At 50.6% G+C, this 50,848-nt stretch overlaps 1 protein-coding gene across 2 annotated transcripts; it reads right to left on the minus strand.

Moving 5' to 3' along the window:
• Positions 1-9,336: 9,336 nt before the first annotated feature.
• LOC137357295 (aurora kinase A- and ninein-interacting protein) lies at positions 9,337-14,471 on the minus strand. 2 transcript variants are annotated; one of them, XM_068023525.1, is made up of 4 exons: positions 14,370-14,471; positions 13,199-13,326; positions 12,522-12,666; positions 9,337-10,644 (listed from the first exon to the last, which is right to left on the minus strand). In XM_068023525.1, the coding sequence occupies exons 1-4, from the start codon at positions 14,452-14,454 to the stop codon at positions 9,422-9,424; spliced, it is 1,581 nt and encodes a 526-aa protein (XP_067879626.1). In that variant the 5' UTR covers positions 14,455-14,471; the 3' UTR covers positions 9,337-9,421. The 2 variants fall into 2 exon arrangements, with proteins under 2 accessions (XP_067879626.1, XP_067879627.1); XM_068023526.1 differs by lacking the exon at positions 12,522-12,666.
• Between the last annotated feature and the right edge of the window lie 36,377 nt (positions 14,472-50,848).

Consider the following 50,848-nt stretch of genomic DNA (forward strand, 5'->3'; position numbering starts at 1 on the left):
GGTGCGCTGTACTGTCGGAGGGTCAGTACTGAAGAGTGCTGCACTGTCAGAGGGTCAGTACTGAAGGAGCGCTGCACTGTCGGAGGATCAGTATTGAAGGAGCATTGCACTGTCGGAGGGTCAGTACTGAGGGAGCGCTGCGCTGTCGGAGGGTCAGTACCGAAGGAGCGCTGCACTGTCAGAGGGTCAGTACAGAGGGAGTGCTGCACTGTCTGAGGGTCAGTACTGAGGGAGCGCTGCGCTGTCGGAGGGTCAGTACCGAAGGAGCGCTGCACTGTCAGAGGGTCAGTACTGAGGGAGCGCTGCGCTGTCGGAGGGTCAGTACCGAAGGAGCGCTGCACTGTCAGAGGGTCAGTACAGAGGGAGTGCTGCACTGTCGGAGGGTCAGTACTGAGGGAGTGTTGCGCTGTCACAGGGTCAGTACTGAGGGAGCGCTGCGCTGTCGGAGGGTCAGTACCGAAGGAGCGCTGCACTGTCAGAGGGTCAGTACAGAGGGAGTGCTGCACTGTCGGAGGGTCAGTACTGAGGGAGTGTTGCGCTGTCAGAGGGTCAGTACTGATAGTGTCTTTAATTCTTTAATTAGTCATAGAGTAATACAGCATTGAAACAGGCCCTTCGGCCCACCGAGTCTGTGCCGACCATCAACCACCCATTTACACTAATCCTACATTATCCCATATTCCATACCACATCCCCATCTTCCCTCAATTCTCCTACTACCTACTTACACTAGGGGCAATTTACAAAGACCAATTTACCTATCAACCTGCAAGTCTTTGGCTGTGGGAAGAAACCGGAGCACCCGCCGGAAACCCGCACAGTCACAGGGAGAAATTGCAAACTCCGCACAGGCAGTACCCAGAACTGAACCCAGGTCGCTGGAGCTGTGAGGCTGCAGTGCTAACCACCGCGCTGCACTGTCGGAGGGTCAGTACTGAGGGAGTGCTGCACTGTCGGGAGGGTCAGTACTGAAGGAGCGCTGCACTGTCGCAGGGTCAGTACTGAGGGAGCGCCACACCTTCGGAGGGTCAGCACTGAAGGAGCACCGCACTGAGGGCCACGAATGAAGGAGTGCTGCACTGGAACGTCAGTACTGAGGGATCGCTGCACTGTCAGAGGGTTAATACTGAGGGAGCACTGCGCTGTCGGAGGGTCAGTACTGACAGAGTGCTGCACTGTCGGAGGTGCCATCTTTCAATTTAGATGTGAAACTGACTCAGGTGGATGTAAAATATCCATAGCTCTACTTCAAAGAGGAGCAGGGGTGTTCTTCCCAGTGCCTGGGCTAACATCTCTCAACTAACATCACTAAAGCAGACAATCCAGTCACTATCACATGGTTGTTTGTGGGAGCTTGCTGTGCACCAATTACCTGTTGCATTTCCAATATTTCATCAGTGACTACATTTCACAAGTACTTCATTGGCTGTAAAGAGAAGTTGAGGTAGAAGATCAGACACGACCTTGGAGCAGGTTCAAAGCAGTGTCTAGCCTAATCCTGCTCCTATTTCTTATGGCCATAAAGCACTTTGGGACATCCTGAGGTTGTGAATGTCATTCTGTAAATGCAAGTTCTTTCCTTCTCAAGAGGCAGAGATAAAGATCAAGAAATACTACAAAAAAAGCCTACTGCTGTGTTGGGAGAGAATGGAAAAAATGACTATTTTGTGGGAACTATTATGCGTTCAATTATTCTTCCATTCATTTTTCTCAATCCTTTCCTGAAGATAGTGACTCATACAGTTCCACAGGCAGACCCAGTTTTAGGCCGCTAGACAGTCGCTGCAGTCGCGCCTTTGTTTAAAAAAAAACTTTGGTCTCTATGTTTTTGGAACTTAATGTCTGCAATGGTGGAGGTTTGTGGTATTTCTACTGAGGGACGGGACCACAGACGGGTCCAAGAAGCCTGGCTGCAGGATAGCTTTGATGCTTTGAGTTAAAGCACTTCAGAGGCAGGACGGGGTGGGCATCCACCTCATTAACTAGGGTTGCCAACCTCCAGGATTACAAAAATTGTGCTTTATAATTTTCGTTTTACTAGTTATATAAATATTGGACTGTTTGGCCAAGTCAAGAATCATACAGTCATGTAACCAAGAGTCTTTGGGCTTTCTGATTGGCTGCATAAAGGTGGGGTGCCGCGACGATGGACGTGTCAGGCGACCAATGGTGGGAGCATGGTGGCGGGAAGGGGTGGTTGGATATGAATCCTCCAGGAAAATCTCCAACCAGAGTTGGCAACTCAATCCTAAGTCGATGTAACTGGAACACCATGTTTTGGGCTGTTCATAGGGTAACTGCTAATTGAGGTAAAGAATCTCTAAGATGCTGGGTATAGCAGTCTGGTGGTTATGGTGCTAGACTAGCACCTCAATCCAGAGTTCAAATCCCACCATGGTAAACTGCGACACTGTTACTTGGCTGAACTGGAGGCTGGTGCTAAGAAAATTGAACATGGAAGTTGCTGCCTGGTTGTAAAATGTCCTTCGCCTCTACCCTAGTCTGGCCCACATGTGACTCCAGTCCTAAATTACATTTTTGACCATCAATGGCCTAGCAAGCCAAACAGTTGGTATGGAAAATAAATGGGTTATTGCCCACATCCTGAGAACAGAGGGAGGTGGCATCAGATTCCACGGAAACTTTCAAAGGGCAAACAGACACGTACTTAATGAGAACTAATTTTTTAAGCCTGTGAGCAGAAACCTGGGGTGTGGGACTAATTGGATAACTCTTTCAAAGAGCCGACAGAGGCACGACAGGCAGAAAGGCCTCCTTCTGTGTTGTACAATTTTATGAAATTAACTTTTGTTTATAAAATGCAGTTGATTTGACACTTCAGTTAAAAAAAGTGTTTGTGCTCTGTTATTTCTACATGTTGTACCTAAGGCAGTTTAACTTGAGTGGTTTGGGAAATGGATAGGTTCCCTGGTGCAGTAAGGGTAACACCCTCAGATTGTTAAGATGCTTTATTGGGTCAATTCACTAAGTTATCATCCTCCATGAATAAAGACATCACCCTGGGGTGTTACCAAGCCCCAGAAATAATAACAGTTGGAGTTTACAGCAGTCAACGGGAAACTGTTGAAACAGAAATAGTAAATGCTGCAGAGGATATTAAAATCAGATAGAAATTGTTCTTAAAAAATGTAGCATGCTAATATCTTGAGGTGAGATGTTTTCGATAAACCAAGAGCTCGGTTTATTATTGTGCTGTTCCTGTCCTCGCACAGGATGCACCAACTCTAGATACCGACACTGAGGACATTAAAGTTGCCCTCGTCTGTTATTCTCAGGTGGCAGGAAAAGTTGATAAGGCTGTTAAAAAGCATATGGGATCCTTGTCCTTATGTGGGGTTATTATAGGATATTGTCCTATATCCGTATTGGCCTAACGTGGAGTATTGTTGGATATTGTCATACACCTTATGTAAATTCAGCAACTTGGAAACATTTTAAAGTCTGGGTAATACTCTAATGGGAATACAATCAATGAGATGATAAAACACAACCCCTTACATGCAGTGTATAAGATATAGGTAACACTACTCACATACCAGGGACTCCTTTAGAAGGTTGCAGGCATGTCATCTTGACTGCTTATGCTAGCCTCAACAAGAGTAAATCAAAAGTCCCCAAGCAGCCCCAATATTTGTATATTTTATATTGATAATTAGGTCCTACTATGAAATGTCACTGTGTTTAATCGTTTTTAACTACATCTGGCAAATCTGCCTTCAACAAGTCTTCACAATAGGATCTGTTTTTTGGTCAATGTACTCACTAATAAGAACCTGTGGACCAGTTATGGTCTTGCTCCTTATCTAATCCAAGTATATTTATAACACAAGCCTATGCATGTTATTATCTCTTCTCGTGGTTGGTAAATGAGGTAATGTTTCTACAATTTTAGGCCAGACCTTCTATTAATATGTGGATCTGTATTTTAAAAGCTGACCCTGGCTGTCCAAGCTGGTACATCATTACTTACAAAATCCAGGCAGCGGGACATGTGCAGGATCTATCTGCCTCTGTGCTCGCTGACCTACACTGGCTCTGTGACCGGCAATGCCTCGATTTAAAAATTCTCACCTTTATGTTCAAAACCCTCCATGGCCTCGCATCCGCATCGCCACCCCCACACCACCCTCCAATCTCTGTAACTTCCTTCAGGCCTACAATGTTCCCTCTAATTTTTCTTCAATGTGCACAGCCTGTTTGTTGCATCACGCATTCCGTTTAAGATTGTTGCACAGCCACACATCTTAAAGGGAGTGCTGCTTATGCATGGCTTGTTAGGTCCCCTGTATGGCACATTCCCAAGCAGATTAGAGGGAATACTGCCTACAACCTTCCGGATCCTTGGGTCCTTAACAGATATCTTTGCAACTTCCTTAAACACGGGTGAGGTCCCGGAGGACTGGAGAATTGCTAATGTTGTCCCCTTGTTTAAGAAGGGTAGCAGGGATAATCCAGGTAATTATAGACCGGTGAGCCTGACGTCAGTGGTAGGGAAGCTTCTGGAGAAGATACTGAGGGATAGGATCTATTCCTATCTGGAAGAAAATGGGCTTATCAGTGATAGGCAACATGGTTTTGTGCAGGGAAGGTCATGTCTTACAAACTTAATAGAATTCTTTGAGGAAGTGACAAAGTTGGTTGATGAGGGAAGGGCTGTAGATGTCGTATACATGGACTTTAGTAAGGCGTTTGATAAGGTTCCCCATGGTAGGCTGATGGAGAAAGTGAAGGCGCATGGGGTCCAAGGTATACTAGCTAGATGGATAAAGAACTGGCTGGGCAACAGGAGACAGACAGTAGCAGTGGAAGGGAGTTTCTCAAAATGGAGACGTGTGACCAGTGGTGTTCCACAGGGATCCGTGCTGGGACCACTGTTGTTTGTGATATACATAAATGATTTGGAGGAAAGTATAGGTGGTCTGATTAGCAAGTTTGCAGACGACACTAAGATTGGTGGAGTAGCAGATAGTGAAGGGGACTGTCAGAGAATACAGCAGAATATAGATAGACTGGAGAGTTGGGCAGAGAAATGGCAGATGGAGTTCAATCAGGGCAAATGCGAGGTGATGCATTTTGGAAGATCTAATTCAAGAGTGAACTATACAGTAAATGGAAAAGTCCTGGGGAAAATTGATGTACAGAGAGATTTGGGTGTTCAGGTCCATTGTTGCCTGAAGGTGGCAAGGCAGGTCAATAGAGTGGTCAAGAAGGCATACGGCATGCTTTCCTTCATCGGACGGGGTATTGAGTACAAGAGTTGGCAGGTCATGTTACAGTTGTATAGGACTTTGGTTCGGCCACATTTGGAATACTGCGTGCAGTTCTGGTCGCCCCATTACCAAAAGGATGTGGATGCTTTGGAGAGGGTGCAGAGGAGGTTCACCAGGATGTTGCCTGGTATGGAGGGCACTAGCTATGAAGAGAGGTTGAGTAGATTAGGATTATTTTCATTAGAAAGACGGAGGTTGAGGGGGGACCTGATTGAGGTGTACAAAATCATGAGAGGTATAGACAGGGTGGATAGCAAGAAGCTTTTTCCCAGAGTGGGGGATTCAATTACTAGGGGACACGAGTTCAAAGTGAAAGGGGAAAAGTTTAGGGGGGATATGCGTGGAAAGTTCTTTACGCAGAGGGTGGTGGGTGCCTGGAACACATTGCCAGCGGAGGTGGTAGACGCGGGCACGATAGCGTCTTTTAAGATGTATCTAGACAGATACATGAATGGGCAGGAAGTAAAGAGATACAGACCCTTAGAAAATAGGCGACAGGTTTAGATAGAGGATTTGGATCGGCGTAGGCTTGGAGGGCCTGTTCCTGTGCTGTAATTTTCTTTGTTCTTTGAATCTCTGCGCTCCTCCAATTCTGGCCTCTTGCACATCCCCAATTTTCATCACTCCACCTTTGGCGGCCGTGCCTTCAGCCGACTGGGCCCTAAACTCTGGAATTCCTTCCCCAAACCTCTCCATCTCCCTCTCCTCCTTTAAGTTGTTCCTTAAAACCTACCGCTTTGACCAAGCTTCTGGTCACCTGTGGCTTGGGGTTGAGTTTTATCTGATAATGCTCCTGTGAAGAATCTTGGGATGTTTTACATGAAAAGTGCGATGTAATACAAGTTGTTGAAATGAACTATTTGCGACCAGTGAAGACAGCTTTAACTATCATAGCTCACTAAGGCTTCCTGGTGGTAGCACTCGGGCAGTGCAGCATTGCACACAGATGAGCTACAAGTAACTGTAAACTCATCTCAACTGAGCAGCACTAGAGGGTGCTACCACTAGCCTAGAAAGGAGGGGGAAAAGAAGCCACAAATCTTGCTCCTGATTACTATGGAAAGTGTGAGTAAGTCAAAGTTGGGCAAGGATGATAAAAGGATTGGACATGATGTTGATTCTGCAGTTGAATAGCTTGCCAACACCCCTCCGCACAAAGAATGAGAGATTGTACAAAGTTCTGAAGGGTGCTAGCATTCACGGAACTGCACCGCAGCACACATCAGTAAGATAATTACATCCATGGAATTGCATCGAGTCTACAGCACAGAAGCAGGCCATTCAGCCCAGCTGCTCCATGCCAGTGTTTATGCTCCACATAAACCTCCTCCCACGCCTCTTCATCTCACCCTATCCTTCTATTCCTTTATCCCTCATGTTTATCCAGCTTCCCCTTAGATGTATCTATACTATTCACCTCAACTACTCCCTGTGGTAGCAAGTTCCACATTCTTGCCACTCCCTGGGTAAAGCAGTTTCTCCTGAATTCTCTTCTGAATTTATTAGCAAAAGAAACAGGGGGGCGAAGAGAATTCTTTTTATACAGTAGGTCGTTATGATCCGGAACGCCTGAGAGCATGACGGAAGCAGATTCAATACTAACTTCCAAAAGGGAACTGGATAAATACTAAATGTGCAGGGCTATGGGGAAAAGAGCATGGGCGGAATGAGACTAATTGGATAACTCTTTCAAAGAGCCAGCATGGGCATAATGGGCAGAATGGCCTGTGCTGTAAGATTCTATGACAGAGAATTGCAAAAAAAAAATTGAATTTCATTTGGCTCTCTGATGCTCAATGAATTATAGATCAATTTATTTTCATTTTAAATTTGCATTTTCACACATTAGGGCATAAATTACTCACATCACTATGATGCATTGCCTTAATTTCTCGCTGTGACTATCTTTCACTTTTATTATTCACAAGGATTTGCCCTGTGCTGACAGTTATTCACACTTTCACTGAGATTCTCCCTGTCATTGAGATTCACTGGTGATCCTACTGTTCCTCTTCATAGAGATTTGAAATTTCTGACTTTCTGTGCTGTTCAATGTGTTGGTGCTAGGAATTTCAAAAACTTTCATTTCAGGGACCACCCGTTTTCCCAAATTGGCCTGGGTTTGTTCACCTCTTCCAGGAGATTACAGCAGCTCTCTGGTGGGGTGGGGTGCGAAGTGTATTTATTACATGAGACAGGCTGAATGGACCAGAGGCTCTTTTCCCATTGCACCATTGGTCATTGTCGTTCTTATGTATTGCACCAATGTGGCAGTTTTCTGTTTCCCACATCAGCCATTTTCGTAAAGACAAGTATTTCTACAGCACAGGATGTCCCAAAGCATTTCACAGCCAATGCAGTGCTTTTGAAGTATGATCACTGATGTAATGTAGGAAACGCAGCAAGCTTCTACAAACAGCAATGTGATAATGATCAGTTAATCTGTTCTAGTGATTTTGGTTGAGGGAGTAATATTGACCAGGGCACTGGGCAAGAATTCCCCTGCTCTTCTTCAAAATAGTGCTGTGGGATCTTTAATGTCCACCGGGGCCTCAGTTGAACAAAAAGACGGCACCTCCAACAGTACAGCACTCCCTCAGTACTGGCACTGGGAGTATCAGCCTAGCTTATGTGCTCAAATCTCTGGAGTGGGACTTTGAACCCACAACCTTCTGATTCAGAGGCCAGAGTAATGGATTCTGCATTCAGTAGCCACACTGAGCAGTGGAAGAGATCGCTGGGGGCCTAGGTGGCGCATGGGGGTTTAGACACTGCTCTATCATCTTGCCAGTCCCAATCAGTGGGATGAAACTCTATCTGCTAGCTGTAAGAAATAAGTTCGCACATTGATTCAAATTTTATAGTGATTTAGACCCATAGCCCAAGCATTCTCCTGATAGATGCATTTAAGAGGAAGCTGGGTAAGTACACAAGCATGAGAGTAATAGGATTTGCTGATCGGGTAAGATGAAGAAAGGGTGAGAGGAGACTCAAGTGGAGCATAAACACCAGCACAGACCAGCTGGACAGCATGACCTGTTTTCTCTGCTGTAGACTTGTAGTTCTGGTCTTTTGTTGCTTGTTCAAGTATGTCAGACTATATGTAAGTAAGGGAAGGACTTAGATGGGACACTTGTGCTGATTCTTGATGGGCGACACTGGGGCCACACTGTCACCCATCAATCTAAATAGACTGAACTGTTGCATGCAGGGCAATTGTAGTGTCCCTACTGTTATCCAAGCAGAGCAGCCAACAGACCATGAATGGAACCTGGAACCCTCAGAATGTGTATGGTTCAGCTATTCACTGGGCGAGAAGAAACTACTGAAGTGTCGGCAAGAATCATGCTGTGCTTGGATTCCAGTTCTGTTTGGGCTAGGTATATGTTAAGCAGGAATATAGACAGAAAATGCTGGAAATACTCAGCAGGTCGAGCTGCATCTGTGCAGAGAGAAACAGAGTTAATGTCTCAGGGTCAGTGGCCTTTCATCAGAACTGAAGTTTGAGATTTAACAATTTTAAGTAAGTGCAGAGCCAGGGAGAAAGGTGGAGGGACGGAGTGACTAAGTGACAAAAGTGATGATGGTGCAAGGCAAAAGGAGATGGTAATGGAGCAAGCAAAGAAACAAATGATGGTTCTAGAGGAGATGTAAATGGCAACAGCAGAACCATTACCAGTACCTGCTGTCCCAAAAAGTGAGAGTGGTGGATATGATCTGAAGTTTTTGAACTCGGTGTTGGGTCTGGAAGGCTGTAAAGTGCCTGATTGAAAGGTAACATGCTTTGTTGGAACAGTGTAGCAGGCCAAGGATAGAGTGAGAGTGGGATGAAGAGGATAAGTTAAGCAGATGTCTCTGCATTTTTGTACCCTGTATGGATCTAGTATTTGTGTCATTAATCCCCAGTTTAAAAATGGAGTAGCTGTGAAAGGGGTAGGCAGCAGGAAATGCACTAGTTGCTCCAGTGCCAGCTTGGTTGACTTTCTGCACAAATCAAATGCTCGGCGTTAAGCAGAAGTTTTTGTTTAAGTAAAAAAGTCTTTATTCCTTTCTAAGTTTTTAATTTGGCTTCAGGACAAGGGGAAGAAAACTGTCAGCCAAAACAAAATCAATTTTCGATTCATTGATCTTTAACTATGTTTGATCACTGCATTGCCTTCAGAATCTTGTGTAAACAGTAAATCTGTCCATGGACAGAACATGTAATCGTATTTGGACTCTGCCATGCAGGTCGATTTACACACGATGTCCAAATGAGGCAGCTTCATATTCAGAGGAACATTGCAGCCTTCGCCCCCGCTGATGGCATTGGTACAGTGGCCCAATGGAAGGTTCCAGTTCTCAGGAAACACCACCCCATTCCTGCTGCCTGTTTGCCGGTGGGAAATAACCCTGTTTCCCTGTGAATCTTGGCTGAATAAAAGTGACAAAGTGCTCTGGTCGTTGCATGGTCTTTTCAACCGTTTAAAAGCCAGCGATTCAGCACCATGGGGGACATTCGAACAGTGCAGGAGTGACGGGGCCCCTGATGACAGCAGGGGTCTTTTCAAAGATGTTCGATTAAAGTTCATCTCCTTTCGAGTTGAAAACAGTACCGTGGGTCTAAAGACATTTTCCTTGTTCTCTGTAAATAAATCTTTGTCCCGGTCCGAGTTTAATTTCCTAGGCGAATGTACCGCCGCCTTCCTTTCCGATAACCCCTTTTCTCTATTCACAGTTTGCTGCGTGGAGGTGAGAGGGCCAAATAACCCTGCTTCGAAACTCTGCTTGCACAGGATTGCGGATTCAGCAAAAGGCCAATCTTCCGTGTTCCCCTCTCCAACAGGAGTTCCCTTGTCCAATGAGTAATTCACAGCCGGTGACCTTGTCACCTTTCTGTGCGAGATAACTCGGTTTTCTTGTGAATCTTGGGTAAAACCCAGCTGGGTTAAATTGTCAGGATGCACATTCGGCATGTCACTGGATGCAGAAACTTTGTCTGCAGTACCACGTGGGGACGGTGGCTCATGCACAACAATATCGATGCCTGCGCCATCTTGACAGAAACCTTGCCTTTGCTCTGACACCTGGTAACTCTGCTCATTTAATGCTAGTGTAGTGTTGCTGTGTGTAGTGCCACGAGGAGGGTCTCTCTCCTCTGAGCTACAGTGGACCGTTCTTAAAATTGTTGGCAACCTTTCCTGCTGGTCTGCAAGAGTGTAGCAGCCAAAGCTGCCCCTATGGAAATCACTATCAATGAGCAGCTCAGGCTGACCTATATACGTTTCCCCTTCAGTGATATTTTTACCAGAACCTGGTGAAGCAGCACCCACAGCCCTCAGGGATGATGTATGTTGGGGATTTGTAGGCTTACCTGTGAAGAAGAATAAATGGTAGAGAAATTGGGGTTTGACAGTTATCACTCCTCACTGCCTAATCACCATAAATTTACAAAATAGAGTTACATTGAACTTTACAGCACCGAAACAGGCCATTCAGCCCATCAGCTCCACACGAGCCTCTTCCCACCCTACTTCATCTCCCCCCATCAGCATTTCCTTCTATTTCTTTCCCCCTCATGTGTTTATCCAGCTTCCCCTTATATGTATCTATACTATTCACCTCAACCACTCTCACCACTCTCTGGGTAAAGAAGTTTCTCCTGAATTTTCTATTGGATTTATCTTATATTTATGGTCTCTAGTTCTGGTCTCCCCCACAAGTGGAAACATCTTCTCAACATCTACCCTATGAAACCCCTTTCAGAATCTTAAAGGCCTCTATCAGGTCACCCTTCAGTCACCCTCCCACAAGCGAAAAGACTTGCAGGTTGATAGGTAAATTGGCCATTATAAATTGTCACTAGTATAGGCAGGTGGTAGGGAAATATAGGGACAGGTGGGGATGTTTGGTAGGAATATGGGATTACTGTAGAATTAGTATAAATGGGTGGTTGATGTTCGGCACAGACTCGGTGGGCCGAAGGGCCTGTTTCAGTGCTGTATCTCTAATCTAATCTAATCTTCTCTTCGCTAGAGCCCCAGCCTGTTCAATCTCTCCTGATAGTTTGTGTATACACACACACACAAATGTATATTAGTCTTGCACCTAATGCACGTGCATCACACCTCAGACGTTACATTTCAAAGTACCAAAGAGAGAGAGAAAAGCCTCTAATTGTTATGACCTTGATAACCCCAGCCTCACCCAAGGGGTCAATTGTCAGGGATTTACACACTATTAATTTACAAAAACATCCCTTGGCAAGTAGCCTCAAGCAGCGAACTTAAAGTGACAGGGAAAGCTAAATATAGCCCCATTTAGAAACTGATCATCATTACTATATCCAGACCCCAAAATGACTGTGAGGAGCACCACAGGAAATTAACTAGTTTCTTCTTAATGGTTATTTGCTGGTTTACAGACAGACAATATTTAGCTCCAGTACTTAGCTTAAAAACATTCCATCGTTTTCTACACTTGCATGGTATAAGGAGAATCTGACAATTGGGAACCTGTGGATGACGCTGCTAAGTTATGCTGGCGTTTAACATTAACTGAGGTGGGGTGCTTATATCTATTTTTTGAAATAAGCATTTCAAATGTTTCCCCCACTTTCAAAACAAATCACAAATATATAAAGCAACACCAAATTTTAAAACAAATCAAATACAAAAATCAAATAGAGAAGCTGGGATTGTTCTCCTTAAAGCAGAGAGGGTTAAGGGGAGATTTAATAGATGTGTTCAAAATCATGAAAGGTTTTGATAGAGTAAGTAAGGAGAAACTGTTTCCACTGGCAGAAGGGTCACTTTTTAAGATAACTGGCAAAAGAACCAGAGGGAGAGATGAGAATTTTTTTTTCCACACAGTGAGTTGTTGTGATCTGGAATGCGCTGCCTGAAAGGGCGGATAAATAGTTGAAGGGGAAAATTTGCAGGGCTATGGGGGAAAGAGCAGAGGGGAATGGGACTAATTGGATAGCTCTTTCAAAGAGCCGACACAGACACAATAGGCTGAATGGCCTCCTTCTGTGCTGTATCGTTCTAATGATTTAGTGATCTAATAAACACCTCAATGAGATCACCCCTTAATCTTCTACTGAATTACTTTCCCATATAGAGTACCTGGTCTGAGAGGAACTGGTCAAGTTAAAGACAGCTCCTGCACCACAGCGTTTTTGAATGTGCCTTGAATTTACATTATTCCATGGCTGCGTAAATGAAATGAAGCAAAGGAAAGTTACTGTACCTTTGGACTTTGAGAGAAAGAAGGAAGGGACAGTTGTCTGTTTGGTGCACCGCTGGGGAACCCTCGTCTGTGTGAAATTGAGAGCAACTTCAATGTTGTGCTTCCTTCTGGACAGGGGATTCAGCAGTGTTGAAATGGAATGGGTCTGAAAAGAAATTTTAATAAAAGTAAGGTTAGGAAAAACTTTCCACCAGCAGGAATTGAAAGCCAGAGACAATAAGAGATCATGCTTGAATGTTCTACATCACTGGTTAGGCCTCAGCTGGAGTTATGTGAACAATTTTGGGCATCACATTTCAGACAAGATGTAAAGGCCTTAGATATAAATTTAGCATCGAGCCACATAAGGAGATATTAGGACAGGTGACCAAAAACTTGGGCAAAGAGGTAGATTTTAAGGAGCATTTTAAAGGAGGAGAGAAAGAGAGGCGGAGAGAAATGAACAGGAGAATGGGAATTTCAAATTCAAGGCGATACTAGACTTGGAGCCAGCAAACAGCAGTGAGCAGGGAGGGGTGATGGGTGAATGTTGCAAAGAATGGTCACTCAAAATATGAAGGTAACCAAACCTTGTGAAATGATTCCAGCAAGAGTGAGTGCCTTTAGAGAGGAGGGGAGAGAAATGAGTCCTGCGTTATAGTTTATAACAAGGTAACACCAATCCCAAAAATACCAACCTTCACTTTCCTTCTCTTTAGCTCGCGTGTGTCCAACCAAACCCCACATTCCTCCTCTTTCGGGTTTCCAAGTTTCTTCTTGTGTTTCATTGTCAAATGTAGGGTGGATAGTGTTGGCACTGGGCAGGCTAAAAAAAAACACAAATCAGTCAATATACTTAAACTGTGCAATCTGCTGTTTGGGCAATACTTCTTTTAGAGTCTTTCCTTTGTGGAAAGCATTGCTTCCTAATAGATGACCTGCATCATGAGCGTCAGCAGCCTATTGAATTATACAGCCATTAAACCCAAACTCAATGCCATCTTCACTCGACATTACAATAGGAATCACGGCAGAGTGGGGGGTGGGGGTGAAATGGTGGGCGATTGAGTAGGGGGTTGGACAGAAGGTGAGGTATTAGAGTGGGAGGACTTGGAGAGGGCGCAGGGGAGATTTTAAAATAACTCGCATTTCTCTTGCGCCGGTCACCGCCTCAGAACATCCCAAAGTGCTTCACAGCCAATGAAGTACCTACTGAGGCGCAGTCACTGTTGTAAAGTAGGAAACGTGGCTGCCAATTTGCACACAGCAAGATCCCACGTGATTATGGACAGATAATCCTTTTTTTTTAAGCGATGTCCGTCGAGGGACAAATACTGGAATGGTCTCAGAGATGAGAGACTTCAGTTAATGTGGAGAGACTGGAGAAGCAGGGATTGTTCTCCTTAGAGAAGTGAAGGTTAAGGGGAGATTTAATAGAGGCGTTCAGAATTATGAGGGGTTTTGATGGGAGTAAATAAGGAGAAAGTGTTTCCAGTGACAGGAGGCTCGGTAACCAGAGGGACACAGATTGAAGATAATCAGTAAAAGACCCAGAGGGGGAGATGAGGAGAATGTTTTTTACACAGTGAGTTGTTGTGATCTGGAACGCGCTGCCCTTATGGTGGAAGCAAATTCAATAGTAACTTTCAAAAGGAAATTGGATAAATACTGGAAGGGAAAGTTTACAGGGCTGTGGGGTTAAGATCCAGCACAGATACGCAGTAGTTAGATTTTCCGTTTGGATGATTTCGGTTCTTCCTGTAAGAAGTTGTTTCCAACTGTAAAAACATCTGAAAATATATATATTATTTAAAAGGAGCAGTTTGATGGTTAAAATTATGAGGTAAAAATCGCTTCGAAAATTCCCACCTATATTTTTATAACGATGAAATTTTGTTTTGAAGTGGTTATTCTGAGGTAATTGTTTTTCATTCATTCGCCCCCGAACCGACATCAACCGCCGCTTCTCCCGCTCCCGCCGCTTTGGCGCCTTGCGCGCGTGTCCGTGTCCGTGTCCTGAGGGTTGGTGCGTCCGCGCCCCCGTCTCCCTCCACGAGCACCGCCGTTGCCGCGACCAGAGCGTGCTCGTGCCCGCCGCTACTGGATGGGAGAAGGGAGGCGCATTTGAGGTCATCGATACACCCACAGGGAGGGGGGGAATGGGGGCTGGGCGAGCAGGGAGTGGGGAATGGGGGCAGGGCGAGCAGGGAATGGGGGCAGGGCGAGCAGGGAGCAGGGAATGGGGGCAGGGCGAGCAGGGAATGGGGGCTGGGCGAGCAGGGAGCAGGGAATGGGGGCAGGGCGAGCAGGGAATGGGGGCTGGGCGAGCAGGGAGTGGGGAATGGGGGCTGGGCGAGCAGGGAGTGGGGAATGGGGGCAGGGCGAGCAGGGAGCAGGGAATGGGGGCAGGGCGAGCAGGGAATGGGGGCTGGGCGAGCAGGGAGTGGGGAATGGGGGCTGGGCGAGCAGGGAGTGGGGAATGGGGGCAGGGCGAGCAGGGAGCAGGGAATGGGGGCAGGGCGAGCAGGGAATGGGGGCAGGGCGAGCAGGGAGCAGGGAATGGGGGCAGGGCGAGCAGGGAATGGGGGCTGGGCGAGCAGGGAGTGGGGAATGGGGGCTGGGCGAGCAGGGAGTGGGGAATGGGGGGCAGGGCGAGCAGGGAGCAGGGAATGGGGGCAGGGCGAGCAGGGAATGGGGGCTGGGCGAGCAGGGAGTGGGGAATGGGGGCTGGGCGAGCAGGGAGTGGGGAATGGGGGCAGGGCGAGCAGGGAGCAGGGAATGGGGGCAGGGCGAGCAGGGAATGGGGGCTGGGCGAGCAGGGAGTGGGGAATGGGGGCTGGGCGAGCAGGGAGTGGGGAATGGGGGCAGGGCGAGCAGGGAATGGGGGCAGGGCGAGCAGGGAGCAGGGAATGGGGGCAGGGCGAGCAGGGAGCAGGGAATGGGGGCAGGGCGAGCAGGGAATGGGGGCTGGGCGAGCAGGGAGTGGGGAATGGGGGCTGGGCGAGCAGGGAATGGGGGCTGGGCGAGCAGGGAGTGGGGAATGGGGGCTGGGCGAGCAGGGAATGGGGGCAGGGCGAGCAGGGAGCAGGGAATGGGGGCAGGGCGAGCAGGGAATGGGGGCAGGGCGAGCAGGGAGCAGGGAATGGGGGCAGGGCGAGCAGGGAGCAGGGAATGGGGGCAGGGCGAGCAGGGAGCGGGGAATGGGGGCAGAGGGAGCAGGGAGGGGGGAATGGGGGCTGGGGAAACAGGGAGGGGGAAATGGGGGCAGGGTGCGCAGGGAGAGGGGAATGGGTGCAGGGGAAGCAGGGAGGGGGAAGTGGGGGCAGGGGGAGCAGGGAGTGGGGAATGGGGGCTGGGCGAGCAGGGAATGGGGGCAGGGCGAGCAGGGAGCAGGAATGGGGGCAGGGCGAGCAGGGAATGGGGGCTGGGCGAGCAGGGAGCAGGGAATGGGGGCAGGGCGAGCAGGGAATGGGGGCTGGGCGAGCAGGGAGTGGGGAATGGGGGCTGGGCGAGCAGGGAGTGGGGAATGGGGGCAGGGCGAGCAGGTAGCAGGGAATGGGGGCAGGGCGAGCAGGGAATGGGGGCTGGGCGAGCAGGGAGTGGGGAATGGGGGCTGGGCGAGCAGGGAGTGGGGAATGGGGGCAGGGCGAGCAGGGAGCAGGGAATGGGGGCAGGGCGAGCAGGGAATGGGGGCAGGGCGAGCAGGGAGCAGGGAATGGGGGCAGGGCGAGCAGGGAATGGGGGCTGGGCGAGCAGGGAGTGGGGAATGGGGGCTGGGCGAGCAGGGAGTGGGGAATGGGGGCAGGGCGAGCAGGGAGCAGGGAATGGGGGCAGGGCGAGCAGGGAATGGGGGCTGGGCGAGCAGGGAGTGGGGAATGGGGGCTGGGCGAGCAGGGAGTGGGGAATGGGGGCAGGGCGAGCAGGGAGCAGGGAATGGGGGCAGGGCGAGCAGGGAATGGGGGCTGGGCGAGCAGGGAGTGGGGAATGGGGGCTGGGCGAGCAGGGAGTGGGGAATGGGGGCAGGGCGAGCAGGGAATGGGGGCAGGGCGAGCAGGGAGCAGGGAATGGGGGCAGGGCGAGCAGGGAGCAGGGAATGGGGGCAGGGCGAGCAGGGAATGGGGGCTGGGCGAGCAGGGAGTGGGGAATGGGGGCTGGGCGAGCAGGGAATGGGGGCTGGGCGAGCAGGGAGTGGGGAATGGGGGCTGGGCGAGCAGGGAATGGGGGCAGGGCGAGCAGGGAGCAGGGAATGGGGGCAGGGCGAGCAGGGAATGGGGGCAGGGCGAGCAGGGAGCAGGGAATGGGGGCAGGGCGAGCAGGGAGCAGGGAATGGGGGCAGGGCGAGCAGGGAGCGGGGAATGGGGGCAGAGGGAGCAGGGAGGGGGGAATGGGGGCTGGGGAAACAGGGAGGGGGAAATGGGGGCAGGGTGCGCAGGGAGAGGGGAATGGGTGCAGGGGAAGCAGGGAGGGGGAAGTGGGGGCAGGGGGAGCAGGGAGTGGGGAATGGGGGCTGGGCGAGCAGGGAATGCAGGGAATGGGGGCAGGGCGAGCAGGGAGCAGGGAATGGGGGCAGGGCGAGCAGGGAATGGGGGCAGGGCGAGCAGGGAGCAGGGAATGGGGGCAGGGCGAGCAGGGAATGGGGGCAGGGCGAGCAGGGAGCGGGGAATGGGGGCAGAGGGAGCAGGGAGGGGGGAATGGGGGCAGGGGAAACAGGGAGGGGGAAATGGGGGCAGGGTGCGCAGGGAGAGGGGAATGGGTGCAGGGGAAGCAGGGAGGGGGAAGTGGGGGCAGGGGGTGCAGGGAGGGCGAAGTGGGGGCAGGGGAAGCAGGGAGGGCGAAGTCGGGGCAGTGGAAGCAGGGTGGGGAGAGTGGGGTTAAGGGGAGCAGGGAGAGGGAAATGGGTTCAGGGGAAGCAGGGAGGGGGTATTGGGGGCAGGGGAAGCAGGGTGAGGACAATGGGGTTAAGGGGAGCAGGGAGGGGGAAATGGGGGATGGGGAAGCAGGGTGGGGGATTGGGGGCAGGGAAGCAGGGTGGTGGGATTTGGGGGCAGGGGAAGCAGGGAGGGGGTGGGGGTAGGCAGAGCAGGGAGGAGGGATTGGGGGCAGGGGACTGGGGAACAGGGTTAGGGCAATGAGGGCAGTGGAGCAGGGAGGGGGCAATGGGGGAGCATGGAGGGGGAATGGGGCAGGATTGGGGGAAGGCGGCAGGTAGTGGGGTAAGGGGCTGGGAGGGAGGAGGATGGAGTGAGGGGGGAATGGAAAAAGGGAGCAGGAGTGCGATGGAGGAGAGAGAAGTGAGGAGGTGAGTTAGTGAGGGTGGAATGGGGAAGAGGGAGGGAGTGAATGGGGACAGAGAGGGGAGAGTGAGAGGACTGTATGCTGGCACTGATATAATGCAATTCTCTAGTGATTTCCTTTCTAACAACAGGGTTAAAGTAACATCTGGAAAAGCTTGCTGTCTGCTCTCACCAGTTCCCAGAACCACAGCAGCAAAGTTAACTGTTAACTACCGTCTGACACTCAGTTGTATTCAAGAGTGCTGCTCATCACCAGCTTCTCACGGGCAATTAGAGACGGGCAACACCTTGCCAACAATGCCCACATCCTGGTGAATGAATAAAAAAGTGTCCTAGCCCACCCCCACCCGAAAATATGACAAACCACTGGGAACCCCCCCTATCAAATATTGAGACGTTTACAGGAACTACCTCTTGCCCCTCGTCCCTCTCACCTTCAACAAACTAGGGTTGTATTCCCTGGATTTAGAAGTTGAGGGGGTGATTTGATCAAAGTTTACAATATTAAGGGGAACTGATGGGGTAGATAAAGATAACCTATTTCCACTGGTCAGGGAGTCTAGGACTCAGGGGTAGAGTGTAAAAGATTAGAGCCTGACCTTTCAGGAGTGAACTTAGGAAACACTTCGACACACAAAGGGTGGTAGAAGTTTGGAACTCTCTTCCGCAAACAGCAAATGATGCCGGATCAATTGTTAACTTTAAACCTGAGATTTGTAAGTGTATTGTTAACCAAAGGTATTAAGGGATATGGGGCAAAGGCGGGTGCATGGTGTTAGGTGACAGGTCAGCCACACGATCTCGCTGAAGGGCGGAACAGGCTGGACGGGCTGAATGGCCTCCTCCTGTTTCCCTGTCCCCATTCTCCTATGTTCTGCGCTGTAGACTCAGTGTAATTCAATGAGATTGTCAAACCCTACTGCCACATGAAGACTGGGTGAGGAATACAGAGCATTCCCCTGAGTGAATAGGACCAGACCTCAGCGAGGAGTCCACACTTTCAGGAGACAAGGAGTGGCGGAGAGAAGGACTATTCGAGTCTGTGCTGATGTAGCTGACAGCATGGACATCAGGTGGCAGCAATACATCAATTTAGAATAACAGCCCAGTGTTTTCAGTTATTACCATCTGCTCCGGCAAACCCTTTAGTGTTGGGGAAACAAATGTGTTTTCCATTAAATGTTTCGCCCAAAACAATCGCAGAGCTCTGCTTTTCCAATATGTAGGACATTCAGCTGCTGGAGTGAACACAATGATATCAACAAATTAGAATGGATGGACCATGCTTGAAGATGACAGGATTACCGAGCAGAACAAGTGAGAGATACGTGGACACATTTACGATCCAGGGTTCAGGAAATGATCTTTCTGATTGGTTGATTCAAATCCGTGTCTTTGACGCACTCATTCTCCGCAGTACATGTGGCCATGAAATATTTCTTCTGTATTGTTCAGGCAATAACTTGCATTTATATAGCACTCTTAACATGCTAAACCATTCCAAGGCACTTCACAAGAGTGGTATCCAACAAAAATTTGAGACCGAACCACATGAGGAGATATCAGGACAGGCGACCAAAAGCTTGATCAAAGAGGTCAGTTTTAAGGACCGTCTTAAAGGAGGAGAGAGAGGTGGAGAGGTTTAGGGGGAGGGAATTCCAGAGCTTAGGGCCCCAGGCAGCTGAAGGCACGGCCGCCAATGGTGGAGCGATGGGAATTGGGGGATGGTCAAGAGGCCGGAATTGGAGGAGCGCAGAGATCCAGGAGGGTTGTGGGGGCTGGAGGAGGTTACAGAGATAGGGAGGGTTGTGGGGGCTGGAGGAGGTTACAGAGACAGGGAGGGTTGTAGGGGCTGGAGGAGGTTACAGAGACAGGGAGGGTTGTGGGGGCTGGAGGAGGTTACAGAGATAGGGAGGGTTGTCGGGCTGGAGGAGGTTACAGAGATAGGGAGGGTTGTCGGGGCTGGAGGAGGTTACAGAGATAGGGAGGGTTGTGGGAGCTGGAGGAGGTTACAGAGACAGGGAGGGTTGTGGGGGCTGGAGGAGGTTACAGAGATAGGGAGGGTTGTCGGGGCTGGAGGAGGTTACAGAGATAGGGAGGGTTGTCGGGGCTGGAGGAGGTTACAGAGATAGGGAGGGTTGTAGGGGCTGGAGGAGGTTACAGAGATAGGGAGGGTTGTGGGGGCTGGAGGAGGTTACAGAGATAGGGAGGGTTGTAGGGGGCTGGAGGAGATTACAGAGATAGGGAGGGTTGTGGGGACTGGAGGAGGTTACAGAGATAGGGAGGGTTGTAGGGGGCTGGAGGAGATTACAGAGATAGGGAGGGTTGTGGGGGCTGGAGGAGGTTACAGAGATAGGGAGGGTTGTGGGGGCTGGAGGAGGTTACAGAGACAGGGAGGGTTGTGGGGGCTGGAGGAGGTTACAGAGACAGGGAGGGTTGTGGGGGCTGGAGGAGGTTACAGAGACAGGGAGGGTTGTGAGGGCTGGAGGAGGTTACAGAGACAGGGAGGGTTGTGGGGGCTGGAGGAGGTTACAGAGATAGGGAGGGTTGTAGGGGGCTGGAGGAGGTTACAGAGATAGGAAGGGTTGTGGGGGCTGGAGGAGGTTACAGAGATAGGGAGGGTTGTAGGGGCTGGAGGAGGTTACAGAGATAGGGAGGGGTGTAGGGGCTGGAGGAGGTTACAGAGATAGGGAGGGTTGTAGGGGCTGGAGGAGGTTACAGAGATAGGGAGGGGTGTAGGGGCTGGAGGAGGTTACAGAGATAGGGAGGGTTGTGGGGGCTGGAGGAGGTTACAGAGACAGGGAGGGTTGTGGGGGCTGGAGGAGGTTACAGAGATAGGGAGGGTTGTGGGGGCTGGAGGAGGTTACAGAGATAGGGAGGGGAGAGGCCACGGAGGGATTGTGCTGTAACAATTCTGTGATTTGAACACAAGGATGAGGATATTAAAGTTGAGGTGTTGCCAGACTGGGAGCCAGTGTTGGTCAGTGAGCACAGGGGGTGATGGGCGAATGGGGCTTGGTGCAAAATAGGAAACAGTCTGTAATGTCTTTCTGTTTAATGTTTCACTTTGTGGGGAGACGGACAGATTAGCCACAGAGATTGGTTTATTTCTAGCAAGAAGCACCTATTAATTACTGAGCTATACTCATTCTCATCACTCAGTGCCAGGTGGCACCATAGCTAGAACTGAGGTCCTGCCATTGCTAACTTCACCACCTCTGAAGGATGAAAGGTGCATTGACCCAGCCTAGATTCTAACCTGGATATCCTGGGCCTCATCCAAACAATAAGCTGCTGTCTGCTGTGGCTCAGTGGGTAAAACACATAACTCTGAGTCGGAAGGTTCTGGGTTCAAAACCCATTCCAGAAACTTCAACCACATAATCTGACTGACAATCCCAGAGCCAGGACCGAGGGAGTGCTGCACTGTCGGAGGGGCAGTACTGAGGGAGTGCCGCACTGTCGGAGGGGCAGTACTGAGGGAGCGCTGCACTGTCGGAGGGGCAGTACTGAGGGAGCGCTGCACTGTTGGAGGGTCAGTACTGAGGGAGTGCTGCACTGTCGGAGGGGCAGTACTGAGGGAGTGCCGCACTGTCGGAGGGGCAGTACTGAGGGAGCGCTGCACTGTCGGAGGGGCAGTACTGAGGGAGCGCTGCACTGTCGGAGGGGCAGTACTGAGGGAGCGCTGCACTGTCGCAGGGGCAGTATTGAGGGAGTGCTGAACTGTCGGAGGGGCAGTACTGAGGGAGCGCTGCACTGTCGGAGGGGCAGTACTGAGGGAGTGCTGAACTGTCGGAGGGGCAGTACTGGGGGAGTGCCGCACTGTCGGAGGGGCAGTACTGAGGGAGCGCTGCACTGTCGGAGGGGCAGTACTGAGGGAGTGCCGCACTGTTGGAGGGGCAGTACTGAGGGAGTGCTGCACTGTTGGAGGGACAGTACTGAGGGAGTGCCGCACTGTCGGAGGGGCAGTACTGCGGGAGCGCTGCACTGTCGGAGGGGCAGTATTGAGGGAGTGCTGAACTGTCGGATGGGCAGTACTGAGGGAGCGCTGCACTGTCGGAGGGGCAGTATTGAGGGAGTGCTGAACTGTCAGAGGGTCAGTACTGAGGGAGCGCTGCACTGTTGGAGGGTCAGTACTGAGGGAGTGCTGCACTGTCGGAGGGTCAGTACTGAGGGAGTGCTGCACTGTCGGAGGGTCAGTACTGAGGGAGTGCTGCACTGTCGGAGGGTCAGTACTGAGGGAGCGCTGCACTCTTGGAGGGTCAGTACTGTGGGAGGGCTGCACTCTTGGAGGGTCAGTACTGAGGGAGTGTTGCACTCTTGGAGGGTCAGTACTGAGGGATTGCTGCACTGTTGGAGGGTCAGTACTGAGGGAGCGCTGCACTGTCAGAGGGTCAGTACTGAGGGAGTGCTTCACTGCTGGTGGTGCTGTCTTTCAGATGTGATGTTAAACCGAGGACCCTGCCTGCTCTCTTCGGTGGATGTAAAAAATCCCATGGACACTATTTAAAGAAGAGCAGGGGAGGTCTCCCCGGTGTCCTGGGCCAAAATATAGAGAGCATATACGGCACAGAAAGAGACCATTTGGCCCATCGAGTCAACGCCATGTGTCCCTTAACCAACATTAAAGAAAGAGATGATCTGTCTCATCATTACATTGTGGAAGCTGCTGCCACATTACAACACTGACTACACTCCAGGAAAGCATTTCAATGGCTGTGAAGTGATTTGTGGCATCCTGAAACCGCGAAAGGCGCTATAGAAATGCAAGTCTTTTGTATAATCTGATCCCAGGGGTTCAGATGACTTTCAGTAATGGATGAAAGTTTGCCCTTGCAGTTTGCCCTGTCATTTTGTCCTCAACTAGGTCACGGGCTGTAAACACAGCTTCGTGTTTGCCAACACTTGGTGAGGTAAAAATCAGGGCAGGTGTGTTTGTGTGTCAGAGTTTTACCAGTTGTTGGAGAAAAGATTGGGAGGAGACAGGGTGCTGGAAGCAAATACAATAGTAACTTTCAAACGGGAAGTTTGCAGGGGCTATGGAGAAAGAGCAGGGAGGGTGGGACTGATTGGATTGTTCTTTCAGAGCTGGCACAGGCACGATGGGCCAAATGGCCTCCTTCCTTGCTCTATGACCCTCTATGGCATGATGCAGGAGTTTGAAATACTGAGAGGAATTGGTTCGCATCGATGATGCAGGCAATTTAACTGGTACAGCGAGGATAGAATGAGAGGACATGAGTGTAAAGTAAACAAGGCAGATGAGAGTACAAAGGGTTTCTCAACAGACTGAGGCCCTGTCTACCCTCTCAGGTGGGTGTAAAAGATCCCACGGCCACTATTTGGAAGAAGAGCGGGGGGGAGTTCTCCCCAGTGTCCTGGGGAGCAGGAGGGAGTTCTCCCCAGTGTCCTGGGGAGCAGGGGGGCAGTTCTTCCCGGGGAGCAGGGGGGAGTTCTCCCCGGTGTCTTGGGGAGTGGGGGTGGGGGTTCTCCCCGGTGTCCCGGGGAGCGGGGGGGAGTTCTCCCCGGTGTCCTGGGGAGCGGGGGGTGTTCTCCCCGGTGTCCTGGGGAGCAGGGGACAGTTCTTCCCGGGGAGCGGGGGGGAGTTCTCCCTGGTGTCCTGGGGAGCAGGAGGGAGTTCTCCCCAATGTCCTGGGGAGCAGGGGAGAGTTCTCCCCAATGTCCTGGGGAGCAGGGGAGAGTTCTCCCCAGTGTCCTGGGGAGCAGGGGAGAGTTCTCCCCAGTGTCCTGGGGAGCAGGAGGGAGTTCTCCCCAATGTCCTGGGGAGCAGGGGAGAGTTCTCCCCAATGTCCTGGGAGCAGGGGAGAGTTCTCCCCAGTGTCCTGGGGAGCAGGGGAGAGTTCTCCCCAGTGTCCTGGGGAGCAGGAGGGAGTTCTCCACAATGTCCTGGGGAGCAGGGGAGAGTTCTCCCCAGTGTCCTGGGGAGCAGGAGGGAGTTCTCCCCAGTGTCCTGGGGAGCAGGGGGGCAGTTCTTCCCGGGGAGCAGGGGGGAGTTCTCCCCGGTGTCTTGGGGAGTGGGGGTGGGGGTTCTCCCCGGTGTCCCGGGGAGCGGGGGGGGGTTCTCCCCGGTGTCCTGGGGAGCGGGGGGGAGTTCTCCCCTGTGTCCTGGGGAGCAGGGGACAGTTCTTCCTGGGGAGCGGGGGGGAGTTCTCCCTGGTGTCCTGGGGAGCGGGGGGGAGTTCTCCCCTGTGTCCTGGGGAGCAGGGGACAGTTCTTCCCGGGGAGCGGGGGGGAGTTCTCCCTGGTGTCCTGGGGAGCGGGGGGGAGTTCTCCCCTGTGTCCTGGGGAGCAGGGGGGAGTTCTCCCCGGTGTCCTGGGGCCAATATTTATCCCTCAACCAACTTCACTAAAAGTGATGATCTGATCATTATCACACTGCTGTTTGTGGGATCTTGCTGTGTGCAAATTGGCTGCTGCACTTCCTACATTACAACAGTAACTACACTTCGAAAGTATTTCATTGGCTGTGAAGCAGTTTGGGATGTCCTGGAGTGGTGAAAGGCGCTATAGAAATGTAAATCTATTTGTTCTGTCTATTCCTCCGGATATTATCTTTGAATGGGGTGCTGGGCCAGTCCACTCCACAGCCTGGCTCTGATTTTGAGGTTAGGTGCTGTCATTCTTGATTCCCTCATCAGAGGAAATTCTTTTTCTCTATCTAACTTATCAAATTCTTTGAATTTTTAAACCCCTCGATGAGATCACCCCTTAATCTTCTATACTCGAGGAGATACAAGCCTAGTCTGCACAAACTGTCCTCATAATTTAACCCTTTTAGCCTCAGTATCATACTGGTGAACCTGCACCCCCTCCAAGGACAATATACGCTTCCTGTGCTAACGGTAACGATAGTCCCTGGACTCAGATAGCAGGGCACTGATCAAGCCATGAGTTCACTTGAATTACTGCACTGACTCTCACCGCTGTGCCGCGCTTTCTGAGATGGTGGCTCCATTCAGATGACACAGGGTTACCAAAGGGACACGGTTTTTAAAAGGATGCAAGGGCAAAAACACCTGCTAACCCCTGTCCTGTTAATTGGATCGGGCTGTTTAACAGACTGGCTGATTGAATAGTTCCTGCAGTCGATGGAGTGTTTGACCCTGCATTTGGAGGGTAGGAGAATTAATCAGAGGCTGGCTTTAAGCTGAGCGGATTACAGGGCTCAGCGATCCTGTCTCTGGGCAACTGTACTCTCCCACAGCACCCGAACGAAGGACAGCCTGAAGGTTGTGTGAAGGACAGGGAGGAAAAATTCAGTCACAACTCTTTAACTCTCTCACTCACTGACAGCAACGCTACAGCTGTATCCACAAACTTAAAAATAAAACATCCTGTCAATGAGACAGTCTTATAAGCACTACACAGTTTGAAGTTCATCTCAAGCAGCCTTTGTCTTCTAATTTCAAATTATAATAACTGACTGTTATTAGTTATCATTGCAGTTGTCACCTGTGAGTCAGGGGGCTGTGGGTTCAAATCCCACTCCAGAGACTTGAGCACAAAATCCAGGCTGACACTCCCAGTGCCACTACTGAGGGAGTCATGCACTGTTGGAGGGTCAGTACTGAGGGAGTGCTGCACTGTCAGAGGGTCAGTACTGAGGGAGTGCTGCACTGTCAGACGGTCAGTACTGAGGGAGTGCTGCACTGTTGGAGGGTCAGTACTGAGGGAGTGCCGCACTGTCGGAGGGTCAGTACTGAGGCAGCGCTGCACTGTCGGAGGTGACGTCTTTTGGATGAGACGTTAAAGTAAGATCCCGTCTGCCCTCTCCAGTGGATGTACAAAATCCCACAGCTACTATTTCAGGAAGAGCAGGGGAGTACTCCCCAGCGTTCTTGGACCAATATTGATCCCTCAACCATCATCAATAAAACAGATTTATCTGGTCAGTATCACATTGCTGTTTGTGGGAGCTTGCTGTGCGCAAATTGGTTCCTGCGTTTCCTATATTGCAGCAGTGGTTACACTTCAAAAAAAGTACTTAATTGGCTGTTAAGCACTTTGGAACGTGAAAGGCGCTATAGAAGTGCAAGTTCTTGCATTGTTTGTAATCCCAGGTCGGGTTATTAAACTGACAGCCTGCAAAGTGGAGGGGAGAGAGGGAGGGTATTTAACATTTAGTAAATGCGTGCAGATCTAGTCAGCTTCCTCCACGCTCTGTGTTCTTGGAAAGATTGCTTTATTTTTATCAGCCGGCTGATTCAATTTAATTCTCAGAGGATTTTTTCTGCGTGGTGATTGACAAGCGCCTAGACACCTCTGTGTGCCTTTTTAAAACTGATGCTGAAGCTTTAAGCATTTATCAAAGCAGTTCTTGGAGGGGTTAATGATCAAAATTTTAGAATTTAGTCCTCAACTCTGGCCCCCACCCAATATTTTTCCCCCTTTTGTTATCCCCCTGTTCTCTTAGTTACAGGGCCCATCAAACATCTGGCCTGTACAATGCAGTCAAAGCCTTCCTATATTTTGTTGATTGGATCCTGGGGCTTTATAAACAGAGGCATAGGGTACTGCCAAATTTTTATAAATAATCACTGCTTAGGCCTCAGCTGGAGTATTGTGTTCAATTCTGGGCAGCACATTTTAGAAAGGCCTTGGAGAGGGAATGTGGAGGAGATTTAGCAGAATGGAATCAGGGACGAGAAACCTCAGTGACACGGAGAGACTGGTGTTGTCCTCCTCAGAGCAGAGAAGGGAGACGTTGTTCCCCACTCAGCCATGGCTGACCAGGAAGTTGTATTAATCGGCTGGGAATAGAGAAACGTGAAGGACAAAAAAAAAACGAGTCCTATTGGACAAAGAGTTGGCAAGCTAGGTCCAAAGAGTAAACAATTTAGTTAAACCGGTCCCTTTTTGTAATCTGCTGCCATAGTATCAGTGCATGTGAATAGAAACTGTTGTTGCAAAGCTTCATGAGGATGGTTAGCTGACCTCACATGTTCCATTAAGTCCCAACTTGTCAGTTCTTGCCCGCCATGGTCTTGTGAGAAAGATTTTTTTGGATTTCAGAATGGCTCTCCTGCCCCCCAAGAACTCTTATATAACCGTCCTTGCTTTATTTAATTTCCTTTCGCTTGAAATCCTGAAACACTTTTTGCCCACATTTCCAAAACAGAGAAAGGCTTACATTTCTATAGCGCCTTTCACCATCACAGAATGTCCCAAAGCGCCGCACAGTCAATGAAGTAGTTTCTGATGTGTAGGCACTGTTATATTGTAGGAAACACAGCAGACGATTTGCACACAGCAAGATCCCACAAGCAGTAATAATGACCCAGGTCCTCTGTTTTAGTGATGTTGCCCCAGGAGACCAGGGAGAACTTCCCTGCCCTTCAAATAGTGGCATGGATCCACCTGAGAAGGCAGACAGGGCCTCAGTTTCATCTGAAAGGTGGCACCTCCAACAGTGCAGCACTCCCGCAGTACTGACCCTCCAACAGTGCAGCACTCCTTCAGTACTGACCCTCCGACAGTACGGCGCTCCCACAGTACTGACCCTCCAACAGTGCAGCACTCCCTCAGTACTGACCCTCCGACAGTACGGCGCTCCCTCAGTACTGCCCCTCCGACAGTGCAACACTCCCTTAGTATTGACCCTACGACAGTGCAGCACTCCCTCAGTACTGACCCTCCGACAGTACAGCACTCCCTCAGTACTGACCCACAAATAGTGCAGCACTCCCTCAGTACTGACCCTCTGACAGTGCAGCACACCCACAGTACTGACCCTCCGACAGTGCAGCACTCCGTCAGTACTGACCCTCCGACAGTGCAGCACTCCCTCAGTACTGACCCTCCGACAGTGCAGCACTCCCTCAGTACTGACCCTCCGACATTGCGGCATTCCCTCAGTACTGACCCTCAGACAGTGCGGCGCTCCCTTTAGACTGACCCTCTGACAGTGCCACGCTCCCTCAGTACTCACCATCCGACAGTGCGGAGCTCCCTCAGTACTCACCATCCGACAGTGCGGCACTCCTCAGTACTGACCCTCTGACAGTACAGCACTCCCTCAATACTGACTCTCTTACAGTGCAGCACTCTCTCAGTATTGACCCTCTGACAGTGCAGCACTCCCTTAGTACTGACCCTCCCACAGTACGGCGCTCCCTCAGTACTGACGCTCTGACAGTGCTGCGCTCCCTCAGTACTGCCCCTCCGACAGTGCAGCACTCCCTCAGTACTGACCTTCCAACAGTGCGGCACTCCGTCAGTACTGACCCTCCGACAGTGCAGCACTCCCTCAGTACTGACCCTCCGACAGTGCAGCACTTGGTCAGTACTGACCCTCCAACAGTGCGGCACTCCCTCAGTACTGACCCTCTGACAGTGCAGCACCCCCTCAGTACTGACCCTCCGACCGTGCGGCGCTCCCTCAGTACTGACCCTCCGACAGTGCAGCACTCCGTCAGTACTGACCCTCCAACAGTGCGGCACTCCCTCAGTATTGACCCTCCGACAGTGCAGCACTCCGTCAGTACTGACCCTCCAACAGTGCGGCGCTCCCTCAGTACTGACCCTCCGACAGTGCAGCACTCCGTCAGTACTGACCCTCCGACAGTGCAGCACTCCGTCAGTACTGACCCTCCGACAGTGCAGCACTCCCTCAGTACTGACCCTCTGACAGTGCGGCACTCCGTCAGTACTGACCCTCCAACAGTGCGGCACTCCCTCAGTACTGACCCTCCGACAGTGCAGCGCTCCCTCAGTACTGACCCTCCAACAGTGCAGCACTCCCTCAGTACTGACCTTCCAACAGTGCAGCACTCCGTCAGAACTGACCCTCCGACAGTGCAGCACTCCATCAGTACTGACCCTCCGACAGTGCGGCACTCCCTGAGTACTGACCCTCTGACAGTGCAGCACCCCCTCAGTACGGACCCTCCGACCTTGCGGCGCTCCCTCAGTGCTGATCCTCCGACAGTGCAGCACTCCGTCAGTACTGACCCTCCAACAGTGCGGCACTCCGTCAGTACTGACCCTCCAACAGTGCGCGCTCCCTCAGTTCTGACCCTCCAACAGTGCAGCACTCCCTCAGTACTGACCCTCCAACAGTGCAGCACTCCCTCAGTACTGACCCTCCGACAGTGCAGCACTCCGTCAGTACTGACCCTCCAACAGTGCGGCACTCCCTCAGTACTGACCCTCCGACAGTGCAGCACTCTGTCAGTACTGACCCTCCAACAGTGCAGCACTCCCTCAGTACTGACCCTCCGACAGTGCAGCACTCCCTCAGTACTGACCCTCCGACAGTGCAGCACTGCCTCATACTGACCCTCCGACAGTGCAGCACTCCCTCAGTACTGACCCTCCGACAGTGCAGCACTGCCTCATACTGACCCTCCGACAGTGCAGCACTCCCTCAGTACTGACCCTCCGACAGTGCAGCACTCTGTCAGTACTGACCCTCCAACAGTGCGGCGCTCCCTCAGTACTGACCCTCCGACAGTGCAGCACTGCCTCATACTGACCCTCCGACAGTGCAGCACTCCCTCAGTACTGACTCTCCGACAGTGCAGCACTCCGTCAGTACTGACCCTCCAACAGTGCGGCGCTCCCTCAGTACTGACCCTCCGACAGTGCAGCACTCCGTCAGTACTGACCCTCCAACAGTGCGGCGCTCCCTCAGTACTGACCCTCCGACAGTGCAGCACTCCCCCAGGGCTGCACTGTGACATTTGGAGTCAGCAGTGACAGTATTACCCACTGAGCCACAACTAACACTATAGATGCTCAGCTGATGTGGGTGACTGCCTCTCTTCCTTGTGTGGGTTATGGGAAACCATAAATCCATCTCCCACTCCCATGTTGGACTCGCCCCCTATCGCTGGGACAAGGAGCATTAATGGTGCGGTCGGCCGGACTATTTATCATCCATGAATCCTCCTGTCACTTCACACTGCTCTCCAAGAGCAAATATGAAGACAACTGCTCTGTTAAGGAAAGAGTCTAATGTGTTTCAAGGCATGCAGAGGCCTACTTAATAAATGGACAAATGGATACTTTAAATGACAGATAACCATCGAACCATAGAAAAAGCACAGCACAGAAGGAGGCCATTCAGCCCATTGTGTCTGTGCCACCCGATAAGCTCTCCACCCAAACTATCCCACCTTCCAGCACCTGCAGGTTACAGCACTTCAGGTACACGTCCATGTACCTTTTAAAAGAATTGAGAGTCTCTGCCCCCATCACCGTTCCTGGCAGTGAATTCCAGACACCCACCACCCTTTGGGTGAAAAAGTTTTTCCTCATGTCCCCTCTAATCCTTCTGCCAATCATCTTAAATCTGTGCTCCCTGGTAATTGACCTCTCCGCCAGAGGAAACAGGTCTTTCCTGTCTACTCTATCCAGGCCCCCTCAGCCTCATCTGTTCTAAGGAAAACAACCCTAGCGTATTCAATCTTTCCTCATAGCTGCAACTTTCAAGCCCTGGCAACATTTTTGTAAATCTCCTCCGTACTCTCTCCAGAGCAATTATGTCCTTTCTGTAATGTGGCGACCAGAACTGTACGCAATACTCCAGCTGTGGCCTAACCAGCGTTTTATTTAGTTCCAGAATTACATCCCTGCTTTTGTACTCTATACCTCGGCCAATAAAGGACCACTCTATCCACCTGTCCTACCATCTTCAGGGACCTGTGGACATTCACTCCAAGACCTCTCACTTCTTCTACCCCTTTCAGTACCCTCCAGTTTATTGTATATTCCCTCGCTTTATTTGCCCTCCCCAAATACAATACCTCAATCTTCTCTGGATTGAATTCCATTTTGCCATTTTTCCGCCCACTCAACCAAACCATTGATAGTTTTCTGGAGTCCACGGCTTTCCTCCTCACTATTAACTACACGGCTAATTTTTGTGTCACCAGCAAATTTCCCAATCATGCCTCCCACATTTAAGTCCAAATCATTAATATATACCACAAACAGCAGTGAGACAATCCAATAGACCTTTACTTCCCTTCCATTGTTTGTTGCAATGAATTATTGAGTATGATCTTCACGAGCTGTTTGTAATACGACCTTGGACTGGGGGAAGGAAAGCCCAGTTATGCTTTTTGCGACTGGACAGAGACTCTGAAACTCTGAGTACCCGACTTCAATGAGGAATTTAACCTTTGGTGTCCTGCTCGCCCATCACCCTTCTGCTCATTGGTCTGGCAATGCCACAGTTTTAAGATTCACATCCTCGTCTTTGAATCCTTCCATGGCCTCTCCCCTCCCCCTCTCTGTAACCTCCTCCAGCCCACAACCCTCCGAGATCTCTGCGCTCCTCCAATTCTGGCCTCTTGACCATCCCCGATTTCCATCGCTCCACCATTGGCGGCCGTGCCTTCAGCTGCCTGGGTCCCGAGCTCTGGAATTCCCTCCCTAAACCCTCTCCATCTCTCTCTCTCTCTCCTTTAAGACGTCCCTTAAAACCTATGTCTTTGACCAAGCTTTTAGTCACCTGTCCTAATATCTCCTTATGTGGCTCCATGTCTAATTTTATTTGATAATCACTTCTGTGACACTCCTTGAGAATTTCTACTAGGTTAAAGTCAGTATATAAATGCTAGTAAATGTTGAAGGAATTCTGACAATTCCTGCCAAATTCTAGATTAAATATTCCCCTGCCCCCACGTCCCTGATTGATTCAGTTTGCAGATGTTGTTAATGGCTGGGGTTCGATTTTGCTGGTGCAGGAATAAGGAGGTTGGTTTCAACTATGGTATCACCCCATGTTAATGAGGATAAATGCTGTAAGGGTCTACTGACCACCCCTCCTCACCCGCTCCTGGTCTCTGCCTGCGGGGCATCAAAGTGAGAATATTGGAGATGCCCTCAGCAGTTGAATTGCCCACCGACGCCTTTGCCCCGTTTTCGCACACCAGTCGAAAGAGCCCATACCCCAGGGCCTGGATGGGTTCCCTCGGTGGGGGCAGGTTGGGGGGGGGGGGCGGTGGGGGGTGGTGTGGAGAGGCAGTATTTGGAATGGAATCAAAATGATTATTTTGGGCTTTAGTCCTGGCTGGAACAGCTGTTTGACGTTCGCAGTGCAGGAAATAATCCGAAACTGCTGATTGTCCTTTTCTAAGCCAGTCCAAATGCGTAGCCCCGATTGGAATTGTCAGATTAGTCCAGAGGACAGCCTGTGTCACAGACTCTTAAACATCAGCCGTTACATAACATCTTAGGGTGTGACCCAGTTCTTGAACCCTCATCTCTTTCCCTCCCCTTTCCCTCTCTCTCTGTCCCTCCTCTTTCCCTCCCAGCCTCTCCCTCCCTTCCCCTCCATTCAATCCCTTCACTCCAACCGAATAATTTTATAATTTATTCGCGTCTCTTGGAATGCGACGTGTTGCTAATTGATTACTGTAGAAACCCTTGTTATGAAAGTAACACATTATTATTCTTAGATCTGCAATTTCTACTGTCCAAATTATTCAGCAAAAAGGGCCATTGTGCATTGCTAATGAAAATGAACATGCTACATTGTCTCTCTCTCTCTCTCTGTCTCTCACACTCTGTCTCTCTCTCTCTCTCTCACTCTCTATCTGTCTCTTACTCTGTCTCTCCATCTCTGTCTCTCTTTCTCTCTCTCTTTGTTTATTTCTCTATGTCTCTACCTGTCTCTCATTCTCTCGCTATCTCTGTCTCTCTCTCTCTTTCTCAGTTTCACTCTCTCACTCTGTCTCTCTCTCTCTGTCTCTATCTCATTCCCTCTTTCTCTCTGTCTCCCTCTCTCTCTCCTGTCTCTATTTCTGTCTTTCTCTTTCTTTGTCACTCCCTCTCTCTCTGTCTCTCTCCCTCTATCCTCTCCCTCAGAAGTCGAAATCCCCTCAGCTGCAGCCTTCACCTCTTTTCTTTCTGACCAGTCAGGATTAATAATTTTGACACAGCCTCTGAATTAACCCATTCATTACTGAAAGATGCTGCTTCTGCAAACCACAAATTGGTATAAAACACAACAGAGCTGTGAAAAACTAAAATGTTTTACCCCTGTCTGTTGGGGACAGTGTAGAGGGAGCTTTACTCTGTATCTAACCCCGTGCTGTACCTGTCCTGGGAGTGTTTGATGGGGACAGTGTAGAGGGAGCTTTACTCTGTATCTAACCCCGTGCTGTACCTGTCCTGGGGAGTGTTTGATGCTGACACTGGGTGCCTGAATGTACTAGCGTTGAGTTCACCAGCACCAATCCCACTCACTTGGAAAAGCCTCGCATTTCAGACAGAAAATAAAAGGGGAGAAAATTGAAGCGAACCTCAGCAGAATCGCTGCTGTCACACTTTGAGATAAGACGGGAAGTGACAGTCTCACAGTGCTCAGCATATTCTGTTGCTACAGTTACCATCATCAATACTCGGTAATGGGAGTAGTGAGTGACAGCGGATGTTTCCCTGCGTTAAATTTCAGCATGAACTGTTTCATGGGTCATATCACAAGGGGCTTTCTGTTTTCGATTTTGTACTGGTAATATATTTGAAAAGCTCCGAGTTTAATTCAGGGATCAAAGCAGCTCATTGAAACCCTTAGCTCCTGTGAGACTCTCTTTACATTTTTCTGAATGAGGGCATGGGACTTAAGCGTTCTAATTCTGCTCTGATCTAGGATTAAAACCCATGCCCCTCATCTCCCTCTAGTTATATATTGGGCCTGATTTCCATGTAATTATGTTGGAAACCTCTTTACCAGAGAGTGGTGAGAATGTGGAACTCACTACCACAGGGAGTGGTTGAGGTGAATAGTATCGATACATTTAAGGGGAAGCTGGATAAACACATGAAGGAGAAAGGAATAGAAGGATATGGTGATAGGATGAGATGAAGAGGGTGAGAGGAGGCTCGTGTGGAGCAGAAACACCAGCACGGAGCAGATGGGCCGAATGGCCAGTTTCTGTGCTGTAAAGTTCTTTGTAATTCTATATAGTTTTACCTGAATGATAAAGTGATAAGGGCACTAGATTATCCTGGGTCAGTTTATTGGTATAATTATTCCTAGAGGCAGCTGTAGATTTGAACATGCCGAGCATGTGTCTGGAAAACTGCCATTTTAAAATACAATTGAAGTTGGTTTCAGCATCTGTGAGAGACTGGATAAGCTGGGTTTGTTCTCCTTGGAGCAGAGAAGGTCAAGAGGAGATTTAAAAGAGGCGTTCAGAATTATGAAGGGTTTTGATAGAGTAAATACGGAGAAATTGTTTGCTATTCTCAGGGATGTGGGCATCGCTGGCAAGGCCAGCATTTATTGCCCATTCCTAATTGCCCTCAGAAGCAGGTGGGACAACTGAGTGTCTCATTAGAACGCTTCAGGGGACAGTGCACAATTGGTGTGGGTCTGGAGTCACATGTAGGTCAGACCGGGTAAGGATGGCAGATTTCCTTCCCTAAAGGGCATTAAAGCAAGAACTTGCAATTCCCTAGCGCCTTTCACAACCTAAAGATGTCCAAAGTGTTTCACAGCCCAAAAAGTCCCTCTTTTCAAGCGTAGTCACTGTTGTAATGTCGGAAACGTAGTGGCCAATTTGCGCACAGCAAGATCTAACAATCAGCAATGTGATAATGCTCCCTCAGTACTGACCCTCCGACAGTGCAGCACTCCCTCAGTACTGACCCTCCGACAGTGCAGCACTCCCTCAGTACTGACCCTCCGACAGTGCAGCACTCCCTCAGTACTGACCCTCCGACAGTGCAGCACTCCCTCAGTACTGACCCTCCGACAGTGCAGCTCTCCCGCAGTACTGACCCTCCGACAGTGCGGCACTCCCTCAGTACTGACCCTCTGACAGTGCGGCACTCCCTCAGTACTGACCATCCTACAGTGCGGCACTCCCTCAGTACTGACCCTCCGACAGTGCAGCACTCCCTCAGTACTGACCCTCCTACAGTGCGGCACTCCCTCAGTACTGACCCTCCGACAGTGCGGCACTCCCTCAGTACTGACCCTCCTACAGTGCGGCACTCCCTCAGTACTGACCCTCTGACAGTGAGGCACTCCCTCAGTACTGACCCTCCGACAGTGCAGCTCTCCCGCAGTACTGACCCTCCGACAGTGCAACACTCCCTCAGTACTGACCCTCCAACAGTGCAGCTCTCCCGCAGTACTGACCCTCCGACAGTGCGGCACTCCCTCAGTACTGACCCTCTGACAGTGCGGCACTCCCTCAGTACTGACCCTCCTACAGTGCGGCACTCCCTCAGTACTGACCCTCCGACAGTGCAGCACTCCCTCAGTACTGACCCTCCTACAGTGCGGCACTCCCTCAGTACTGACCCTCCGACAGTGCGGCACTCCCTCAGTACTGACCCTCCTACAGTGCGGCACTCCCTCAGTACTGACCCTCTGACAGTGAGGCACTCCCTCAGTACTGACCCTCCGACAGTGCAGCTCTCCCGCAGTACTGACCCTCCGACAGTGCAACACTCCCTCAGTACTGACCCTCCGACAGTGCAGCACTCCCTCAGTACTGACCCTCCGACAGTGCGGCACTCCCTCAGTACTGACCCTCCGACAGTGCGGCACTCCCTCAGTACTGATCCTCCGACAGTACGGCACTCCCTCAGTACTGACCCTCCGACAGTGCAGCACTCCCTCAGTACTGACCCTCCGACAGTGCGGCACTCCCTCAGTACTGACCCTCCGACAGTGCGGCACTCCCTCAGTACTGACCCTCCGACAGTGCAGCACTCCCTCAGCACTGACCCTCCGACAGTGCAGCACTCCCTCAGTACTGATCCTCCGACAGTGCAGCACTCCCTCAGTACTGACCCTCCGACAGTGCAGCACTCCCTCAGTACTGACCCTCCGACAGTGCAGCACTCCCTCAGGACTGACCCTCCGACAGTGCAGCACTCCCTCAGTACTACACTGGGGTGACAGCCTGGAATATGGGGCTCAAGTGTCTGAAGTGAGGCTTGAACCCGCAACCTTCTGACTCCCCGGTGTCCTGGGCCAACATTTATCCCTCAACCAACTAAATGCATATTTTGGTTCTGTCTTCACAAAGGAGGACACAAATATCATACCAGAAATGTTGGGGAACACAGGGCTTAGTGAGAGAGAAGAACTGACGGAAATCAGCAGAGAAATGGTGTTGGGGAAATTGATGGGATTGAAGGCCGATAAATCCCCAGGGCCTGATGGTCTGCATTCCAGAGTACTTAAGGAAGTGGCTCTAGAAATAGTGGATGCATTGGTGGTCATCTTCCAAGATTCTATAGACTCTGGAACAGTTCCTACAGATTGGAGGGTAGCTAATATAACCCCACTATTTAAAAAGGGACGTAGAGAGAAAGCAGGGAATTACAGATCAGTCAGCCTGACGTTGGTAGTGGGGAAAATTCTAGAGTCCATTATCAAAGATTTTATAGCTGAGCACTTGGAGAACAGTGGTAGAATCGGAGAGAGTCAGCATGGATTTACGAAAGGGAAATCATGCTTGACAAATCTACTAAAGTTCTTCGAGAATGTAACTAGTAGAGTTGATGAGGGGGAGCCACTGGATGTGGTTTATTTGGACTTTCAGAAGGCTTTCGACAAAGTCCCACAAACAAGATTAGCGTGTAAAATTAAAGCGGGTAGTGTATTGCGATGGATAGAATATTGGTTGGCGGACATGAAACAAAGAGTAGGGATAAATGGGTCTTTTTCAGAATGGCAGGCAGTGACTAGTGGGGTACCACAGGGATCGGTGCTAGGACCCCAGCTATTCACAATATATATTAATGATTTAGATGAGGGAACTAAATGTAATATCTCCAAATTTGCAGATGACACAAAACTGGGTGGGAGGGTGAGTTGTGAGGAGGATGCAGAGAGGCTTTAGGGTGATTTGGACAGGTTGAGTGAGTGGGCTAATGCATGGCAGATGCAGTATAATGTGGATAAATGTGAGGTTATCCACTTTGGTAGCAAAAACAGGAAGGCAGATTATTATCTGAACGGCTATAAACTGAGAGAGGGGAATATGCAATGAGACCTGGGTGTTCTTGTACACCAGTCGCTGAAGGTAAGCATGCAGGTCCAACAGGTAACAAAAAAGGCAAATGGTATGTTGGCCTTCATAGCGAGAGAATTCGAGTACAGGAGCAGGGACATCTTGCTGCAATTATACAGGGCCTTGGTGAGGCCACACCTGGAATATTGTGTGCAGTTTTGGTCTCCTTATCTGAGGAAGGATGTTCTTGCTATAGAGGGAGTGCAACGAAGGTTTACCAGACTGATTCCTGGGATGGCGGGACTGACGTATGAGGAGAGATTGAGTCGGTTAGGATTATATTCGCTGGAGTTCAGAAGAGTGAGGGGGGATCTCATAGAAACCTATAAACTTCTAACAGGACTTGACAGGGTAGATGCAGGAAGGATGTTCCCGATGGTGGGGGAGTCCAGAACCAGGGGCCATAGTCTAAGGATACGGGGTAAACCTTTCAGGACTGAGATGAGGAGAAATTTCTTCACCCAGAGAGTGGTGAGCCTGTGGAATTCGCTACCACAGAAAGCAGTTGAGGCCAAAACATTGTATATTTTCAAGAAGGAGTTAGATATAGCTCTTGGGTCTAAAGGGATCAAAGGGTATGGGGGTGAAAGTGGGAACAGGCTACTGAGTTGGATGATCAGCCATGATCGTAATCAATGGCGGAGCAGGCTCGAAGGGCCGAATGGCCTACTCCTGCTCCTATTTTCTATGTTTCTATCACTAAAACACATTATCTGGCTATTATTCCATTGCTGTTTATGGAAACTTGCTGTGTGCAAATTGCTGCATTTCCTACATTAAAACAGTGACTACACTTCAAACAAAGAGCTTCATTGGCTGTGAAGCGCTCCTGAGGATGTGAAAGGCACTATAAAAATGTAGCATCTTTTAAAATGGCCAAATTTCAGTTACCAGCCGGAGTTGGTCTGCACATGAATCAGATTGCGAGTCTATTTTTGTCTAAATACCGAGTAACAATGGATGTAATCCTCCATGCAATCATATCGAATCATCAACCCGTAACCATCGGGAGATTCATAAGGGTGGTACTGTAACAGAAAGTTTATAACCATCATGAAGAGGATGAGGCTCGTGTGGAGCAGGAAGACCAGCATGGACCAGTTGGATCAGTTGGTCAGCTGGAATTTCTACGTCGTATCTGCCATTCTGTCACCCTGGAGTCTGTGCCGTCTGACGGACCCTCTGCGGAGGGTGAGCCTTACCTTCTGGCTGCGTGTATCGGAAAACAAGCGCACTGGCTGCTTAACCATGGTGTGCATCACACCTGAGCCCCGATCCTGTCCTTACGGGTTTAGAGCCTCGACAGTTGAAGGCACGGCCACCAATGGTGGAGCGATTAAAATGGGGGATGGACAAGAGGCCAGAATTGGAGGAACTCAGAGATTTGAGGGTTTTAGGGGCTGGAGGAGGTTATGGAGGTAGGGAGAGGCGAGGACCATGGAGGCATTTGTAAACGAGGATGAGAATTTCAAAACGGAGGCATTGCTACACACAACCATCCTCACATGCATAAACACATCCAGACACATACTAAATATATGCATGTGTTCACCCACTGTCACACATGAACTAACGCACACTCACTTTATCAGCCAAGGGACCTGTGCTGGAGTGGAGATTGGATTCATCATAGTTGGGTGAATGACTATGATAACATTAGTGACAGTGGGCACTGCCTCCTCGCGCTGAATAATTAAGAGCATTGATATATGAACTGAGCTGGTATAAAGGATTGCAAACATGCCCAAAGCATATCCTTACTGCAGCATCAGCTCAGGTTAGGGAGATGTTGCTTTCCCTGTTCCCTCTGTGTTTCCCTCCATCTCTCTCAGCCTGTTACGCGGAGGATCAACTCTGATTAACTTAACTGCGGCTCAGTGATGCTAATTAAAAGGTGTTGTCGGTTCTGCTCATCCTACCAAAGGATGCAGATTTCAGCTGTGACCCCAGGCTGTGACCTTCGCAAAGCAGGTGTGGAAAGAGATGCAGTGGTTTTTGTCGAGGTTCATCCCAAGCAGCTCTGCAACACAGGAGTCTGTGCTCTACGGGCTGTTCCCAGGGACGCACACCGAGACAAACATCAACTGCTGCTGGAGGACTATTAATTCGGTGAAAGACGCCCTTTGGTCTGCCCGAAACTTGCTGGTCTTCCGGCGCAAAGAGTTGTCCACCACCGAATGTTGCAGACTGGCACATTTCAAGGTCCAGGACTACGTGCTGAGGGACGCACTAAAGCTTGGGGCAGACGCAGCAAAGGCTCAATGGGGAAAGACCACAGTGTAAGGTTCCCCACCAAGCTGAACTGAGGGGCTGGATCCATGGGAAACCCCTCGAACTGTATCGTTGATATTTTCATTTGCTGTAAATGTGAAACTGTAATTGGCATAACAATAGTGAAATGGAAGGGTTGGGAAGAAACTCATGATAGTATTGAAGGAAACTGATCTCCCTTGCAATGTTTGTATTTTTTGGTGCTGTTTGAAACTGTTTGGCAATGTAATTTTTGCAGATTTTTATGAATAAAGTATATTTTGGAAATTAAAAAAAAGGCTGAGAAAGCTGAGGAGTTACACAATAGAGGTTCATAAAATTATCAAAGGGCTCAAAAGAGTAAACGTGGAGAAAAATCTCTCAATTTCAGACTTAAAGTGATTAATTGAGCGAGCATCTACTACTTCTTGTAGGAGAGAGTTCCATACTTCTGCCAACCTTTGTGTGAAGAGGTGTTTCTCCTGCCTGGTCTCCCACATTCTACCCTCCATAAACTTAAGGTCATCCAAAACTTTACTGCCCCTGTCTTAACTTGCGCCAAGTCCCGTTCCCCTATCACCCCCTGTGCTCACTGATCTACATTGGCACCCGGTCAAGCACATCCTTTATCAAATCCCTCCATGGCCTCGGCCCTCCCTATTTCCAGCCCCACAACCCTCCGAGATCTCTGTGCTCCTCTAATTCTGGCCTCTCGAGCATCCCCGATTTTAATCGCTCCACCATTGGTGGCCGTGCCTTCAGCTGCCTGGACCCTAAACCTCTCCACCTCTCTGTCCTCCTTTAAGACGCTCCTTAAAACCGACCTCTGTGACCGAGCTTTAGATCTAATATCTCCTTTTATGGCTTGGTGTCAAATTTTGTTTTATTGTATTAAAGGCGCCATATAAATACAAGTTGTTGTTGTTGTCTCCTGAATGGTCTGGCTCTGATTTGAAGATTATGTCCCTTTGTTCTAGACTCCCTCATCAGTGGAAAATCTTTCTCACTATCTACTCTATCAAATCCTTTCAAAATCTGAAAAATCTCAATCAAATCCCCTCAACCTTTGACATTCCAGGGAATAGAAGCCCAGTTTAGGTAATCTCTCCTCACACTGTAACCCATGTTGTCCGGGTAGAGTAAATGGTTTGCTTTGGTCTGTGATGGTCTTCAGTAGCTGGAGTGGTGCCCTCAGTAAATAATAAAGCAGGACCAGCTGCTTGATACATGATAAAGGCTGAGTCACGAAGCATGGAGTATTGCGTAAGGACCTGGGAAGGACAAGACCCACTGGAGACCCTGAACTGCCAAAGGATCCTTTCCTACAGTTCACAGGCTTCGCGACTGAGGTCCCTCCTTTCCCGGAATTCAAGGGATCTCCTGCCTGAGATCATCAAGTTTCTGAATTGTCCAGGGAGTGTGTCAGTATTTACAGGGGATTCCCCGGGCAGTGTGTCAGTATTTACAGGGGATTCCCAGTGAGTGTGTCAGTATTTACAGGGGATTCCCCGGGCAGTGTGTCAGTATTTACAGGGGATTCCCCGGGCAGTGTGTCAGTATTTACAGGGGATTCCCAGTGAGTGTGTCAGTATTTACAGGGGATTCCCCGGGCAGTGTGTCAGTATTTACAGGGGATTCCCCGGGCAGTGTGTCAGTATTTACAGGGGATTCCCGGGGAGTGTGTCAGTATTTACAGGGGATTCCCCGGGCAGTGTGTCAGTATTTACAGGGGATTCCCAGTGTGTGTGTCAGTATTTACAGGAGATTCCCCGGGCAGTGTGTCAGTATTTACAGGGGATTCCCCGGGCAGTGTGTCAGTATTTACAGGGGATTCCCGGGGAGTGTGTCTGTATTTACAGGGGATTCCCCGGGCAGTGTGTCAGTATTTACAGGGGATTCCCAGTGAGTGTGTCAGTATTTACAGGGGATTCCCCGGGCAGTGTGTCAGTATTTACAGGGGATTCCCAGTGCAGTGTGTCAGTATTTACAGGGGATTCCCTGGGCAGTGTGTCAGTATTTACAGGGGATTCCCCGGGCAGTGTGTCAGTATTTACAGGAGATTCGCAGTGAGTGTGTCAGTATTTACAGGGGATTCCCCGGGCAGTGTGTCAGTATTTACAGGGGATTCCCAGGGAGTGTGTCAGTATTTACAGGAGATTCCCCGGGCAGTGTGTCAGTATTTACAGGGGATTCCCAGGGAGTGTGTCAGTATTTACAGGGGATTCCCCGGGCAGTGTGTCAGTATTTACAGGGGATTCCCCGGGCAGTGTGTCAGTATTTACAGGGGATTCCCAGTGTGTGTGTCAGTATTTACAGGAGATTCCCCGGGCAGTGTGTCAGTATTTACAGGAGATTCTCCGGGTAGTGTGTCAGTATTTACAGGGGATTCCCAGGGAGTGTGTCAGTATTTACAGGGGATTCCCCGGGCAGTGTGTCAGTATTTACAGGGGATTCCCCGGGCAGTGTGTCAGTACTTACAGAGGATTCCCCGGGCAGTGTGTCAGTATTTACAGGGGATTCCCAGTGAGTGTGTCAGTATTTACAGGGGATTCCCAGTGAGTGTGTCAGTATCTATAGGGGATTCCCCGGGCAGGGTGTCAGTATTTACAGGGGATTCCCCGGGCAGTGTGTCAGTATTTACAGGGGATTCCCCGGGCAGTGTGTCAGTATTTACAGGGGATTCCCCGGGCAGTGTGTCAGTATTTACAGGGGATTCCCCGGGCAGTGTGTCAGTATTTACAGGGGATTCCCTGGGCAGTGTGTCAGTATTTACAGGGGATTCCCCGGGCAGTGTGTCAGTATTTACAGGAGATTCCCCGGGCAGTATGTCAGTATTTACAGGGGATTCCCCGGGCAGTGTGTCAGTATTTATGGGGATTCACAGTGAGTGTGTCAGTATTTACAGGGGATTCCCAGGGAGTGTGTCAGTATTTATGGGGATTCACAGTGAGTGTGTCAGTATTTACAGGGGATCCCCTGGGAGTGAGTCAGTATTTACAGAAGTGTCAGTATTTACAGGGGGTCCCAGGGGGTGTGTCTGTATTTACAGGGGATCCCCGGGGAGTGTGTCAGTATTTACAGGGGGTCCCTGGGGAGTGTGTCAGTATTTACAGGGGATTCCCCGGGCAGTGTGTCAGTATTTACAGGAGATTCCCCGGGCAGTATGTCAGTATTTACAGGGGATTCCCCGGGCAGTGTGTCAGTATTTATGGGGATTCACAGTGAGTGTGTCAGTATTTACAGGGGATTCCCAGGGAGTGTGTCAGTATTTACAGGGGATCCCCGGGGAGTGTGTCAGTATTTACAGGGGATTCCCAGTGAGTGTGTCAGCATTTACAGGGGATTCCCAGGGAGTGTGTCAGTATTTACAGGGGATCCCCTGGGAGTGAGTCAGTATTTACAGAAGTGTCAGTATTTACAGGGGGTCCCAGGGGGTGTGTCTGTATTTACAGGGGATCCCCGGGGAGTGTGTCAGTATTTACAGGGGGTCCCTGGGGAGTGTGTCAGTATTTACAGGGGATTCCCAGTGAGTGTGTCAGCATTTACAGGGGATTCCCAGGGAGTGTGTCAGTATTTACAGGGGATCCCCTGGGAGTGAGTCAGTATTTACAGAAGTGTCAGTATTTACAGGGGGTCCCAGGGGGTGTGTCTGTATTTACAGGGGATCCCCGGGGAGTGTGTCAGTATTTACAGGGGGTCCCAGGGGGTGTGTCTGTATTTACAGGGGATCCCCGGGGAGTGTGTCAGTATTTACAGGGGGTCCCTGGGGAGTGTGTCAGTATTTACAGGGGATCCCCGGGGAGTGTGTCAGTATTTACACGAGTGTGTCACTATTTACAGGGGGTCCCTGAGGAGTTTGTCAATATTTACAGGGGATCCCCGGGGAGTGTGTCAGTATTTACAGGGGGTCCCTGGGGAGTTTGTCAGTATTTACAGGGGATCCCGGGGAGCGTGTCTGTATTTACAGGGGGTCCCAGGGAGTGTGTCAGTATTTACAGGGGGTCCCAGGGAGTGTGTCAGTATTTACAGGGGATCCCGGGAGTGTGTCAGTATTTACAGGGGGTCCCAGGGAGTGTGTCAGTATTTACAGGAGTGTGTCAGTATTTACAGGGGGTCCCCGGGGAGTGTGTCAGTATTTACAGGAGTGTGTCAGTATTTACAGGAGTGTGTCAGTATTTACAGGGGGTCCCAGGGAGTGTGTCAGTATTTACAGGAGTGTGTCAGTATTTACAGGGGGTCCCAGGGAGTGTGTCAGTATTTACAGGAGTGTGTCAGTATTTACAGGGGGTCCCCGGGGAGTGTGTCAGTATTTACAGGGGAGTGTGTCAGTATTTACAGGAGTGTGTCAGTATTTACAGGGGGTCCCGGAGAGTGTGTCAGTATTTACAGGGGGTCCCCGGGGAGTGTGTCAGTATTTACAGGGGGTCCCTGGGAAGTGTGTCAGCATTTACAGGGGGTCCCTGGGGAGTTTGTCAGTATTTACAGGGGGTCCCTGGGTAGTTTGTCAGTATTTACAGGGGGTCCCTGGGGAGTGTGTCAGTATTTACAGGGGGTCCCAGGGGGTGTGTCTGTATTTACAGGGGGTCCCTGGGGAGTGTGTCAGTATTTACAGGGGGTCCCTGGGAAGTGTGTCAGCATTTACAGGGGGTCCCTGGGGAGTTTGTCAGTATTTACAGGGGGTCCCAGGGGGTGTGTCTGTATTTGCAGGGGATCCCCGGGGAGTGTGTCAGTATTTACAGGGGGTCCCTGCGGAGTGTGTCAGTATTTACAGGGGGTCCCTGGGTAGTTTGTCAGTATTTACAGGGGATCCCCGGGGAGTGTGTCAGTATTTACAGGGGGTCCCAGGGAGTGTGTCAGTATTTACAGGGGGTCACAGGGAGTGTGTCAGTATTTACAGGGGATCCCCGGGAGTGTGTCAGTATTTACAGGGGGTCCCAGAGAGTGTGTCAGTATTTACAGGGGGTCCCAGGGATTGTGTCAGTATTTACAGGGGATTCCCAGTGAGTGTGTCAGTATTTACAGGGGATTCCCCGGGCAGTGTGTCAGTATTTACAGAGGATTCCCAGTGAGTGTGTCAGTATTTACAGGGGATTCCCCGGGCAGTGTGTCAGTATTTACAGGGGATTCCCGGGGAGTGTGTCAGTATTTACAGGGGATTCCCAGTGTGTGTGTCAGTATTTACAGGGGATTCCCCGGGCAGTGTGTCAGTATTTATGGGGATTCATAGTGAGTGTGTCAGTATTTACAGGGGATTCCCAGGGAGTGTGTCAGTATTTACAGGGGATCCCCGGGGAGTGTGTCAGTATTTACAGGGGATTCCCAGTGAGTGTGTCAGCATTTACAGGGGATTCCCAGGGAGTGTGTCAGTATTTACAGGGGAACCCCTGGGAGTGAGTCAGTATTTACAGAAGTGTCAGTATTTACAGGGGGTCCCAGGGGGTGTGTCTGTATTTACAGGGGATCCCCGGGGAGTGTGTCAGTATTTACAGGGGGTCCCTGGGGAGTGTGTCAGTATTTACAGGGGATCCCCGGGGAGTGTGTCAGTATTTACAGGAGTGTGTCACTATTTACAGGGGGTCCCTGAGGAGTTTGTCAATATTTACAGGGGATCCCCGGGGAGTGTGTCAGTATTTACAGGGGGTCCCTGGGGAGTTTGTCAGTATTTACAGGGGATCCCGGGGAGTGTGTCTGTATTTACAGGGGGTCCCAGGGAGTGTGTCAGTATTTACAGGGGGTCCCAGGGAGTGTGTCAGTATTTACAGGGGATCCCGGGAGTGTGTCAGTATTTACAGGGGGTCCCAGGGAGTGTGTCAGTATTTACAGGAGTGTGTCAGTATTTACAGGGGGTCCCAGGGGGTGTGTCTGTATTTGCAGGGGATCCCCGGGGAGTGTGTCAGTATTTACAGGGGGTCCCTGCGGAGTGTGTCAGTATTTACAGGGGGTCCCTGGGGAGTTTGTCAGTATTTACAGGGGATCCCCGGGGAGTGTGTCAGTATTTACAGGGCGTCCCAGGGAGTGTGTCAGTATTTACAGGGGGTCACAGGGAGTGTGTCAGTATTTACAGGGGATCCCCGGGAGTGTGTCAGTATTTACAGGGGATTCCCAGTGTGTGTGTCAGTATTTACAGGGGGTCCCAGAGAGTGTGTCAGTATTTACAGGGGATTCCCAGTGAGTGTGTCAGTATTTACAGGGGATTCCCCGGGCAGTGTGTCAGTATTTACAGAGGATTCCCAGTGAGTGTGTCAGTATTTACAGGGGATTCCCCGGGCAGTGTGTCAGTATTTACAGGGGATTCCCGGGGAGTGTGTCAGTATTTACAGGGGATTCCCAGTGTATGTGTCAGTATTTACAGGGGATTCCCCGGGCAGTGTGTCAGTATTTACAGGGGATTCCCAGTGAGTGTGTCAGTATTTACAGGGGATTCCCGGGGAGTGTGTCAGTATTTACAGGGGATTCCCAGTGAGTGTGTCAGTATTTATAGGGGATTCCCAGGGAGTGTGTCAGTATTTACAGGGGATTCCCAGTGAGTGTGTCAGTATTTACAGGGGATTCCCGGGGAGTGTGTCAGTATTTACAGGAGATTCCCCGGGGAGTGTGTCAGTATTTACAGGGGATTCCCAGTGAGTGTGTCAGTATTTATAGCGGATTCCCAGGGTGTGTCAGTATTTACAGGGGATTCCCAGTGAGTGTGTCAGTATTTACAGGGGATTCCCGGGGAGTGTGTCAGTATTTACAGGGGATTCCCAGTGAGTGTGTCAGTATTTATAGCGGATTCCCAGGGTGTGTCAGTATTTACAGGGGATTCCCGGGGAGTGTGTCAGTATTTACAGGGGATTCCCGGGGAGTGTGTCAGTATTTACAGGGGATTCCCAGTGAGTGTGTCAGTATTTATAGGAGATTCCCAGGGAGTGTGTCAGTATTTACAGGGGATTCCCAGGGAGCGTGTCAGTATTTACAGGGGGTTCCCAGGGAGTGTGTCAGTATTTACAGGGGATTCCCGGGGAGTGTGTCAGTATTTACAGGGGATTCCCAGTGAGTGTGTCAGTATTTATAGGAGATTCCCAGGGAGTGTGTCAGTATTTACAGGGGATTCCCAGGGAGCGTGTCAGTATTTACAGGGGGTTCCCAGGGAGTGTGTCAGTATTTACAGGGGATTCCCGGGGAGTGTGTCAGTATTTACAGGGGATTCCCAGTGAGTGTGTCAGTATTTATAGGGGATTCCCAGGGAGTGTGTCAGTATTTACAGGGGATTCCCAGGGAGTGTGTCAGTATTTACAGGGGATTCCCAGGGAGTGTGTCAGTATTTACAGGGGATTCCCAGGGAGTGTGTCAGTATTTACAGGGGATCCCCAGGGAGTGTGTCAGTATTTACAGGGGATCCCCAGGGAGTGTGTCAGTATTTACAGGGGATCCCCAGGGAGTGTGTCAGTATTTACAGGGGATTCCCAGGGAGTGTGTCAGTATTTACAGGGGATTCCCAGGGAGTGTGTCAGTATTTACAGGGGATTCCCGGGGAATGTGTCAGTATTTACAGGGGATCCCCGGGAAGTGTGTCAGTATTTAGAGGGGTTCCCAGGAATGTGTCAGTATTTACAGGGGGTTCCCAGGGAGAGTGTGTCAGTATTTACAGGGGGTTCCCAGGGAGTATGTCAGTATTTACAGGGGGTTCCCAGGGAGTGTGTCAGTATTTACAGGGGGTTCCCAGGGAGTGTGTCAGTATTTACAGGGGTTCCCCTGGGAGTGTGTCAGTATTTACAGGGGTTCCCCGGGGAGTGTGTCAGTATTTACAGGGGATTCCCCGGGCAGTGTGTCAGTATTTACAGGGGGTTCCCAGGGAGTGTGTCAGTATTTACAGGGGTTCCCCTGGGAGTGTGTCAGTATTTACAGGGGTTCCCCTGGGAGTGTGTCAGTATTTACAGGGGATTCCCAGTGAGTGTGTCAGTATTTATAGGAGATTCCCAGGGTGTGTCAGTATTTACAGGGGATTCCCGGGGAGTGTGTCAGTATTTACAGGGGATTCCCAGTGAGTGTGTCAGTATTTATAGGAGATTCCCAGGGAGTGTGTCAGTATTTACAGGGGATTCCCAGGGAGCGTGTCAGTATTTACAGGGGGTTCCCAGGGAGTGTGTCAGTATTTACAGGGGATTCCCGGGGAGTGTGTCAGTATTTACAGGGGATTCCCAGTGAGTGTGTCAGTATTTATAGGGGATTCCCAGGGAGTGTGTCAGTATTTACAGGGGATTCCCAGGGAGTGTGTCAGTATTTACAGGGGATTCCCAGGGAGTGTGTCAGTATTTACAGGGGATCCCCAGGGAGTGTGTCAGTATTTACAGGGGTCCCCAGGAATGTGTCAGTATTTACAGGGGGTTCCCAGTGAGTGTGTCAGTATTTACAGGGGATTCCCAGGCAGTGTGTCACTATTTACAGGGGATCCCCAGGAGTGTGTCAGTATTTACAGGGGATTCCCAGGGAGTGTGTCAGTATTTACAGGGGGTCCCTGGGGAGTTTGTCAGTATTTACAGGGGGTCCCAGGGACTGTGTCAGTATTTACAGGGGATCCCCGGGGAGTTTGTCAGTATTTACAGGGGATCCCCGGGGCGGAGGGGGGGGCGGTGGTGGTGTGTCAGTATTTACAGGGGATCCCCGGGGAGTGAATCAGTATTTACAGGAGTGTGTCGGTATTTTCAGGGGGTCCCAGGGGGTGTGTCTGTATTTACAGGGGATCCCCGGGGAGTGTGTCAGTATTTGCAGGAATTCCCTGGGGAGTTTGTCAGTATTTACAGGGGGTCCCAGAAGGGAATCAGTATTTTTCCATTTGTTCTGTTGAATGAGTGAAGTGCAGACAGATCTGTCTGAGCCCCTGTGTGTACTGGACCCTGCAACTGTTGTATGAAGAACACGTCTCTGGCTGTCACTGTATAAATGTTTACACTGTACCACAGGGTGGGACAGGTGACAAAACAGAAGCCAACAGGAACATGCACGCAGCTGCACAACTTTGGGAAAGCTGTGACTCAGGCTCAGAGGTCGAAGAGCAGAACAGTCCTTTTGATTCAAGCTGGTGGTTGAGGGAGCACTGCACTGTCAGAGGGGCAGTACTGAGGGAGTGCTGCACTGTTGGAGGGTCAGGACTCGTGGGAGAGTTGCAATGTCGGAGGGTCAGTACTGAGGGAGTGCTGCACTGTTGGAGGGTCAGGACTCGTGGGAGAGTTGCAATGTCGGAGGGTCAGTACTGAGGGAGTGCTGCACTGTTGGAGGGTCAGTTCTGAGGGAGTGCTGCACTGTCGGAGGGTCAGTACTGAGGGAGTGCTGCACTGTTGGAGGGTCAGTTCTGAGGGAGTGCTGCACAGTCGGAGGGTCAGTACTGAGGGAGTGCTGCACTGTTGGAGGGTCCGTACTGAGGGAGCACCGCACTGTCGGAGGGTCAGTACTGAGGGTGTGCTGCACTGTCGGAGGGTCAGTACTGAGGGTGTGCTGCACTGTCGGAGGGTCAGTACTGAGGGAGTGCTGCACTGTTGGAGGGTCAGTACTGAGGGAGTGCTGCACTGTCAGAGGGTCAGTACTGAGGGAGTGCTGCACTGTTGGAGGGTCAGTACTGAGGGAGTGCCGGACTGTTGGAGGGTCAGTTCTGAGGGAGTGCTGCACTGTCGGAGGGTCAGTACTGAGGGAGTGCCGGACTGTTGGAGGGTCAGTTCTGAGGGAGTGCCGCACTGTCGGAGGGTCAGTACTGAGGGTGTGCTGCACTGTCGGAGGGTCAGTACTGAGGGTGTGCTGCACTGTCGGAGGGTCAGTACTGAGGGAGTGCTGCACTGTCGGAGGGTCAGTACTGAGGGAGTGCTGCATTGACGGAGGGTCAGTACTGAAGGAGTGCTGCACTGTCGGAGGGTCAGTACTGAGGGAGTGCTGCACTGTTGGAGGGTCAGGACTCGTGGGAGAGTTGCAATGTCGGAGGGTCAGTACTGAGGGAGTGCTGCACTGTTGGAGGGTCAGTTCTGAGGGAGTGCTGCACTGTCGGAGGGTCAGTACTGAGGGAGTGCTGCACTGTTGGAGGGTCAGTACTGAGGGAGCACCGCACTGTCGGAGGGTCAGTACTGAGGGTGTGCTGCACTGTCGGAGGGTCAGTACTGAGGGAGTGCCGGACTGTTGGAGGGTCAGTTCTGAGGGAGTGCTGCACTGTCGGAGGGTCAGTACTGAGGGTGTGCTGCACTGTCGGAGGGTCAGTACTGAGGGAGTGCCGGACTGTTGGAGGGTCAGTTCTGAGGGAGTGCTGCACTGTCGGAGGGTCAGTACTGAGGGAGTGCCGGACTGTTGGAGGGTCAGTTCTGAGGGAGTGCTGCACTGTCGGAGGGTCAGTACTGAGGGTGTGCTGCACTGTCGGAGGGTCAGTTCTGAGGGAGTGCTGCACTGTCGGAGGGTCAGTACTGAGGGAGTGCTGCACTGTTGGAGGGTCAGTTCTGAGGGAGTGCTGCACTGTCGGAGGGTCAGTACTGAGGGAGTGCTGCACTGTTGGAGGGTCAGTACTGAGGGAGTGCTGCACTGTCGGAGGGTCAGTTCTGAGGGAGTGCTGCACTGTCGGAGGGTCAGTTCTGAGGGAGTGCTGCACTGTCGGAGGGTCAGTACTGAGGGAGTGCTGCACTGTTGGAGGGTCAGTTCTGAGGGAGTGCTGCACAGTCGGAGGGTCAGTACTGAGGGAGTGCTGCACTGTTGGAGGGTCAGTACTGAGGGAGCACCGCACTGTCGGAGGGTCAGTACTGAGGGTGTGCTGCACTGTCGGAGGGTCAGTACTGAGGGAGTGCCGGACTGTTGGAGGGTCAGTTCTGAGGGAGTGCTGCCCTGTCGGAGGAGCCATCTTTTGGGTGAAATGTTTAACAGAGGCCTTGTCTGTCCTTTCAGCAGGCCATTAAAGATCCCATGGTCACTATTTCTAAGTACAGCAGTCTGAGTTCGACCCAGTGTCTTGGTCCAAAATTTATCCCTTTAATATCCTCTTAATAATATTGCCTCAACTCTGTTTCCTGACTTTGATCTCTTAATCCCCTTACACAACAAAATCATTCAATCTCAGTTTGAAATTTACAGCCTCAACAGCTTTTTTGGGGGGGGAAAGAGTTCCAGATTTCCACTCCCCTTTGTGTGAAGAAGTGCTTCCTAACATCATCCCTGAACGGCCTGGCTCGAATTTGAAGGTTCTGCCCCCTTGTTCTGGACTCCCCCCACCAGAGGAAATAGTTTCTCTCTATCGACCCTATCAAATCTTCTAATCATCTTAAACCCCTCGATTAGATCACCCCCTTATTCTTCCATACTCGAGGGAATACAAGCCCAGTCTATGCAAACCTGTCCTCGTAATTTAACCCTTTTAGCCCCGGTATCATTCTGGTGAATCTACACTGCACCCCCTTCCAAGTCCAATATCACCTTCCTGAGGTGCGGAGCCCAGAACTGAACACAGTTACTGCAGATGGAGTCTGATTAAGGTTCTGTACAACTGAAATATCACTTCCTCCACTTTGCACTCCAGCTCACTTGAGACAAAGGCCAACATTCCATCCACCTTTTTGGTTACTTTTTGCACCCACGTATCAGCTGTCAGTAATTTCTGCAGCTGGACACCCAAATGCCTTTGATCTTGCAATATTCCTGCTCTCTCACCATCAATACTCCTGAATTATCAATCCCAGATCCCAAGTGGATGACCTCAGACATTTGCTCATCGGACTCCACCTGCCACAGTTTTGCTAAGTCCCTTTGGAACTGCCAGCTGTTCCTTCCAATTTAGTGTCAACTGCAAACTTGGATA

Source organism: Heterodontus francisci, chromosome 48, assembly GCF_036365525.1.
Source record: "Heterodontus francisci isolate sHetFra1 chromosome 48, sHetFra1.hap1, whole genome shotgun sequence".
Taxonomy (NCBI): Eukaryota; Metazoa; Chordata; class Chondrichthyes; order Heterodontiformes; family Heterodontidae; genus Heterodontus; species Heterodontus francisci.

Coding starts and splice junctions, on each gene's coding strand:
- LOC137357295 (XM_068023525.1), bottom strand. CDS start 14,454: ATGTCGGTTCGGGGGCGAATGAATGAAAAACAATTACCTCAGAATAAC. Junction 12,667..13,198: donor TAAAGAGAAGGAAAGTGAAG/GTTGGTATTTTT, acceptor ATTTCTTTTCAG/ACCCATTCCATTTCAACACT. Junction 10,645..12,521: donor CTTTCTCTCAAAGTCCAAAG/GTACAGTAACTT, acceptor TCTTCTTCACAG/GTAAGCCTACAAATCCCCAA.